Source organism: Myripristis murdjan, chromosome 14 (genome assembly GCF_902150065.1).
Source record: "Myripristis murdjan chromosome 14, fMyrMur1.1, whole genome shotgun sequence".
Taxonomy (NCBI): domain Eukaryota; kingdom Metazoa; phylum Chordata; class Actinopteri; order Holocentriformes; family Holocentridae; genus Myripristis; species Myripristis murdjan.
In genome coordinates, this window is record NC_043993.1 from 13,936,685 (window position 1) to 13,996,684 (window position 60,000).

A 60,000-nucleotide genomic window follows, 5' to 3' on the forward strand; every position below is an offset into this window, starting at 1 on the left:
CTATTTTTATTCACATTTAAATAGCCTAATTGTAAAATGACATCATCTGGAGTGTCAAATGTGCAAAAGAAAAAACAAAAAAAACACAAAATGTGCAGTTCGGTGAATGATCACAATCTATTTTAATTTGAACTGTAAGAAAATCAAATTGCAGTTCATTAACAACTATTCACTAAGACTGTCCAAAATAAATTTTCAAGTGTAAATACTCATAAGGAAGAACTTGCTCTTCTCTGCAGAACAAATCCTTATATTTATGCTGAACTCACCTCTGTGAAAATATTATTGAAGGTGTGTATGCCAAATGTAAGAAGCAGGTGATGGTGAAATAGATGCAGCTTATAAATAAATCAGATGAGAAAGCTGATCAAGAAAGAGGGTTAAACAGTATATAAAAAATGCCAATGAAGAGGGTTGCAAAATAGTGTCCTTATGCAAGTCTGTATAACAGGTTGCACATTACTGATATTGTTTTTATTGGTTTGTTCACCTGTCCTTGGGCATTTTATGTGGCCTGGAAAGCAAGTAGTAATCATAAATAAACTATGCCTGGTATGCCCCATGGTAAACAGTGTGTTAAAGGTTTACATCAGAGATAAAGAGTGCTCTGCTCTTTCTAATGGGCAAACTTCATAAAATCTGGCAGTGCTTTGGAAAACAGCTTTTTACATGTCACTCCGTTTTTGAGCGCTCAGAACACTCATCTAAAAACACAGCTAAATCAAAAATGAAGAAATTCACATACAACAGCTAAAGTTGAGTCTAAAATGTGCTATATAATCTGGGTAATGCCCTTTGTTCATCTGTGATGCTTTTATTCAGGTGTCATATTCAGCTAAATTATCTTTAGAGTCATAGAAAAAGTTCCCTCATGGTTTTATGGTGTTTTGAGTCACTTTTGAAATTCATTTAGTGCTCTTATGAGACATAAGTTAAAATTAAAATAAACTTGTTATCAGTTGCACTGTTATCAGCATTATTGTTATTATGCATTATTTGTACTGCACAAATTTTCCACTTTTTTTCATAATGAATGTGTGTGTGTGTGTGTGTGTGTGTGTGGTGTGTGTAGCTAATGACTTCATTATTCAGAGGGGGTTGTACACATTTTACTCAAACATTTATTGACCACTTGCTTCCTCGAGGACACAGAGGTAAAAACAAGTACAGGCTTGTGAGGCCAGGTTGTACAATGACAAACAAACTAAAGCTCACATTCAACAGCATCCAATATTTTTGATTTAAAGCCACGCTGACAGAATAAAAAAAAGAGGTAAGCAATTACTGAAATGGGAAAATGAACAAGGAATGAAAATGAGTCATGTCTTTTAATTAGCATTGGATAATTTACAGAGATTCAAAGATGCATCCATTGTATAGAATGCCAGCACCATAAAAAGCATACAAAAATCTTCCTATACCATCTGTTTGAAAAAAATGACAAGAAAACAATTTAATAAAAAAAAAAAAAATCTCTCCAAGGTAGAATAAAGCTCACACTGTCACCACCATCACACCACTACAGTAAAATTCATATTTCCCTTGCATACTTACATTACTTACATGTAGGGTACTTCTAATTTCACTGTATTGCCAAAATGCATCATGCTTATCACATATGGTCCAGATAGAATAGTAAACATTCATTTTTATTGGTGGTTTTGAGAAAGAAATAGCTAGATTGATGGTGTCTCTCCCTAGTGGTCCACAGTTTTTCAAACCTCCAGTACTCTACCAGGAGCACCGGTGATGCAGTTGGTCTCTACTGTGAGCCTGAAGGTGCTGGATTCACTGCCTCGGCTTGGGGTGACGTCTGACCAGCCTTGTTCTCCTCTTCACACCAACTGTAAAAGAGGAGATGGAAGTTATGACGGGAATCAGTGGTGAGGGTCCAGAAAAACAAACAAACAAAACAAACAAACAAACAAACAAACAAAAAAATGAAACAAAAAAAAAAATCAGGAAGGGAGATGCACAAAAAGGTGTAAAAATGTAAGTGGAATGAGTCAGAGGTAGATAATGGAAAAAATGAGAGTGTGAAAGCAGATCTGATGAAGACAAGTTGCGCTTGACTTTCAGTATGCATATTTTCCAGCAGAGATTGTGTGCTTTTTGGCAGGCTCTTCTCATTGCTGTCCAACATTGGCATTGATGAATGTGTCATCATCCAACTGTGCTCTTACCTGGGGGTCTCTTGGCTTGAGCGCCTCTCCCTCCCTCTGTGAGATGAGGACATCACACCATTAGTCACTCACTTTGAGCATAAACACACTCTGATAGGACCACAATCCAACCCCTATTCCCTGAAATATCATTTAATTTTTACATCTCCTTAAATCACCACTGATGATTACATTGCTATTGCAATCATCAGTTGGGGTTTATGAGCACCGCTCTGTGTGGCTTCAATGCTTCAGCTGCCTGAGGACCAAATTCCCAAATCCTTAAATGCCACTGGAATGAAACAACACCAGACAGTGCTATGGTCACCATACAGAACGGTGTTGACCCACACACACAGCAACCAGTAAACACTATTTGGCATCGGCAGGTGAATCTGAATGCCAAAGAAAACCTGCCGGTGAAATAAGGAGACTTTTACAACATAATATTGTGGGGAAAAGGAGGCGAATCGTCACCCTATAGGCATTCCATACACACTGTCACAAAGTTATTTATATGGACACCTGGAAGTTTGTTAGATTAACTACTGGTTTAATGCTGAAATGCAGCATGTCCTCAGCTGATCAGCAATAATGCCATAATTTTAACATAAATAGAATATTCACCTTTAATGAGTTTGGTGATTCTCTCTGATTCAGCATCAATCAGATTTGGGTTACCATGGATGGTGGTGATCTGAGAGAAGTCCGGACCTGAACATGTAAAACAAAACCATTAGATACAAAATGCATAACAGGTTGGCGCTCTCATACAGTACCATGTATGGAGTTTCATATATCAGTCTGAAAATGCACCATTCTCTCTTTCCCACCTTGAAGAAACCACTTGTCTGGCGTACTTTCAAATGACATATCATTGATGACAACTTGACAGTGTCTTTAATGTCACTTTACCACATTGTAGATGTGATCAATTCAAGGAGGAAAGGAAACAAATATTTCAAAGAAACCTTCTGGGTATGAAGAGTTCATTTAAGGAGGCCCTACCCTCAATGATATGAGGCTCGTTCACGCCGGTGTAGCCGGTTCCACCTTTAGAGCGGCAGCGGAGAAGGGTGTTGAAAGTCGTTTAATGACTTAACAACATGTACTGACTGACAGACGCACAGACTGACAGGTACATACACCCCGCCTTCACCTCCTTTAACACCGCCAACACATAGTCAAGCCTATGTACAGTATACAGAACACACACATCCACACAGACGCACACAAAGATGCGAGGTACAGTGTGGAAGGCGGCGCTCAGCACAAGCTCAGCGTTAATTATTTTTCTTAGCCCACAAGCTCCAAGACACCAGTGAAGCAGGAGGTTAACATGGTGATGTTGTTTGAAGCTCACTTGCCCCTAAACCCACAACAGCCATTCACCCACTGGCCTCAGCTGGGCTCACCCAAATGCCATGTTATATGTTACAAACACACACACACACACACACACACACACACACACACACACATACACACATATCATCATCATTATCATCATCATCATCAGAACTAAACTTGAGGGACAAGCAAATGGATTGCCTGAGAGACAAGCAAACTGACAGAGAGATTGATAAATGGAGAGAGGTGGATAAATGGTGAGATGAACAGACATCCACATCATCATGGTGCACCATGGGAGGCACTAAATCACCAACTTGGCTCTATCTTACAAGGAACAGAAGTTATGTGTCTCTAACCATTCAGTGGGGCTGTAAAAATCAATTGCCCTCCTGCATAGTATACTTACTGAGCTTACACAAACATCATAAACCAGAACAAGCTTGTGATATTTTTTAATGGAGGTTGGCCAAGACATGTTTTAACACCCTGCAAGAACCCAGGAACAGGGTGTAAAACATGCCCTGCTCACCACTTATTATAGCAAGTTATTACTGATTTGTGATTCTCCCCCGACATTACGGTGGTCAGGAAGCGACAAAACTACCACAGCTATTAAACATTCATTTGCACTGTAGTAGTTTTCCTTCCATTAGTCAGCTTTTTAAACCTGGCTGCCAGGTGTGCATGCTGTGTGAGGAAACATGGTGACACATAGAAAAGGACTGTTTTTGGGGAAAAAAAAAAAAAAAAAGGAACAGTGATAGTTGTAAACATACTGAATTCTTTAGAGTAATTTGTAACACTGGCAGATACACCCTTGCAGGATGGTTTATGGTATTCTAAATTTGTTTCCATTCAGGTGTTTCAAATTCACTTCACATATTTGAATAGAGCAGTCCAAACAATCACCAGCACATGCAAATGAAGCTCTGCATGGGTGAATCTGCCTTTAATTATTCAATCCGAGATCTTCCACCACATGCAAGTCATCAGCAGCCAGTGGTGAGGTGAATATCATCCATAATTTATAGTTTTATTTTATCTTTATTGTTTTTAAACCTTGAGCTTATATGGAAACACATGTGGAGCCAATTAACAGAATATATTCTAGAATACAGGGTATTCTAAACTTATGAATGATATTGGCTGCACCTTCAAGTGATTTGATGTCTGAAAAAATGCATTTCACTTTAAAGACTGCAATTCTGCTACTATCAATAATCTTTTTTCAGAAACAAGCAAGGCCACATATCTAGTCTTCATAAAGATCACAACAAGCAGGAACAATCAGGATGCAAATTTCAGATGCTTGGCACAACCAAGTGAAACACAGCCATCTGGGCTGCTCCAGGCAACTTATGGTGTACACATGCTCATGCCATTCAGTTTTCAACCTTGTTGACTTATTTTCTCCGACTAACCTCCCTCTACGATTCGCTTGATCTCCTCCTCCTGGAACTTGTGAATCTCGCTTTCCAGAAGCTTCTTAACCTTGGTTACCTCTAGTATGACCCACGCATGTTTGGAATCAGACAAAAATCATGTATGATAAGTTGCAGGGAAATGTAAAAAGATTATGGTGTTATAGAATGGGTTCAACTCACATACTGTAATAGGCCTAAAATGACAACAGTCCTGATGGATAAACACTTTATGTGAACTGTATCAGTGTATCAGTGATAAATGAAACCTCTTCTGCTGTGCATTGCTCAAACAATCGAAACAAATGAAAAACCTAAAAATGTATTTCAAATCCTCTATTTATTACAGGAAATCCAATGAGGCCTAAGTGAAGTCATTTTGTGGTCCACCAATTTAATAAAATGCTTTGAACACAAATTAATGCTACACATCTCTGTAGGTTTTAAGCTCAAATGGTTCACACCATGCAGCTGATAATGTCTGATGGCTGATTAATGATCACCGAGGGAATGAGGTGAAATGGAATTAACATTAGATGAGGATGCTGAATTAGCCATGATCAACACGGCCACTGATGCGTATGTTAAGAGAGCTGTTAGAGGATGCATTAAAATGCTTGGCTGTAGACTAATGTACCCTTTATGTGAGTTAATGTGTTGATAGAAACTGACCTTCCTCCACAATCTTGCTCAAATTTCCATCTGCATCCAGCTCACCACCATGTGCTGCGTTGGATAAAAAGACAAATAAAGGAACTATGTTACTACAATTTTGCTTTCTTTTCAACAGTATGGATCATATCTGTTTGTCACAAATAGTCATAATACGAGGTAGCAGGTTACAAGGCCAATTTGCTAAAAAATGTGAAAAACTTGCTACATCTAGATTTTATTATAAAATCATTGTAATGTAATATAATATATAATATAATAAATTATTATAATCACTTCAAATTTGCACATTTTCTTAGGGAAACATAAATGTGTTCAGTGTTCAAAGTGCAAAGAGGTTTTTGGGTTCACTTTACTGTTGACTTCCAGATGTTTTTTGAACATGAATGGTATAGAATTGGGGTGAATTAGCTTTGACTTCTAAGCTACCAAAACATATTCTGTTAGCAGTTATGCAATCAACAACAACTGTTCACGAGGACCAAGATAATGAGAATTACTCCAAATTTCTCCAAATGTTGAGGAACTTACTTCCAATGACTCTGGTTACTTTGGTGATTGAGGGCTCTCCCTGGATGACCCTGGTAACCTTGGTGAAGGAGGGCTCCCCATCGATGACCCTGGTAACCTTGGTGAAGGTGGGCTCCCCTTCGATGACTCTGGTCACCTTGGTTATTTCAGGGACTGTGGAGCAGGAGAGGAAAGTGCTTAAACATCCTTTAAAAATGACATGCAGACAGGTAATCTGTAATGGACTCCTACAATCTGTAATAGACTCTTCTCTATAATGAGCCGAAAGGGAGGTGGCTGGTATCCAGATTAAACAATTTAAAGCGTACTGAGCGAGAAAAGTCGACGTGTGTAGTATATTCAACAGTTGTTGTAAATGCTAAAAGGTTTTAATAACTGCTGATCATACACTACACAGCCCCATAAAACATTTTAAATGATTTAATTTTCTCCTCCATTTGTTGCCATTTAAGCATCTCGTTACAGTCTGTTGGACAGGAGTTCTTCGATGTTGCTCTAGTAATGCTGCTTCTCAGGTTTGCTTGAATTAGCAGAGGAATATTTACGACTAATCTACGACTATCTAATGAGAAAATGCTACATATTACCTCTACACTTTCTTCACTCTGCAAGATTTGCACCAGTCAATAAATTCCAGAGCACTGCTGAAAACTCAGATAATCCTTGCAAACCCAACAAATCGTTTTTTGAATTAAACATGACATGCCAGAAACTTCAGCCAAAGACATTTTTTTTTTTTACTTTCTATTCTCTCCCTCTACTTTCTCTGTGTCTGAATCATGATTTACTTGCGTGGCAGTATTTATGTGATCCCTCAAGACATGAAAGCTGACACATGTGTCTTCGTATCTGATAGTTTCTAATCTTTGGCCCGAGGGCTCCAGACGCGTGGCTGAGTCCTTTAATCACTGCCAGACTCATGTCCCTCTCTGAGAGTTTTTCATCCAGTAATTTAAGCATAATACTAGATGGTTTGCTTGGCAAGTTGAATATATTTATGAGGATCATGTCTACCCTGGGTGTCCTGGTGGTCCACGGTGCAAAATAGCATAACATATATACTTGTGATACAATTTGTTTGAATTGGACCCCCTTTCTGCCTCATGTTCCCTTCTCTCTCCAGTGTATGGTATCAAAGTAGTATCAAAATTTCAACAAGCACTTTCATGATCTGGATACTAGTATTATTATTGTTAATGATTATGTAATGTTATTAGTAATAAAATGAAAATGAAATAAACTTTACATGTCTTTGTGTGTGTGTGTGTGTGTGTGTGTGTGTGTGTGTGTGTGTGTGTGTGCGTGCGAGTGTGAAAATGTGTATGTGTGTGTGTGTGTGTGCGTGTGAAAATGTGTATATGTACGCTCTCAATATGTGCACACATATGGGATATGTGTGTGTGCAAACAGTCAGGGTTGTGTGTGCTACAATGTTTGTATGGCCAAATGTGTTCTCATTTATGATTAATTTTCAGGTTTTATTGTTCAGTTTCAAGTCTGCGTGTAAAAGAACAAATTTTCATTGAAGTTTCTTCCATGGGGATTAATTTGAGTTCATACTGTGAGCCTATGTTGTACCTATGCAAAAAGTTTAACTTGTTTGTCCCTTCCCTGGAATCTTATATTCTGAATTTGATTCTGACAAAAGATAGTTGCTTATCTTAGGTGGCACCAGAACACAGAATTTAGTAAAATCTAATTGAATAGTTAATAAAAAGGTGTATTAACACTTTAATCTGTAGCTGGGCCTGAGAACTTCAATATTTCAAAACAAAAAGACAAGCTAAACTAGATTAAAGAAATGCCGTGATAATAAATTTGTATAGAGGGAGTCCTGACCATCAAGTTGAGAACTACTGCCCTGTAGTCTGAGTAATGTACCTTATCACCATAGAGCAAAAGGACCTCATCTGCCCATGTGTTACCCAATACACCGAGACACACTCCCAACTGTCTGGAAGTGCGCTGGACTGGATCCAAACTGAACAAACAGCGTCCAAGAGTCCTCTGTGGTCTCTAACCAAGCTTTGACAGCCTAATTACCTCATCAGTAAAGGACCTGATTAAAAACGTCAAGTGATCCAAGTGTATTTAAACAATAGTGAGAGTGGACAGGCGGAGAGACACCTTAGGAGAAGGGCCCTGGAAGATGCCATAGAGCGATAACATGTATGAAATATGCATGTTGATACAGGCTGGATTACTCTGAAGAGGCACTGAGTCATTACTGAACAAAGAGCATGACTCAGTGTGTGCAGATATGGGATGACATGAACTATTTTCAAAACCATGTCTTTGAACTCATGATCCTTAATGATAAGTAACCTGATGACCAAGACAGTAGATTTGACTATTAATATACGGTAAATAGCTGTGGTCTCACCCGTTTCAACAATATGGGTTGTAGTGGTGATGGTCCTCTCTGTAAAATATAATTAAAAAAAAAAAAATAGCTTCAGTCCATCCTACAAATGAAACTCATATGAGCATATGAATGGCACTGAGGAAACTTACTGATGAAGGTGAGTGGGATCTCAGCATAAGAAAAGCCAGACACAAACTAGAGAGCAAAAAGCAGGCAGAACAGAAATAGAAGGTGTGGACAACAAAAAAAATATACATAAAAATGCACAATGAATAACAGAAAAATGATGGATGCTTTTTGATCTGCACACTGCATGATTTGCCTTTTGTTTTTCCTTTACCTTTATCTGGATGTACTTGATAAGCTTCTTCAGAAGAACCAGGAGGTCCTCGCGGCCCACAGGGAGGTCTGCAAGCAATATGCATAATGCACAACGTAATGTAATATATTCAAAAACACCATTTTCATGACATCACTGCATGTCAGTGTATACGGTTCTTACCCCCAGGATAGAGTATGTTCTTCACCACATGGACCACACCATTCGTTGCCATCAGATCATTGTCTGGCACATCCACAGAGTTCACATGGATAGTGTTGTTTACCTGGGAATGGCCACAAACAGCCACAAAAGTAAATTTACTTTTTAAGAGGATTATCATTCAACACTTTCAGTCGAGGACATTATAAGTGTAGCAGTAATACATAATATATGTCTTATGGCTATGACTAAGATTATCTGTGAGCACCTTTAGTCATTTATAAATGGTTTGTAATGGGTCATTTATAATATTTTTAATTCACTCACAATTTTTCCAACTATATTTAGCATTTTATAACATCCAGTGTTAACCTGTCCTATAATACCTGGACTTTAAGGGCAATTTTGACTCCATCTGTGTGGTGTGTTATGGAGCTTTATGATCAGCTATTCATTTGTTTGCTCATGTTTTTGAGAAAGGCTTGCCCCTAGTGAATTATAAAGCTTTACCAACCTCTTTTAATTGCTAAAAAAAAAAATGTATCATTTTTTTAATTGTCAAAAAGTGGACACTGAGAAAGGCTCTGTACCTGTACATTTTGTGTTTTTTTAAAACCCTCATGGTTGGACGAGTTAAGTGTTTAATTATTATTGAGTAATTAATGGATCAGTTAATATTAAGATCAAGTATTTAATTCATGTCATTTTTTAAATAACATGGTCGAATTGTATAATTTCCATTGCTCAGTTGAAATAGACAACAAGAGCTAGTTAAACCCAAGTTAAGTTTAGGTTACTACCAGCGATTAGTGATTACTACCTGCAGACTGAGCAAAGCCAGGTTTTTCCAAAGAGCAATCTGAAAGATCATTGTACCTCTGATATAATTGGGAAGAGGCTTTTCAGAAACTGGATGTCACTCATTATGCAAATTTATGTGGACATGTGAATTAAGACTTCTGAGAATGGTTTGACATGAGGAGGTTTGAGGTGAGCGGGTAAATTGAGATTCCAGCTGTGTGCTCTATTGTCGGAGGTGAGGTCTGCGAATTCCATCCGTGGTATTTAATTTCCTGCAATTTAAAAGTCTGTATGGAGGTCACTGGAGGTGGATGTACTCAGAAAGACGGGGATACGATTCCATCCATCTCTGCTTCTCCCTCTTCATCCTTATGCGCCTTTCTCTCCCACCAAATAGAGCCACATTACTTTCTGCCTGAGTCCGATTTTAAATCTCTAACCACATCTTTCCATGAAGCACGAGGCACTGTCCCTTCATTCATCTCCCTCCTCCAATAGAAACCAAGATGACCTGTTTCCTGTTCATATCAATGTGTACAATCTCCAGCCAGCCTTCCTGTGTCCATTAAGGAAATCCTGTAGGCCTGATATGAGACATTTTCTGATAACCTGATGGCAGGGGAGGAAACGGAGAGGGAGGGTATGATTAAGGTAAAGGGTGAGATGGGAATAAAGGAGACCTGAGGAATGACAAGTGAGCAGGCAGGGAAGACAGAGAAAATGGACAGGGGAGCTACTGAAAGAGGGGGATCAGAGTGGGACATAGTTGTGGCGGTGGGTGAATACTTTGTGTTGATATAATGACATGGAAACCAGCATGCCATTTTGATCTTACTCCAGAGATAATCCAGCTTTGAAGTAATAGTCAGCAGCAGCTCTTTGAAGCTATTGCTCAAATGAGAAGGTGGAGAATGATTGGGTTAAAGACTCGTCTATGGAGGCTCGAGGAGAAGGGTGTTTTGCACTCATCTGAAATATATGTACATGCATACTATGTGTGGTGATATAAAAATATATACATATCACGCAGTATATACTTGTTCATTGTTAGATATCATTCATATTTGCTTCCCTGCAAGCATTTTGTGATCACATGTTGTAATTTACCCATTTTCCCCTGTCTCTACTGCTGATTCTTCTGTTAGTCATTTCCCTCATTTTGCTAGAATACCTTTTGACATACCAAAAGAAGGGGCATTAAGTTGTCTTTAATCATGTCCTTACTCAAAATGCAACATCTTGTGTTATTATAGTTATTGACAGTGGATAAATTGGTATTTCTGCATCATATAGAATGGTTTTCTCTCTGTATTATTGTTGCAAATCTGTTTACGTGTTTTATGGTGGACTTTCCCGTTAAACTGGGCTTGTTTATGGTATGTTTACTGCTATTACTACCTCTTGAGTGCTCTTTTAAAACACAGAAACTCAATATAAAGTAATCTAAACGCAAATGTGAAGTAACTGATCTGGAGAGCGAGTGCTCATGTCGTGATAGTGGTGCAAATGGATGCAGATGATTGGACTTACCGACAAAACTTGCAGGTTGTTGCCCTGGATCGTTTTGAGCAAATTGGTGACTCCTCCCTCTAACCCGCCGTTGATGAAGATGCCATTGCTGAAGTGGTAAAGCAAAATGGTCCTCAAAGCATTCGCATCACCTGTTGATGACAACACAAGGCAAACATGATTTACTCACAGAGCAGCCAGGTCTCTTGTTTTATTCACCTCTCATCCCTGCATTATATCACTTGGTATTAGAGGAAAAACATGTGATAACACTGACTGATGTTTGAAAGGAAAGAGCTCAGTTTGAGTGGAGTACTGACTGGTGAGCAGATTGAAATCTTCCTCGCTTAAGCCATCAAAGGCATCATCTGTAGGTGCAAAGACAGTGTAGGAGCCTTCCTGCTTCAACATGTCAGTCAGACCAGCACTGTCCATCAGGGACAGGAAAATCCTGTGGTTTCAAAAAATAAAAAATAAATAAGTTAAATAAATAAATAAAATAAAATAAAATGATAATAGATCATCATAAAAGTAACAACATAATGCCAGCAATAAGAACTTATAAACTATTGTTTATAATGATACGATATAATATTGTTTTATCATGTAATACACAAAATCAAATTCTAAGCTTTACAAAAATATAACTATTTTAGAATATTTAATTAAAGCACTGAATTAAAATGATTGTTTAGCACATAAAAAAAGTGTTAACGAATTGCTTCACAGTCAAAAAAGTAAAAATATTACATGCATCACAAGCAAGAAAAAAGAAAATAAAATTGCAATAAAAGAAATAATATTATAATATTAAAAACAAACATAATAAAACACAGTGCGAGTAGTTTTTACTTGAAGCGTCCATCAGCGATTAAGATCTCATAGATGGTTTTCTGGGCTGGTTTGATGAGAGTTTTCACCAGATGGAGCGCTCCATTGTTTCCCTCCTTGCTGCCACGCACCATACATGCATTTTCTATGCACACAGCCTGGGGAAGGGAGAGCATTCACACAGTATTCAAAGATTTAATGGTCACAAATCTGGGAACAATTTAGCTGACGGGTGGGGGACAGTCACACACACTTTGACTGCGATCTATCAAATAGAACAATGAGACACTTCTAAGGGGAAATGAAACCCAGCTGATAGCATCTAAACTGCCAGAGCGGGAATATGCTGTGGCAAGAACTGGACTAATTAGCTTTTATTGCAATTGTTTGCAGTGTAAAGACAACACAATCATGTTAGCACTTGATACAGGCCTTGATAATGGCTTTCAGATTTGAAACATGGAAACCAATCTGGGCCATCGTCCTGCTCATGTTTTTTTTTTTTTTAATCTGTCACTTCTTGACTCTAACTGAGTTTGTCTCTCTGATGCATGCACATTCACATATGTGTACACTCAAATCTCACAGTGCGATAAATGAAGACCCGGAGCAGGTTGCCAGCCAGTGTTTCCAGCAGCTGTCCATTGTAGAGCTCACTCAGCGTGACTTTAAACTTCAAGATGTGGTTCTCCAGGATGAGCTTCAGCAGGCTCTGGTCTATTGACATCACCTCGTCTGACACAAACAAACAAGTTATAGATTTACAATGACACGGGTGAAATCAAATGTCAGGTCCAATGAGTGTTACTTTTTGTCTCATGGATATGGGAAAATGCAATGACTTTAGGGAAGTACCTCAAGGACCAACATCCTGATTTAGTCAAAGAATTTTAACAGGTAAGTTTCAGTTGATGTTGGAGTTGGATAAGCTGGCCTCATTACATGTTGCAAAAGTGTTTCTCTAACAAGAAAGATGTATTGGTACTAGTTTTGTTTGGCATGCTTGACCTTGCTCTGTGGGCCATTTTGCATGTTTAAACTAGCTCATGATAGCATCTTTATGCCATTCAGTCAATTGTTAATGAAGCAAATGGAAATTCAAACATCAACCATCAAACACCAAACATCAAATGCAACGTTTCAACACCCTGGGTTTTCATCAGGCAAACTTCATAAGGTTTGCCCAGGGTGTTGAAACGTGCACCCAGAAGACCATCACTCAGTTTGTGGGGATATTTTGTCCTTTTTCACAGGTATCAACTACAACATTCTGGCATCGTGGTTTCCCTATCAGCCAGTCTTGCTCGCTGTCACTTGAATCAGTATGCCACTCTGAGCTTGTTTGTAAATCAACTCACTGGTAAAAGCGCTGTTGAGAGGAGCCAGTAGTGTGTACTCTGTCTTCGGGCCCATGGCAGCTGCCAGGCCCAGCTCTGACACCATGTCACTGAAAGTGCTCTGGGACTCGCTCACCAGATCCATCACATCCTTGGCTTATGAGGAGGAGAAACACATGGACATGGTGACAGACAAAAAGTCTCACAAATAATCTATGGACTTTAAATCGAAAGTTTTGCCTAAAATGTGTCCATCCAAGGTGTCTTACCCGAGTTGGGGACGAGCACCTGGTCGATGAGGTGGATGACGCCATTAGTGGTGACGATGTCCTTCTTCAGCACCATCTTGATGCCATTAACTGTCAGACTGTCGCCATCACAGCCGATCTCTATGGTGCTGCCCTCTTCTGTCTCATACACTGTGCCTGCCATGATGGCCTCTGCACACTGCACACTGTTCAACAAGTGGTAGTTCACCAGGGCTGATGAGAGGAAAAATAGGAGATGGGAGGATGAGTGAGAGAGAGGAGAAAGAAAGAGAGAGGGAGAGAGAGAAAAAAAGAGAAAAAGAAAGAAAAAAAGAGGCGAGATTAGGCAACAAGTAGCATATTAGTTCCCACACACTTGAAAACTATTGTGGGTTTTCCTAAAGTCATTTTTGTAATCTGATAATGTGGTCCAAGGTTTACAATCACAATCATTATTCAGTGCACACACACACACACACACACACACACACAAATGCACACACACATTTAATACACGCATAGTATACCAGTTCTCTAATCTGCTCCAAGAAATATTTAGGCACTTCTGTCAACATTTTGGTATGGGATTACACCTCCAACTGAGTTCATCTGTCAAACTGAATGAGGAGAACTGGCCTGCAGAGGTCATGCCATACAGATTTAATTACAACATGCACAACTTTTCCAAACCCACAAAAATTCAAAGGCAATGAGAGTCACACTGCTAGCCGAATTACCTAACGCCAAACCTTTCCTTTTAGAGACAGGCCAAAGGCTCCAGACCTTCTTGACTTTGGATGGTGTTCTGACATGGCTGGTCAGCAAGGATGTTTGCCAGCTGTCTGAGAATCTACTGGAACTTGTATTGAATTTTTGGATGAGGTCGCCCCCTCAAGACACCGCAAACCAGATTTCATGTTAACAGACAAGTCCTGGCTAGCCAGTGACTCAGCGGATAAGCAGATAGGCTGACACTGTGGAGACATGCGTTTTCCGTTTTCTTTGACCATGTGTGTGTGTGTGTGTGTGTGTGTGTGTGTTCTCTTTTAATGTGTATTTCTGGGAGTTTCTTTGTTTGAAATCCACATGCCATTGAGATGATGAAGTTTCTGAGTTTATGCCCCTGGAGACACGCTATCATAAATTTGAATGGGATGTTACAGGTTAGACTATACATGAGATATATATAAAAGGTGTTTTCTTTTTAGTTTGTTTCTCAGTAGTCTAGGTTTACTTTGATATGGAAAAAAACTCTCAACAGCCTGTTAACTTTAACCAAAGTCAACTAAACATTAGATATAGGGTTAGGGTTAGTTTGAGGTTGATTTGAGGGTAGTGTACCATATTTTTTTACACAATATAGGTCAGTTAAAGCTGTACCTGTAGCAATCACTGTGACGTTACCTGAAATAACAGCCTTGTCTTCCATGATGCGCTCCAGATAGCCAGGGTCCAGTTTGTCAAAGGCGCTATTGGTCGGAGCAAACAGAGTAAAATGGCCAGGCATGCCCAGCTTCTCCATCATACCGGAGGCCAAAGCTGCAGCCTACGAGACAAGACAGGACAGTAGATTACCTCAAATGTAAATTGCTATGTAACTATCACAGATGCTTATTAAGATGGATTAAAACTGATGCTTGAAGCATTAACATTGCTAAGGCTACTCCATGACCCTTAACTTTATACACTTGCAGTTCTTCTATTATAAAACAATTAATACAAAAATGGTTAAACACATTTTGCAATTACAGTGCTGACCCTACAGTTAGAATCAGGGTTTCTCTATCTTTCCCACATCAAGGCCCACTTCCCTCTCTCTGAAACTAGCCACAGCCTCAAAAAATGAATTTTCTATGCTATATTCTTTCTTGTTTGTGAGGTTGTTGTTGTAAATAAGAATCTGTTAGGATAATAAAAATTCTTCCCACAGGGATGACACGGCAGCAGATACAGTGACAGATTTTTTTTTTTTTTTTTTTAAAGGCCTTCTTGCCACAGACCACAAGCATTTTTATGATGCTGGGTTCATCGACCACTAGGGGGACGCTCCAGGCCCATATTTGCATGTTTAAGAAACCCTAACTTGAATTCATTCCAGGTTCAAGTTGGTTTTGGCTCGGTAGCTAGTCTCAAAAGTCTGCTTCGTTCACAGTGGTGCTGTGTGCGTTACATACATTGAAGGAGGAGAGGTCTTCATCGACTTCCAGGACATCTTTGATGGTGTTTCCAACGGCGCTGATAACTCGATCAATGACATGAACCACCCCATTGGTGGCCACCTGGTTACCATGGATGATCCTGGCACAGTTCACGGTAACAATCTTCACAGGGAGGAAAATGTAACATAAGGCACGATAATGTACTTTATAATGTACTACTGTGGACTTGAGACAATCAGTTTTGAATATTTCAATGATCTATCCATGTAATTCTGGCCATCTTTACACGTCACATAGACTGACCCCATTTGAGTAGTGGTTGATGTAGAGACCCAGGTCGTTGTACATGGAGGTGACAGTCATGCCATTCTTCATGTCCTTGGTCAGAAGACGACGGTTCACCATGTGGAAGTGAAGAGCGTTGTACAGCTCGATGTTTACGTTGCTCACCAACGCGGACCGTACCACCTGGAGGAATTACATCGGTTAAAGGACATCATCTGGGAAGCGAAAGTAACTCTGTGCTACTGAAAGTGATTTTTGCGTTTAACTCCCATCCCGTCAGGAATCCTCTAGAACTGTTGTCAACTTGCAGACTACTTACAGTGTCCAGTTGATCCCAGGCATCGTTGCTAGGTGCAAACATGGTAAAGGAGCCTTTGCCTTCAATTTCCTCTCTCAGCTTAGATATGTCTGAGTATTGCTGGGTTGTTGTAGCCTTCACAAGTCCCAAGGTGCCATATACGTGGTCAATGGGAGCCACTGGAGGGGAAAAGCAGAAGAAATGCTAATACGAAAAAACAAAAATTGCAGTGTCGTTCCAGTGTTGGAAAGAGATGACTGGATCTGGTCGATGTGTTAGCGAACAGGTGCACATGAGTAAAAAAGGGCTTCTCATCCAGCTGCTAGAAATTAGAGGATATTGTTGTTTGACCACACAGGGACTGTGATTTGAGCTACCTACCTGCTGGGCATCCTCTCATGCCTTCCAGCTTCATGTATCCAGGACAGCACTCATACAGGACCATCCTGCCAAAAACCAAGCCAACACATATAAAAGGTCAAAGTTCAAATGATATAAAACATTAAACCAGTGGCTTGTCAGAAAAAGGAAATTCATCAACACTAAACGGTACAATGTTAGCAAGTATGAAATACAAAACAAAGCACAAAATGCACTGATATTGTGTAACACTCATGGCAGATGAGTGAAAAAAAAAGATAAAAAAAAAAAAAAAGAAAGATTCTGGAGCATGGAGAAACCCATAACATGGTCAATGTTGTGGGTTTGTCTATGTGATGATCTCATGGTTAATTACAAAAAGGTTATTTACTGAGAAATTTAAAATCATCATTCATGGTTACAGCCTCATAAGTGTGACAAATTGAAAAACTGAGGCAGACATGGAAATACTTAAAAAAAAAAAAAAAAAACCTGTCAGGTAGAAATCATTACACCCGTGGGTGATAGCAGTGTGAAAACACAGTGTGAAACATGGCCTCAGGGAACATCTTTGAATAACTTTGACATAAAACCACTGGGGTCTCACTTGAAAAATCAGAAAAAAAAACCCTGCATCAACAAAAAATCCAAGCAAACTGCAGTAGATATGGCAGATGCAGATGCAGTATGTTGTTAATTACACATTAGTCTACCATCTGCTGATTGACCCGCAATTGCTGACACTCCAGAAAGTCAGAGACTTTGAGCGTAATACATCATCAGAAAACCAATACATCAGATTCCAAGCAATTGACAGCTGTGAGGAAGAAAAACAACCTCTGGAACAGTGACGGGAGAGAATGACGAGAGCCCGGATTGGGACTTACGAAGATATTTATTGCAAGAGAGCAAGGCTTGACAGAGTGTGGATCTCAAGAGAAATGCTCGCCAAATTACAAATCCGAAAGTGTGCAAAACAAATTAAAAGCAAGAGTCGCAAAAGTGAGACCATAACAAAAAACAAATCAGTCGGGACAAATAAAAAAGACAAGAATAATTTAATTAAAAGACTGAACTCAAGCTGAGGGAGCAGCTACACAATATAACATGACAGACCTGTGAAAGAGGCTAACATAAGAAAACTGGCTGAGAACACTGAACTATCACGCAGGCCTATCACAGAGAAAAGTGGGACCAAGCTCCAAAAGAAAGACTGGAGACTATTAATTAAGATACTAATGAGCCGAGCCAGCCGACATAATTCCCCAAGAGTGTCTTATGCAATGTCAGTATACCCAACAGAGAAGAAAAAAGAGCAGCAGGACAGAGTACCGCAAAGCCCATCACAGCAGACACTGAGAGAGTAAATGAACAGCTGGAGCAAACACTGCAAGGTGGGGAAGTTCATGTATGGACTGGAAGCATTCCAGAAATAAACACTCAATCCCAACAAATGAAACCCCTGACTACGTCATCTAAAGGGGAGTTATGTAACCTCGCTGCTTGTCAGGAAATGTCTTCAGTAAAAAAAAAATAATAATAATTCTGAAAGTCCACTGCCATAAACAGTTACAACGAGATCTGCAAGCAAAGATCCATTTGAAATCATGAACAAATCATTTCACCACTTTTCAAAATTACTGTTAAACAGGCCAAGAAAGCTTGTAGAAATTCATAGCACACTACCTCATGTGTAAGGCAATCACAGTTTGAGCTCTAGAAATTACAGAAGTTCAATAATAGAGCACTTCAGCCACAGCTGTATACATAAGAACCAGACAGGGGTGTCTGCTGCCCCCCTACACTTCTGTATGGTTGTCAACTGGACTATGAAGGAAATCTCTAAGAAAAACATAATTTTTACTTACTGTACAGTGGAGTTTTTTGTTTAATTTTGGCCAGCCTAGATTTTGGGCGGAAGGAACTGCTTATGAACATTTGTGAAAACAGAACTCAAGCAGAAGCAAAAACATCCTGGAAGGAAGAGGAGAGGGACTGCCTAATGCAAGGCACACCAGAGGAGCTTTGCAGTTGACTTATGCTCCTAAATCAGCCAAACACAAAGTCAAGTCACATTTCATTGCTATGCTATAAATGACAAGTATTACATAATCACTGTGCAAAAGCTGTTATACAGTAACAAATGAACCACTATTCCTGAATGAATTGCGGTGAGACTTTTGAGTAGAGTGTTACTGAAAAAGGACCATCATATAATCAATGAAGACATCGCACTGGGACTTGTCCCACATTAACACAAGTCTTCCAAGACACAGAAAGCTCGTGGTGAGTCAACTCTGGAAAGTCAACTCTGATCCACTGGAGAAACACCCATGCAGTTCCTGAATGTTGAAATAAGTTTAATTGGGGTTTCAACCAAAACACTTTAGAGGTTTCAGTTGGAGCTTTAGTCTGTTTGCTAAATCTCTGAGCTTATATTTACACATTGCACTTCACTGCAGCCGAGTTTTAAGGCTTCCTGCTCTCTCTTTGCCCGTGGAAACATTGTGGGTACGTATGTGCTCTGTGCTTTCTCTCAGGGTCCAGATTTACATCCAAAACCAATAACTGTTTGTTTGACTTTCAGCAATGAACATCATTACATATGATAGAAGGGTTTCCAAACTCATCAATCAAATGCTATGTTTAAATTGAAGGACAAATCATCCAAAACTGCATACATATAAGCATAAGAAAAAAAATGATCTCACTCCTTTGCTTCCTTAAAATTATGTACTTTTTCTTGAATTCAATATTATTATTGTTTGTGTGTTCAAATATGTGAATGGGTCTGTTGTAAATCTGCATATTATGTGCCCATAGCTAAGTTATGGGCTTTCGATGCTAATGTGAATCATATGCATAAACAGCCATGCATGGTTGGCTGTCAGGCAGGGATGAGGTCATTGCTCCCAGGCTCTGCTGTGACAGGATAATGGATGGAATATAGACTCGAGGTAGGACCAGCCAGCACACTACAACCAGGCCGCTAGCAGTGTCGCTGCACTGCATGAGCCAATCCAATGTGGCTTCCAGATGAGTGGATGTCTAAACACATGGGTACTGGTACACACACACTCACACACACACTAGGTGGGGTTGTCTGGCATTGTTTAACAACATTAGACAGTTTTTCCTGTTATGTAATCACAAATCCAGTATCTTTCAAGTGGTCACAGCATGTTTTTTCAGTGCCAGTGGCTTCCTGAATACTGTGCAGATAGACTGGGATAAAATCAAGCCTGTGTAGTTTTATCACTTTTCTGACATTTTTCAAGTTCAACCCTGAATGAATCACTACAGTGTTAACCTTAAATGTGGCTGGTATGATGCTTGATCTTAACCTCCGCTCTCACGGTGCCCGTCTCTTACAGTGCCTCATTATGAGGCTAATTGCTTCCACCTGAACTCTCGCAATTCAGTTCAAGAGCGCTTTGCAAAAATTAAGGCATTAAGATCTCCCCACGGCCCCATTTAACCATGGAGTGGATAATTACTGCAATGCAGCACAGTTTAACTCATGAACAGGGAATGCCAACATGAGCATAATTTATTCTCTGCAATCTTTATGGCCCTGAGAACTGCACTAAATATTGCCAATGCTGTGACCGCTCTGTCGCCAAAGTTACATTTGCGAATGCTTTACTCTTAATGTGCTGATGACCAGTTGAGTGGTTGTGTACCAGCTTGGAGCGTCCAGTAGAACGTCCAAACAACCATAGGCTGTACACCCTTTTCTAATCTCTCATCAGCACCAAATCCAACAAAGACATCACCACAGCTGGGTGGATATCCTCCACTGCTGCTGAACAATGTGCTCACTGTCAGAGAGAGACAAGAGAGCGAGTGAGAGAGAGCGAGAGACATAGAGAGTGAGGGAGTGGGGGTGAAAGAGGGTTAAAGAAGTTGACTTTGGGGTTTTTGTGATTTGCTTTTTTATTTTATTTACAAATCTCCATTTGACTCTAGTTAATGGCAGTTAACTTGCAGATGACCTTTGCACATTTTTGCTTAGAGCTGTTTTTTGTATTTTTTCCCTAAAACACTGAGTTTCAGTGGCTGTCCTCATGCAGTAAAAAGTATATTGGTAGTCCCTGTTTGCCGGCAGAAAAAAAATGTCTACAGATTAAAATACATTGGCAGATATTGTTGTATTGTAGTACTGGATCTGGGTCCATTCATCATTACATATTCATTACTGAGAAACCCTTTCTCTACTTTTCTCTCAAAAATGTGCTTTTACTTCTTTATTTTACTTAAATTACTTTTAGGCACAGAACAAACAATTTACCTTTACCTTATTGTTCATTTTCATTTAGCATTCATTCCCCTATTATTCCTTTGTCTTCTATTACTTAATTCAGTTCACTAAAATGTTTTTAGATACAATTTTAGTAAGATTTTAAGTGACTAAAGAACCTATAAACTATATTACCCATGCTATAATTGCCTTTGCACAAAAGAAAGAAGTGATTAGACAAAGTAAATTTTGATTTTACTTTGGAACTGATATTCTCAATGGTTGCAAAATGTCTAGTAAACCTGTGAGACTGGATCAAGTGGAGATTTTAATTGGATTTGGTAAAAATTAGTCACAGTATTAATAACACTAAGCATCTAACACTGACAATACCCTAAGAGCCCAAGGAAAGAAATGTGTTATCTCAGCAAACATGTTATCTTTCTTAACTTTCCGGTGAAGGGATGCGCTGAGATGTGGTATGCAGTGGTATCAGTATTTAATATGGAGGGAGAGAATGAGTCACCCTGTTCTCTCTCACCCACTTATTCTCTCTCACTCTCTCCCTCCCTCTCTCTCTCTCTCTGTGTCTGTCTCTGTCTTTCTCATCCTCCCACTTTTATTTCACATATTTATTTTAACTTTCCCACAGTTGAACCAGTCCTTTCCTAACACGACTCCACAACAACAGGTGTTGCAGCTTATAGCAACAGAAAATGTGTTTTGTGTGTGTGTGTGTGTGTGTGTGTGTGTGTGTGTGTGTGTGTGTGTATGCGTGCATTCGTGTGTGTGTGTGCTTGTGTGAGCAAGACAGAGAGAGAGAGGGAGAAAGAGACAGACAGAGAGAGAGAGAGAGAGAGGGTGTGTGCCAAGCTCACATTAGATTTCATGTGCATATAAGTCATGTGGCAGAATGGCTCCAGTCGAGCCTTACACTCCATCAACAGTAAGCTATAATCCGGATAATTTACTGCAGCCTCTATACACTCTACACATCATGCCACCTCAGTCTGCCACCTGGACAGTATTAAACTGACCTAAATCCATCAACAATATCCCTTTTGATACTGTAAATCCGGTAGAAGCCAATGAATCTAAATCCATAAACAAAAGCTCACGCCTCACTGACCGGAGTTTGACTGATGCAGATTTTTTTTTTTTTTTTTTTTTTTTGGAGCCTGATAGTAATGCCAAAATGGTTGTGTTCTGCCCCATAGCTGAAATGTCATGCTGATATTCAAAATCTGACAATTTTTATGACCCTGAAAATTACACATGTAAAGTGTTTCCTTCAGAATTATTCTCTTGGCTGCCTGGAAGGGCTTCTGAAAAACCACATTTAAACCACGTGACACAAAAACCCTTTACTGTAACCAAAACTAATGAAATTCTTTTAAGGTAAGCGCTGCAGTTCAATGTAGCCCATGACACCTATGCACTGGTGAAAGAAATCTCAACAATACAGTAAGGATTAATTCACTAGAGGAACATGCAAAAAAAAATAGAGGGGTGACAGGGGAAATTGGCAGAAATCTGATATTTTACAAAAGCATGATGTCAATCCAGCCCTGTCCTACTATCAACAACAAGAACCCAACTCTGGTGGGAGGACCACTGATATTGGACCCATATTATAACCTCATGTTCATCAAATTGCATCACCCACACAGACTGATAGAAAAAGACACACCAGCTCACACATAAAGAGCTTAGGCTGGGCAATCTAAACATGCCAGGGGCCAGCCAGACATCAGTCACTGTTGAGTTGAGTTCACAGCATCAATGGGGCTGCAATAATACCTGCAACAGCAGAGCAAACTAAAGCTAAATACAGCATGCCTGGACTGGACAGGAGAGGGGAGGAGAGAAACACTTATACAAAGAAAGTATGGGACAATTAGAGTGTGAGATATGATGTACAAAAGGGGAACAAGTTTGAACAATATAGTCCAAGTAATTAAAAAAAAAGGGGAAAAAAGAACTAGTTTGGGTATCCGCCATGAACCCTGTGTCTTATTTACTTTATTTTGTTTGTAGGTGTAAAAAAGGTGTGGCAGGTAAATGCTCAGGTGGTATACTGAGTCAGAAACAGCCTGAGGACCCAGACATTAGCCGACAGACTATGACCTCTGCTCTGCTCTTAAAATCTTAATAAAGAGGTGACAAGGTCACAGCTGAGGACCATATTGCATGCTGTAAAATCCATCTACAGAGGTTTTATGCTGAAAGACAAATGCTTTAAGCAAACCAAATGTTTGCATTAAGCATTTAATGTTTACCTTATGTAATGGAGAGGTCTGATGCAAGAATCAAAATAACAACACTCACAAGGAAAATGCCTCCTGCTGGGCAGGTGCAAAAAAAAAAAAAAAACCATCAAAGACAAGAGAATAAAGTAAAAGAGTAAAGACAACAAAGCATACTGAAACAGCAAAGCATTAGCTGCAGTGTGCAGCCTCACTTGATTGTCATTTCTAGATTAAGGAAAAATAATTTTGCTGAAATAGCCAAATAAGATAATACTTGGACCACCTGCAGTTAGTTACTATCAGACGTGCCTCAGTGTCTACCTGCGTGTAATTATGGACTTTTGTTATTGTTTGTGTGTATAGTGACTGTAAGCTGGGTGTGGTTTGTACATCAGGGAAGACCTGCTCTGTGTAACACAAAGTCAATCAACCCCCCCTTAAATATAAAATCATTGAGATGCAATGCAATGCAATGCGGTAAAATCAAGTCAAATCAAATCAAATCAAATCAAACACATGTATTTCAGTAGGTAATTGAAACCAGCTGTGGTTTGTTACATCATCAGTGGGGCGAAGACTTACGCCTTCTTGCCACAGATGGAGCCTTTGTACCAGTTCCTGCACGTGCTGAAGTACTTCTTCGTGGTGCCCATGACCTGCTGCAGAGCGCACACATTGGGTCTGCAGGACGAGGGGGGAGACAATGGAGCGAGTGAGATGTAGCAGCAGGAGCATGGGTGAGAGTAAGAGAGTGACAGAAGGGATGGGATTATGGGAGAAAGGAGATGAAGACAGGAGGAGGATGAGGGGGGGTGGGGTTCAATATGAGATGAACAAGGGAGGGGTTGTGTAGGCAAAGAGAAACAAAATACATATATATATATATATATATAAACAAAACTGTTTAGTTGTTGAACCATTTTTGTATATTATTACTTAAATAGTTAAAGAAACATTTAACAATACTGAAGCTTACTTAATAAAGTCTTAATTATGCCAAAGTGATTATTTTCAGTCAGGTTATTTTCAATCAAATAGCAACAATTTAGAGGTAATCAAAAATTTCAGCAGGTTCAATTAAGCACTGCATGCATTTCAAAATGTTTATCTGCTGAATTAAATGTATTATTACTTTTCGTAAATTAATAGAAAAATATCTAAGATCAACGAAAGCTGCAAATTACACTCCCCATTTTCATCACAACAAATGTGAGTGAAACTTAGAGAGAATATTGAATTTTCCATTACAGCTTGAGTCAAAGCTTTCATCAGTACATATGACCCATTTTTCAAAAAATTAGCCACTATGTAAATTGAGGCAATATTAGAATGCAAAACAAAGATAAAATTTGGCTTAACGCTGCACATAGGAATCTGTCAATTTATCATTAATCATGCATGTTATGTTCCTCTCTCCGTATATAAACAGAAGCATTTGCAAGTCTACAGTTAATCAGGATTTCTAAAATTAACTGAAAAAGCAACATTATCTGATGAGCCCAACTGTAAATGTGTTTGACCTGCAAGTCCTCTCACAAATCTCTATTGTCTCCTCTGTACCAATTTGGCATGCATCACCTCTGTCTTCACTCTTGCCACACACCCTCTATGTCTTTCTATCATTCCTCTTTTTGCCCCCCCCCCAACCCCCCATGTGGTCCTTACCCTTCATTCCTGGCACGTATGCGGCTGTGGGTGACTATCTTGTCATAAGCTGAAGAATCCACACTATCTAGAGAGAATAGTGCCAGCAGCACTGATGTAAACACAAACAGTAGATTCATCCTGGGGAATTTCAGTCCTCTGTAGTTCATAAACACAGTCTGGTCTTTTTTTCACACACACAGACACACACACACACACATGCAATGGCCCCCCCCTGAAAAAAATACACAGGAGAAATGGGAGCGCGCATGAGAGAGGGAGCTTTTATACCAACAAGTCTATCTCCCCCTCACACACCCATACCCACCCACTCTGTTTTACTCCCTGTCTTTACCATACGGCTGCATCCTGCTCTCACACACACACCCTTCTGTGTGACTAAAATCCTCCCCCCTGCTCCAGCATGAGCTTACTGTCTCCCCCCTCCCTCTTCCTATTTCACATGAATTCACTTTCTTTACTACCATCCCATCCCAGAGCACCAAGGACACCCCATAACCCTAACTTTCCATTGGTTTCTATGATGACGACAATCCTTCCAGCTGTACATCCTCTTATTGCGCAATATAACATACATATAATTCAGGAATTTTGAATTTGTACATTTTATAGCATCAATTAAACACACAGCTGAAGGTGTACTTACTGGCACAAGGCATAGTTTTGACACCTGCACTTCCCATCATAGTTGCTTAATAGAAAAAGATATAGAGAAAGGAATAGAGAAATGTATTCAAGTAAAAGAACACAGAGGTAACCTGCTGTAGGGAGCAAACACCAAGCATCTGCTGTCCTATTTCACACACACACACACACACACACACACACACACACACACACACACACACACAGACAGACACACACAGACACAGATGTTTGCTGTGTTCACACCTGTATTACATGTCCTTGGGACAAATGATACTAAATATGTGTGAGTGAATTGATTTAGGGGCTTATAACAGTCTACAAATCCAGCAATGAATCAAACTCAAAGACCCCTGGGAGTGAATCTGTGTGGATGAAAGGTTTACACGTAACTTGACAGGAGCTTGACTGGATTTTTATCATCTGTCCCCTGGGCTACTGCTCTCCTGCTCATTACTTTTACGATGTGGATTTATCATATCCACTTACTGTTCCTCCCCTGCATGATTCTGAACTCCCATTTCCACCGTATAACCTGCTCCAACTCCTCTTTCCCCTAAATCCCCCCCACCCCCCACCCACACCCACACACACACACCTCATCTTCATCATCCATCAACTGAGCCCTTCCCCAGTCCCAGATCTCCTTTCCAGCGCTCTGTCTCATGGCTCAGGGCCAGATCTGATACAGCTTCAAAGGGAAAATCCACCATAAAACTGAATTCATCTACCTTGTCGCTGTGATTCTGGATGGCTCAGTGTGAACATGAACAAGGCTGCTTTGAAACTGGAGACAGGAGGGTCAAGACTGTCTTGGCAATGTTAATCAATTAAATTAGGGGACTAATTTTTGAGTGGCTCTGATGACTTCCCAGTGGGAGGCTGACTTTGTGAGCCATGTGATTGTCCACGGGATGGGGATATATTTGACATACATCTGTTTCTAATGCAGTGAATACATATATACTGCATATGCACATAAAATACAGTAAAACAGAGCCCTCTCTAATATATGTCTTCAAACATACATTTTATCTATTCATACATAAACCGATTTATATTCATATAAGTTACCAAATTTTGTTTTTTGATGACATTTAATATTTTAATCTTGCTTCTTTGCAAACATCGCTTGATTTTTTCATCCTCACTAATATTAAGTGAGTTGTCAGTCATCATCGGGATAAACTAAGTGGATTTTCATGGGGACAATACATGTTTTCAAACCACATCATAGACGTGCTCACTCCTCACAAACCCTCCACTCCTCGTCCCTGTGTTTGAAAGAAATCGACACAAGGCAGATCCCTTTCTCCTACAGGACTTTGTCTCTTGAGAGGCAATTTCACATTTATGATGCTATCTTGGTATTTAAGCCCAAACTCTAGACTTGCTCATTCATCCAAGTCCACAGTTTATCTAAATTTTGACCTTTCTGGCAATTCCTTTCCTTTTTCCTTTCCATCCCTCCTCTGCCTTAGGGCCCTCTGAGATCCTTATACACACAAGCAATCAATGAAAAATTTGTTGTGTAAATTCTGTTTGACTGGATTGAATTTGTTTACAGGATGGATTTTCACTTCAAGTAGCGTTGAAGGCCATGCCTCTCCTCCTTCTTCTCCTGAATCTGTCTTGTCAGCTTGCCGTCCAGGACAGAACATAATGATAAGGAAGCAATCTAAATAGGCACCACACACACACACACACACACACACACACACACACACACATACACCCGAGGTCGTCCTGCAAGATGCACTCCATCATATTTGCCTCCCTAAGTTACAGGTGGTCCTCCAACATATAAAGAGATCTCCCTCTAGTGGAAATTATGTGTCAGTACAGTGCCTGTTCAAGCGTTTTCTTAGTATGGTGAACAGATGGAAGTGTTGCAACTGCCATAAATCCATGTACCAATAAGACAGAAATGAAGTATGCAATTAACATCTTCTTCTAGGCCATTTTTGGTATATTAGGGTATTGTTGCCCTAAATTTATTCGAAAAGTCTGCTTAGTTTGTGTATTTTGTTATTTGCTTTTTGCAGACATGGAAAAATATGACATTTTTGATTACAAATGTTGCAATGACAGTGATTTTTAGTGAATGATTTATTTTCAGTGAGTTTTATTATGAAAATACCAACCTATCTTTTAAAAGATAAAATAACATTTACAAACCTGAGGCACAATTTAAAGCTTGTCTTTTTGAACAGCACATTGTCATGACATCTGTGATATGTTTATCGCTTTAGAGATTGATAAAGTATCTCTATAGAATCATGTAAAAGTGTTTCCAGGTAATCAGTACAGTACAGTCACCAAATCCATTTGTTATCCAATAAATTCTTATTTTATCAACAAACAAATAGCACATTCTCAAAAGGCACCAATATTATGTGCTCATAACATACCATACATCTATTAAGGAATTAGCAATCATTCTCAAAATAATACCATATGCAATGGGATTTGTCAAGCATTTGGCTTAGCCAGTGCTGCCTTCAGAGGTGGAATTATTCACAGTGATTAAAAATGAATACCATTAAATCCTGATCCAGGACGGACTGAACACTTCAATTACCTGTGCACTTGTGATACTTCAGGAGATGTAAGCCAATTTTGTGCAGCCATCAAACACTTTTTAATTGACGCATGGTGACTTAACCACATGCTGGGTAAAATAAAAGCATGTAGGTGACTCACAAGGCTGCAATTACGGAGTCAAGGAATGACACACGAGTGAGTGCAGTAAGCTATATTTGCACTGTATATGTGTCATCACTGTGCCTACTCGTTTTTCTTTAATGTACTTACAGGAGTTTAGTGGAGGATGACTCAAAGAGCTGTTGGAGGCTTTTCTATTCCCCTTGATGACAGATCAAATGCCAACTCTGGTGTCCGGCCCTGGCAGTAAAGAGCAGCACAGACCAGAGCTCTGACAAGCACTGTTCAAAAAGCGAGAAGATCATTATTTCTGACCAAGACCCAGGGCTCTGCAACTTTTCACTTAATATCTTTGAACATAATGAATCTTCACATAAACTCAGAAACCAGAGAACCAGAACACAATCTTTGATGTTATCGTGATGTACCGTCACAAGTTACCCAAAAAAGCAAAGAACAAGATCACCTTTCAGTCTTTTCACTGTCAATTCTGTCAGCTCACTGACAGCAGAGCTGTTCAGAGATCACATTTCTTCTCGTTTCTGGCAGTAAGAGACAGGGAAAACACAGTGAAACAAACCGAACTGTCCTGAAAAACTGATATGATGCCTATGAAAAATGACGAACAATTACAGCATTTAATAGTAAACATGTAGCCCATGTGTTTCCATGTCCTGGACTACAGATTTACAGTATACACTATATTACCAAAAGTATTCGCTCACCTGCCTTTCCTCATACTATGAACTGAAGTGCCATCCCATTCCTAACCCATAGAGTTCAATATGATGTCGGTCCACCTTTTGCAGCTATTACAGCTTCAACTCTTCTGGGAAGACTGTCCACAAGGTTGAGGAGAGTGTTTATAGGAATTTTTGACCATTCTTCCAAAAGCGCATTGGTGAGGTCACACACTGATGTTGGTCGAGAAGGCCTGGCTCTCAGTCTCCGCTCTAATTCATCCCAAAGGTGTTCTATCGGGTTCAGGTCAGGACTCTGTGCAGGCCAGTCAAGTTCATCCACACCAGACTCTGTCATCCATGTCTTTATGGACCTTGCTTTGTGCACTGGTGCACAGTCATGTTGGAAGAGGAAGGGGCCCGCTCCAAACTGTTCCCACAAGGTTGGGAGCATGGAATTGTCCAAAATGTTTTGGTATCCTGAAGCATTCAAAGTTCCTTTCACTGGAACTAAGGGGCCAAGCCCAGCTCCTGAAAAACAACCCCACACCATAATTCCTCCTCCACCAAATTTCACAGTCGGCACAATGCAGTCTGAAATGTACCGTTCTCCTGGCAACCTCCAAACCCAGACTCGTCCATCAGATTGCCAGATGGAAAAGCGTGATTCATCACTCCAGAGAGCGCGTCTCCACTGCTCTAGAGGCCAGTGGCGGCGTGCTTTACACCATTGCATCCGACGCTTTGCATTGCACTTGGTGATGTGTGGCTTGGCTGCAGCTGCTCGGCCATGGAAACCCATTCCATGAAGCTCTCTGCGTACTGTACTTGGGCTAATCTGAAGGTCACATGAAGTTTGTAGCTCTGTAGCAATTGACTGTGCAGAAAGTCGGCGACCTCTTTGCACTATGCGCTTCAGCATCCGCTGACCCCTCTCCGTCACTTTACGTGGCCTACCACTTCGTGGCTGAGTTGCTGTTGTTCCCAAACGCTTCCATTTTGTTATAATAGAGCTGACAGTTGACTGTGGAATATTTAGGAGCGAGGAAATTTCACGACTGGATTTGTTGCACAGGTGGCATCCTATGACAGTTCCACGCTGGAATTCACTGAGCTCCTGAGAGCGGCCCATTCTTTCACAAATGTCTTGTTTCACAGTCTGCATGCCTGAGTGCTTGATTTTATACACCTGTGGCCAGGCCAAGTGATTAGGACACCTGATTCTGATCATTTGAATGGGTGAGCGAATACTTTTGGTAATATAGTGTATGTGTGTGTGTGTGTGTGTGCTTTTTGAATCCTTGGAAGTAAACTATGCTGCCATACTGGATTGGACTGGACTGAAGTTCCAGGATTTAACTAAAGCATTTGTGTGAATATTTGCATGGATGTTTTTGTGTGTGTGTTTCTGCATCTGCGATCGCCTAGCTCAGCGCAGTTGGAGGATCCCTCGTGTCCCCAGCAGCGATTCAGCTCAGTGTTTTGATCACACATGAAGCACAATTCAGTCCTTTGTTGAATATTTCATTCCTTTTTCCTCCTGCTTGGTCACTTGTTTGCTGGGAGACATTACAGGCTACAAAGAGGCACAAGGAGGGGGAAAAAAGAAAGCAAAAGACAGCAGCCAAAAATCAGTCTTGAGAAAACAAAAATGTCCCTTCTACAGGCTGCAGAATACAAAAACAAGTTGGCCCAGTTTTTTTTTTTCTTTCATGGATGAAAACGTGAATGGCAGTGCTTCAAAGTTCATGAATTTAATTTTACATCAGTTTTGTTGAGAGAACTGAAATGTTTGACTCCCCCTCAGTGTCTGACTCAGTGGGATGCTGAGCCTTTACCTAAGCCTGGCCTTTACCTCCTCCTCTGTACACTGCAAAACCCTTCTCCAATTCTCTAATTCAAATACTGAAAGCAAGTGAGAAAAAAAAAAAAATCAAAAACAACTTTAGTCTACTGGCTTGGCTACATGGAATAAACAACAGCACACACACACACACACACACAAGCACAAAGCAGAAGGCAGAGTAAAAAAGAGATTTAAAGAAAAAGCCAGGTCCCTTTGGATAAACACAATTAATCTCTTGATACACTGCCAGTACCAGCACCAAAATTAACTTTAATCACACTGTTGTGGCCTTTAGTAGCAGTTATATGTCCTTGCTGCTGATGTTGCAATAATTTCATATTCAAACTACCTCTATCTCTATATCAAGCAGTGCAAAAGAAAAAGAAAAGCAGATCCTGGCTGCATTTAGAACTAAAGATACTAGAACTGGGACCTTGCACAGTTTCATTACTGTTATGGGACGTTGCAGTTTATTTCCAAGGAAAGCAGCAGTAACCTAAACAAGAACAAAAATACTGGCAGCAGCTGTCTTTTAGAAATGTTTGCAGCTGGTACAGACATGACCAAAAAGCTCTCTTTATCTACGAATCAGAGCAGTTCAATAATAATAAAAAAAATCCATATAGTCAAAAAGTCGTTGTCAAAGTTGTCATGAATATGGTAATAGACGTATTACAAAGCCTCCATCAACTATTGTATAACCAGGCAAAAGGGACTGATAAAAGGAAAGACCAGCCACTAAAAGGCGGGAAGAAAATTGGCAGATGAATTACTTATCTCACAATGTCCTCCAAATCATGTGCTTTTACTGTAGTCCCATCATGATTGACTGCAGAGCTAATGGACGAGGGTTTTGACTGCTTCTGCTTAATGTAGGAGCTAGAAGGAAAATGCATCCTGAAAGGCCTCTCAGCGATACTGGACTTGGTCTCACTCCATTAACGCCCCCATTATGTGACAAGCCTCTGGCCCTCTCACTCTTTAACAGCATCTTCACTCAAACAGTTTAAACTGAAAGTGCTGAAACTCTTGCGTAAATAAATATTTAAAGCTCAACAACAGACTTGAGTTTTGAGTAAAACCTGCACATCTGCCTTTTAAAGTTTTACATTAAAGGTTAATGATCCTGCTGCTCTGTCTCGTATGATGTACTTTAGCCTGTTCGTGACAGGTGCTTTCCTCACGTCTAGCCCTGCACCAAAGCCACCACGCACTTTCCAGCAAGACAGACTGTGCTGTGCCCGATATCCGTCATTACCTACCAACCATTGCCATATTGTTTATTTTAAATAACTAGAGCGAAATGGAGTGAAGCCTGCTGATTTTGTAAATGACTTGAGCAGAGACCAACACAATACCAGCTTTTTCCCAAGGATTGATGTTTTTTTGTTTGTTTGTTTTTCAGGCAGTGTATGTTGCCAGCTTGTTAAACTGATTGACTGCTGACAGCTACACATCTATTCACCGCATCTATATGCATGTTTCATGATAAATGGCAAGTTTCTGTACGACAACATGATCTCTGTATTGATGAAGTCCAGTGTCTCTCATTATCAGCCAAGACCTTTATGTTAGATGAGATTTATTTCTGTGAAAGTTTATTCTGGAGATTACTTTCTCTGGTTTATTGAGATAATTTAATTAGTTGTAACTTCATATATATATTGTATTGTCTTCTTTATACCTAGATAGGGAACGATATAATTTGGTTCACTGGTTACGATTGGTGGAGTGATATAATCTAACACATTTAAGTGATGTAGCACATTTTGTTGTCAGTGTTGAGTTGTCCTACTGTTGAAAATGGACATTAAAGGTTACACCGAAGACGTCCTCCCTGAGCTCTTGCGTTACCCATGACCCGAAAGTATCTTGAATTCTGTAAGTCTTAAGTTTATAGTTAATACCAGCAGCAGCCTGTGTAACATTCATTTTCCTTCCATTTAAAGTCATTTTGTGAGAATGACTGATTCCATTCCAGTCTGGGTCCAGATGGTCCTATAGGACTGAAATTAATCTTAAAGCCTAAAACGCCTAATCTTAATGTGAAACAGATGTGTATTGCTCAACAGGTTGAATCAAGATGTATATGCATGTATTAAAAAGGCAATCAGTTCCTAAGGGAGGTGTGTGCTTCAAAATAAAGTCCTCTGTCCTCTCTCAACTCTCTCCCTACTCTGAGCTGTCAAGACAATAAAAAAACAACAACTTTAAAGCAAAGTTTTGTTGAGTTTTTGAAAGCATTTTTAACCATATATGATAAAGCAATAGTGTAGCTTTTGTGCTAATTTTGTATTAAATCCCTCAAAAATTTTCTAGAGAATGACTAATACAAAAGTCAAGACTTAAAAATATAATGTGCAACATTTTACAGTATGCAATGTGCCTCTCAGAAACTTGCAGCTTATTTAGATTAAAAGAAAGGGCATGACGTCCCCAGGAGTATTGTACTACAAAATATAAACAATTTTCGCCCATCACAATGGCACAATGGTCCATTAATGTTCATTTGTATGTGTGTATGTGTGTGTCTCTCTGTAATCTTCATTGGAGGGGAAAAAAAAGCCAGTCAGTAAAGTCTCTGGATTTTTGTTCCATTTATTTTTGATCTATGTTTTAATCTCTATAACAGAAGTCATTCAAACTAACATGACATCTAGAGGTAACAATTCAAAACAACAGATTTGTTCAAAGTAACAGTTTAATAATGAATAATGAATAATATACTGCTAAAAATGGTTGATAGGTGAGCTCATATAATTTATCTTCCATAGTAGGCTAATCAACATGTTTCACTGATTGCCGGTTGGCCACCCTGTACTTTACATTAGATTTTTTTAGTTTTTAATTTTTTTTTATATTTATGAACTGTCACTGTTAAATGTATGATCATTCTAATACTGTCAGAACTATGAGAATCATGTTCCCATTTTTTTTTGCATAGAAAAACGCTGACAGATTAGCAGTAGCATGATCAAAGCTTCACACGTACATCTTTGACATACTGTATGCCAGTGTAAAGTGTGTAAAGTGCAGAAACAGACAGAGTAAGGCAGAGAGTTGGGTCTAGAACAAAACACATCTATTGCTCTTCATTACTGAGCCTAGCGGGGGAAGGGGGCGGGGGTGGGGGGTGGAGTGTTTGGTGGATGAGGGTGAAAGAGAAGGAAGGATGAGAGAGAGGTAGAGAAATAAATGATGGAGAGACAGCAGGGAGAATGATGGGATAGCTGGGAGAGGACGGCAAGCAGCAGATACGGGAAATGAGAGAGGAGGGTACAGAAAAATGAGGAAATCGTCTAGTTTCAGGAAATATTTCTTTTCCATTCATCAGTAGGAACGAGATATGATCCAACGACACCCCGAAACCTAAATCCATGCAATTGTCACACACAGAGCTCCATGTACCTTTATCCAGAGAGGTCCACAAAGAGAGTTACGTCTCCGTTGCTAATTTAACGGCTTTTCAGACACATTAGTCTGTCTGACTGTGTCAAACCGAAAGCCTCCCTGAGTCTCCAAAGATCAAAGCTGATCATGAGTTTAGTAATAACTGGAAAAGTTAGACTTCTGAAGCAGCTCTCCTCACACGAGCCTCATGCTGATTGTCAGTCTCTTCATCATGAGTCCACCATTGTATTCCCACAGTTTTATTCCCTTAACACCCCAGCCTATGTCTCTTCTCTGGGCGACTCTGATGAACAGTCATCGGCTACTGACTCAGTGCAGAGAAAATTCTCTGTTTCTGTTTCCTCTGTTTCCTTTTCTCTACCGTTATCTACATTCTCCACTTTGGCCTCTGTCACTATCTCTCTTCCAGCTGTCTCTTGCTCTTTTTCTCCATCCAAGGGTCTTTCCTCCTCCTTACCTATTGCTTTTTGCTCCTTGTCCTGCTCCTCTGCGTCTGAGGCCCCAGACTCCCCAGTTTCCTCAGACAAAGCGTACATGTTTCTAGAAATCCCCCCTGTTGCACCAGACATGTCTCCAGTGCCGCCTGAGTGGCGTTTCTGGAAGAGGCCAAAGTCAGTGATGTCTTTGGGGAAGTTTTTCCTCTGGCTTGACTTTTCGCCAGAGCTATCGTCAGAGGCCAGGGGCATGAGTCCGTTCGGCAGCCCGTTGGAGGCCTCCGGCGGCCTGGGTGAAGCTGTGGCACCGCCCTGCTTTAGGATGGACGTGGTGATCTTTAATAGGCTGAGTTTGCTTTTCACGTGGCCACTAGGAGGAGGGGGTGAAACCTTGAGGGAGGAGTTGGGGAAGGTAAAACTGGACTCCACTGAGCTCCCACTGGCCTGTAGAGGGGGCTTCCCTGTCTTCATCATTCCCATCACTTCATACCGGAAACTGGAGATGTCTTGTTTCAGCTCCTGAGAGAGAGCAGAGGGAATAACAGAGCTTTTAGTTGTATTGATTCATGTATATGTTAATGCATGTATACATTCATTCATGTATGTATGTATTCATGTATGTATTCATTCTCAATAAGTTCTTTGCAAAGTCAATACAAAAGCAATTTGCAATTAGCAAATGGCAATTAATTTTGTTTTGTTTTCTATTTTTTTTTTAAACTATGAAGAAAGACAATTTCCTGAATGAACTGATTCATAGCTGAATCTACCAAAACCAATCAACTAAATGGTATTGAATTGGCTAAATGATGAGACTGCAGTCTGACATGTACCGTAACCCATCAAAGCAAATTCATGAAGCATGAAGCATGAAGAAAACAACTGCTTCACAGCAAACATTATCAGACTTGCAGCCATTTATTAGAAAAGGGATTATTTATTTCCATGAACAATTCAACTGAACATTTAAGAGGGTTTCTATTTTTTTTATTGATTTATTGATTTATTTATTCATTTTATTTTATTTTATTTTTAAATTGCATAAAAAATTTTATCAATACATTTTCTAGCAAATTTTCAGTGTTTGGTAATGACTAAAAAAAAATTAATCCCAAATTATTTACAGCATATGTCTCAAAACAGAAGCTACCTTAAAGTTTTCTTCAGTCAGGCCTTCCTCTGTCTTGGCATCTCTGATCATGGCAGCCACATAGCGTTTGACCAAATTCCTCAATACCTCCTGCAACCAGAAGGAGAAATGCACAAGGAGATGAGAACACAATTACCTTCTCCAACAATGGATGAAAGTTTCTCATCAATACAACATTTGCAGACAACCAGGTAATGACATAATGACACATTGATTGAAAACATGCACACAAAATAGTTTAAACATTACAATAACCCCCTGCATGTGGACGATTATAAAAATCCTCTTCAACAGAGAATGGCTATGAACATCCCACCGAGTACAATTGTCAGGTCGATTTTATGAGAAATAGAAAATGCATTCTTTTGAAAGACTTGAATTTCAGAGTGCAGAAAGGCAATCAGATGAGCAGAATGTGCTCATCACATTTGCAGAGAGGAGCAATAACTTTCACCTTGGTCTGGAAGAGACTGCCTTTACCTGATATTGGTTATTAATCCTTAGGTTCTCTGCTGCTCGCCTCTACAAAGACATGCGACGCCAGACAAGGTGAGTCAGAGACGGAGGGAGGTGGGAGGGCAGAGCAGAGAGAAGAATGAGAGACAGAGAGAGAGAGAGAGAGAGAGAGAGAGAGAGAGAGAGAGAGAGAGAGAGAGAGAGAGAGAGAAAGAGGGAGAGCTTTTTATATTTTTGTATTACTTCACAGTATGGCATAATTGTGTTGAAGTTTGCAAGCTGTGGGTGTAGCTGCATGGAGCGTCTCACAGTGTTACATGAGTTCTGTTCCAACAAGAGATTTCCATTATCTGAAAAAGTGGATTCTACAAAATTACAGCAAATCACAGTGCTTAAAAAAAAAAAAAAAAAAAAAAAAAAAGACAATAACTTCTGTCCTTGGCTGACAAAACAACACTTTGAAGACTAGGATGATTCATATAATGGAAATACTGAATGATGAACATTATAATTTATTTCCGACAAAGGATAAAAAAGAAATTTGGCCTCAAAGTCTTAAAGTAGTCCTCTTTATATTGTTGGAAAAAAACCCAAACATTTTGGCTCTAAGGCTCCATCAGTGCCATTCATCTTTTTCAAGAAGGCACTTGAGCAGTTATGGGTGTGCTAAAATCCTGTAGATAAGCTTGATGTGAAGAAATAACCTCTACTTTCTATGCTATTATCATTTCAAGAGGACTTTGTGGATGTGTGTTTGTAATTAGATTGGTAAGCTCCTTCTTGAGAAAGTTGAATCAGATGTTTACATGCACACTAATTTATTCCATTATTATTCCTACAATAGCAAAATTCCAAATTTGATACAGATCATGAACACAGCATATTCCATTTGGGTATACTATGTGTTAATGCAGTTTGCTGCACACAGCTGGCTATTTACAGTCAAACAAACCAATTAGACAACAGTACGCAAGGCTGAGTTAGAGATGCATTTGCAAAAGAAAAGGCCACATTTCTGGTTGGAAGGAGAGACACACCTACTTTTAAACATTATGAAAGACTTGGATATCAACAGGTTTGTGGAAATGTGCAAATATTGCAATGCTGACTTTTTGAATAAGGTGGCTGAAGGAAGGGCAAAGGGAGAGAGTATGCATGCTGCATGTAAACACAGATATTAGTGGAATATTCATTTTCATTAGCCATGTAAACAGCTTAGTAGGAATATTGTCTTTTTTGGAATAAGGGCAAAAACTGGAGTCTCTTGACTGTTTTGGTCAATGCATCCGTTTTGACAACTTTGATGACTTGGAATTGAAGTCTTCCTATATTTTTTGATGTTACTCGAGTACATGATATTTTTGATAGTCGAATAAACGTAAGAATAGAGCTTGACTTACTCCAAGTGTTCCAAATGTTTCAGGGCGCTTGGACTGTGTCCTCTTGCACACCTGCTTCTTGATCCAGCACATGAGGTACCAGGCTGATTTGGGGCTCGGGATGATGTTGAACGGGGACGGCAGAGTGCCCCCCTCTTCAAAGTAGCTCATCCACAGCTTAGTCCTGGCGAACTTCCACTCGATGTCTGCATGGTCCTGCAATCACGATTTTGAGTGCATTTGAGTGCCGCCACCACCCAAGGATTCACATAAATATTTAAGCATATCACCCTTATGCCACCCACATGCACACTCTATCTACATAATCAAGCCATCACATCATGTACTCCACATAAGCAGTCCACATCATGTGTGTTAGGTGTGTGCTTACAGCAATGTGCTGGTAGGAGTTGTTCATCATGGCTATGAGCATGTTGAGGAGCACCACGAGGGAGATGATGTTGTAGGTGCCGAACATGGTGGCACCGACAAACTCAGTAAACTGGTGGTCTGCATCCACGTTGGTCACATACAGGCTGATCAGACCGAAAATAGACCAGAAGAGAGACTGCAGGGTCTCGAATAACCTGCAACCAGAAAAATATGTTTTATCACAATGAAATCATATAGCTAGAACTAGGCAGTATATTGATATTACATTGATATCGTGATATGAAACTAGATATTGTCTGGGATTTTTCATACTGTAATATGATATGGCATAAGTGTTGTCTTTTCCTGGTTTTAAAACCTGCTTTATACTACAGGGCTGGAATTTGCTTAACTTATTAGACTGCCTCAGCTCTTCTATTATGCACCTACAGCAGTAACTAAGGTATTCAATGATACTGTGTCATATTTAATGCTGTCCATATCCCCAAGCCTGAGACTTAGCTTCACAGAATGAACAGACATAAATATGGCATGTGCACACAGAGACAACAAGCACACACACACACACACACACACACTGCTCTCTCTGCCTCTCACACATGCATAATTTCTTCCAGTCAGTTACACAGACGTGCACAAAAAGAGCAGCATCACATTTGCATAAACTCACGTGGAGAAAGCGTTATTCTGCTCCACACAGCGGATGCCCTTGCATTTGCCCTTCTCATCTGAGGCCTTGGTCTCATAGTAAAAGTACAGCTGGTTCAGCCCATTGGCAAAGGCCAGCAGGACCTTTAGACAGAGACACGAGTGTGTGACGAGTTCATCAGGTTTAACAAACAATTAATTCTAAGGACATTTTTATTAATACTCAAAAAAATGTTTATTTCCTGAATAGGTAAGGGGAATAAGAGTTAGTGAATCGAAGTACTGATGCCAACGTCTGTGTGCTTGCATGCATGTGTGTGTGAGGCCGCATCTGTGTGTTTATGTTCATGCATGCGTGCAAACAGCTGTGTGTTTACCAGACAATAGATGAAGAGGAACTTGAGAATGTCCAGCAGCATTCTCCCCAGAGAGATCTGCAGTGGCCCCAGATGAGAATTGGCTGTGAACAACGAGATGAGGCGCAGAGAGCTGAAAATGTTAGCGATGGCAAACACCGCCTCTGCCACCAGTGTAGGGTGCCACATCTCCCACTGGTTCCTGGGTTTACAGCCACTGTACTGGATGTGACAGAGAGAAAAGCACGGATAAAAAGTCAGGACATAAAACTCAGCAGTCAAGACATAATGCCACACTGAATTTCAAGCCCGGCAATCTGAGCTCATTTATAAAGTTAACATGTGGTAAATAGTATTGCAGCAGCTCTACTGTTATTTTCCACTGTGATATTGCATAATCAGCGTGGAAAATAACAGCTTGTCCCAGCTGAAAGCCAATGAAAAACAACAAGTTAATGAGATGTTCATATTTACAGCCATGCTAACTAGCTGAGGCAAGTTTATTCATATAGCACATTTCCATACACTAAACGACAGGTGTAAAATATTAGAACACAAAAAAAATCATCACAAAGCACACAGGAGCATTTACTGTGGTGATCATTAAATAACTGTTCCTCTTCATTCGGTCCCACAGCTACTGTACTCTCTCACTGGTTGCCATGATTCTTCATTCAAACAGATAGGAATGTATGTTTTACAGCAGTTGAGTCATTAAAGGTGCACTACGTAGTTTTGACAAATAATTTGACAATTTGTTTACATTGACAGAACCTGCTACATGCATTTTTTTTTAATTATGTAAAAAATCAAAAGAAAAAAAAATTGGGGCACTCTAAACCAATACACACAAATACGTATGTAAACAAAATTGCAGGCCCTGCTATTATGAAAAGCAACTGTGAACTGGTAACTTTTCAATGTCCCAGCGTTTTTTTTTTTTTTGTTGTTTTTTTTAGTTAGTTTAAAGAGTGTAAAATCCATGGGCCCTATCTTGCGCCAGACTCCCTAAACCTGGTATTTGCGGATTTAGGATTTAGGATTAGGATTAGTTCCCCCGTAAAAGTTGCTATCTTGTGCACCTCCCGCTATCCGCAAAACACCTGCGCTACCCGCTATATTATGCATAGGCGTGTTTTGGGCGTTACGCCAGTTAAACCAATCAGTGTGCCAGGTGCCATTGCCTTTAAGGGCAGGATGCGCTATCCTAAATCCTAAATCCTAAACCCGCGATGGAGAGAGGGAGGTAGATTTTCTCAGGGCTTCTACTGAGGCTAAAGCAAGTTGGCTTTATATACATATTATATATTATATTATAGGCGAGTTAATTCGGGAGGTGGAGCCACATGTGTCCAAGTGGACGTGTCACAAGGTTGTACTGATTGAGTAAAATCCCCGGGCCACACCACAGACACACAAGAGGCAGAGGTGGAACTATGTGTAAACTAATTTATTGACAAGGTAGATTGGGCAAATAAAATATTAAAAATAAAAATACAGCACAGCTGCTGGCTTATGATAAAACAATAAAACGTGCTGGCTTAAGTGTCCAATTAAAACAGTCTTTCCTCTAAACAGTCTATATGAGTAATATACTCAGTCCATTCCGGCGGCGTCCCGGTATCAGTCCGACCGTGTGCGTGGCCAGGCTCCGTCGGGGTGTGCGGGTGGTCAGTGGTCCTGACCACCCGCTATCCGCTCTCCCTAAAGTGCAAAGTGCAAAAGTGTGTGCGCAAGATAGCAACTTTAGGGATAGCGCATGAAACACGCACACGAACACACCTCCAGGCGCAAATGACGGAGTCGGCATAACGGATAGCGGGTAGCGGGTGGCGCAAGATACCGTTTAGGGATAGCGGAAGTTCCTAAATCCGCAATTTGCGGGTAGCGGGTAGTGGCAGCGGATAGCGGGTGGCACAAGATAGGGCCCCATATCTCAAAGCTATAGCACCTTTAATTGAATGGACATTTAGGCCTATTAATAATATAAACATATAATTTATTGATGACTTGGATGTGTGGCCAAAAGTATTTGCAGAAATTGTAGACAACTGAGTTCTTTTTCTTACTGTCATGGCAAATATGGCGGTGTAGTTTATGAATAAGGCCAAAAGTGTGGTTAATCAGTTACTGAAACATTGGGTTGTTTGTATGTGCCATTTACTCTTTAGCAAAAAATGACGTCTGGCCAGTCAATGTGGTGTAATATCTTGAGAAATGCTGGACATTCAGTTACTCCGTACCTTAGTGTAGGCTACAATCTTGAGGGAAATGGTGGCCAGATAAAGAGAGTTCATGACAAAGTCCATCAAATTCCACCAGTCATGGATGTAGTCTTGGAAACCGCCATCCCACATCTGCTTGATCTCTGTCCAGATGAATCCTAGATAGAAAGAGACTGTGTGAGTCATAAAGATCCTCGGCCATTTGATCTAGTCTTTGTACTGCCGGTTACCTCTGTTTTATTTGTCTGTGGTACAGATGACAAATTAAATCCCCATGCTTTGGCTCTACAGCATCATTCCTGGATTGTGAATTGGGCCCAAATTTTCAAGCCCAACCCAATCTGTGCCTGAAAAACATCTTTAAGGACCAAAAATTTGAAAGATAATGGCCTTTTCTTTTCCTTGGCCCAACTACAACCCAAATAGCAATGAAGTAATTTGTTGGCAATTTGTTTGTTTGTCCTCATAAAATATTGAATATTGCCTAATACCATAGTTCACCATAGTTCTAAAAACCAACCAACAACAAACAAATTTAAGAAAAACCTACCCGAACCAAGCAATTATGCCCAATATTGAGGCCACACTGAACCAATCCCATCTGTTGTCGTTGGTATCAGGCTTAAATGTTAAGCTCTCATTCGTTCATGCCTGAATATGTCATGTTCAAAGACCATTTACACATTTATATTACATTTATACTTATAGTACATTTATATTCCCATTACCCCCACCACAAACACCCTCGGTCCCAACACCCATTTTACTCACCCAGCACCCAGGGCAGAATCATCCACTCCACCGTGGTCGGTGCTGGGCCTTGCCTGTCAGGTTCTGTGGTCACAATGTGCTGGGAAGCGAGGAGCAGCAGGAAGAGAAAGGTCAGGTAGGAAGCTGTGTGGCAGATGAACTTGATGAAGGGCTTGCGGATGAAGAGGCCATAGCGGCTCTTGGGGGCGATGAGGTAGCACAGGGCGAAGATGGGGAAGAGGAGGCCGATGAAGACACAGGTGAGGAACTTCCCAGCCCAGTGGCGCCGCCTCCAACCAGGGAACTCATCGTACCACCGGGACGCCAGAAGCTGCTGGCAGTTTGGCTGAGCTACGAACTGAGAGAGGAACAAGAAGGGGGAAGGGTGGGTCAAATAGCTGCAGTTTGATTCTGTTTGATCTCCAGAGATGAAAAACTAAAGACATACTGTGCCCATCCATGACTCAAGAGAACATCTTGCCTTCCCATAAATTACTAAAGGTACTAGCGTGCCAGTCTCCTGGCAGCAGACTGGCAACAGCATCCTCATCCTCAAGCTTTTACTGCTTCACTGACATAAAAGTCAACAGCCAACAGACCTTCAGTCCAAACATGCAGAGAACACGATAAGTCTGCTCACCATAACAAGATTGACTGAAATGTTTTGGATTATAAATCACCATGTGAAAGTGTTATACATTCTTTGCCTTGTTTGATTTTTTTGTTTGCTATGAGATCAACAGGTTTTGTGATTGCAGGGGAAAGAAAACACACACATGCACACAAAAAAATTTCCCTTAGGTAATGGCATGATCATCATGGTGAGTGAATACGGGATCAACACAGCTTGAGAGGACAAATATCTATGTACCAAAACTCGGTAATCTGCATCTGTGCTCCAGGACTGCATCGGCCAACATCTGGTGGTAATCTGGAGCAATCTGGGAAACATTCCTATTGTTGTAGAGCCTGGATTACCAGCAAAAAAAAAAAAAAAAAAAACACCCTCTGTGTGTATGTGTCTGATCCACAGCAGGATATGTGGCTGCACATACACACAGACACAGCGGCACAGACACACAAAATGTTGCAAAATGTCATGGTGAGCTCCTACATCAGAGTCAAAGTGTCAAATGACACTGCTTGGTGCCAACTCAACTCTGCAGCCCTGTTACCATGGGAACGAGGACCAGAGATCCCTATCTGCGTCAGGGGCCAGAGTAGAGTGGCTCATGTTCCCATACGTCAACTACTAACACAGAAATAGAGAGAGGAAACAGAGAGAGGAGGGATCAGGAACAAGTGGTGAAGAGGAAGTCTAATTGAGAGAGAGACAGAGACAGAGAGATACAGAGAGAGTGGGAGTGAGAGAGTGTATTAGCATTGTGATGACGATGATGATGATGAGGAGGAGGAGGATGCTGATAATGATGAGGCCTGAACTCTGTGCAGGTCCATCAGATTCTGCGGATAAAAGATGAAAGAAAAAGATGCAAAAGAAAAAAGAAAAGAAAAAGGCCTTCTCATTTCTTCCCTCCGAGCACTCCTTTGAGCATCAAACTTATTACAGAGAAAATGGCCAAATGGTCATTAAGTTGCACCCAAACACTAAGACAGACCCAAAAGTGTAGACTGAATCTTTTAAAGAGGTACTTTTATTTTTAAAATAATGAGGTGAAACTACTGTGAATGTTTGCTTTAAATTCGGAAACTCGCAATTTACTGAAAAAGTGAGCACAAAAAACAGATTTATCAGTCTATCAATCTGTGCAAACATACAATTTAAACTATCCTGCTCATGTACAGCCTCGCTCCCTCACATGTGTTATCTTTTTTGAAACCTTGGCATCCGTCTCCCAGGAGCCTGAGAGCTCTTGGTGTGCACTCTCCGGTTCGTCCTTTGGAAAATCACAGGTAACAGATTATGTGGCGCACTGCCGCAGCTATTTTGTGACAGAAACACACTGCAGTTTTTCAGTATGACAGTGCAAAAGAAAAAGGATGTGGATGTGCTGCCACCACAAGTTTAATCAGTGAGCACCTATTTTGTCTGTGGCATGCATATCAGGTCATCTTCCAGGACACAAGTGAGGCTCTGGTTCATTGACTCTGTATATACATGGTACAGTGAATGTCAGAAAATTGTTCCATTTTAATTGCATAGTGTAAATAAGGGGAACTTGAAAAGTACACTACCTCAACATAATCACAATGATATATATATAAAAAATAACATGTTATGCAAATGAGGTCATTTATTGAGCTAATTCTTGCAATAATTGGCTAATATTTCTGACAACATCAGAAGTGGTGGGAAAAGGATTCAAATCCTTTATTCATATGTTTCCCATACTGAAAAAAAAAAAAAAAAAAATCTATTCATACTTTGATTGCTACTTTGATTATGAAACTTCACTTTTGTAGAACCTCTGTTACTATTCCTTTGTCGTTCCAAAGGGAAAAAAGGCAAGTACTTATAGTCTGGCAAAGCCTTAAATTGCCTCAGGTGTCTTGTTCATACAAGCACAATTCAGGTAGAATCTTTTACTTTTTCACAACTTGAGGGACTTGTATCAAAGTCAAATTGGTCAACATATCACCCACAAAGGGGGGGGGGGATGCTTTTGACATGCGATCTGCTCATGTACGCATCACTTGGTAAAACAATGGCACAGAAAATGACCCTGCTCTGCTCCATGTGCTCTTGTCCTGGTTGGAGCGGCTAGGCAGTGCAAGTGTAAATCCCTGTAATCCTTGACACCAAAATTGCACTGCGCTGCCAACCTCTACCGGGGTCTCTAACACAAGCAGGATGCGGTTACACAGTCTGCAGCTTATGAGATGTCGAAGTGGCAGTGATTGACAGTGAGTCAAGCCAGTCAAGATGTTGTCGGAGGAATCCAGTGGTGCAGAAAGGAGCAAAAGACAGAGGTGGAACATTTCCACACCACAACTTCAACTGATGTCTGACCGTGTACAACTGCAGTGCTTGATTGTTGCTGACATGGCCCGTAGTTCGTCTAGCTGGATTCGCCAAGTGTCCTGACAACTTTGTTCATTCACTGTACATTAAAACTAGAGTTCAACAGTAATGAGCAATGTACATAAAATGACACATCCCTCATCAAACTTAGTTGCTCAGTGAGCGCCAATTTCTGCCAACTGCAATCATAAAGCCATTTAGTGGAGACAATATTTTGAAATACAGCATTGCAATTTTGACCTTAAATCACAAGGGGGCATCATCAACCTGCAACATGTAAAACTAATGGGTTTCCCTTGGCACTTCTGTTGAAGCTCCCAATGTGAATCCTCAGTATATAAATACAAATGGGAGTAATCCGCTGTCAAAACCCTCAGGATGCATGAGAGATAATAGGCACTTCAATGCGTATGTGTTACTGATCGTATTTATCAGATTTGGCCTCCTGCTGGATCAAAGCATGGATTGCTCTGCGAGCTTGGCTCCTTAAATGGGGGCCTGCGGAGATCACTCTTTAGACCATCATAAACTGACATCTTCCAACCCTGGGAGCTGAGTAGCAGCCAAGCTGTAAAATACACAGAGATGCAAATACAAAAACGAAGATAAATACACAAAAACACACATAAGAGGGCTGACAGAGCCGTTGAGCCTTTCATTGACTAGATACTGGATTATGCTTTGAATCAAAAGTTTGCTCAGCTGAAGGGTCAAGAAGATGCACCTTGTTGACTCACTGCAACATTCATCACCAGCCAGTGCTATTCATAGAAAAACGATTCATTTTTAAGCTGAGTATTATGCCAATTGCAAGAGCTTGAGCGTTCCTCTGCCATCACAACATTCCCAAGCCTCTCAACAATGATTGGAATAAATGACTGTTCAATACATCACACACAAAATGCCCAGAAAAAGCTCTTTGCAGAGAGCAGTTGGAGAGAGCAGCTTTTCAGTTTATTTTGACAACAATAAACAAAAAAGCCCAGAACAAAATAACTGCTGTCTGCAAAATATAGTAAAAGGAGCTTTTCAAATGAACTAAGTGTCCACTCAGCTCTTGATGCCTCATACAGGGAGCAAAACCCAATTACATGTCTGGCTTAAACACAGTCTGTCACAATAACAAATAAATCACGGTAATTATAGCTTTATCACACAAATGTTGCATTGTCACAGCATTTTATGCCCTTCTCAAACAACTGCAGCAGTCTTTATGGTTTTGGTCTGACTGCTTTATGGAGCAAAACATTCTCCAATGCAAGCTCATTTGAATAACAATTTAATCCTGGGGGAAACCTTGAATGCCAAAAAAACATATTTTTCCATAAATGCCTGACGCAGTTTTGCATATTTTTGTATATCACTGCCTGAATGACCAGCATCTCTGCAAAATGCCACAAAATGTCACACACACCTTATTATTCAGTACTTACTGTTAATGCATTGTTACTGTTAGCATGATGTTTGCTTGTGAGATTAGTGGAATGTAATTATAACAGAAAAATCTCCATAAAATTAGCCTTCAACTGCAGCACTGAATAACTGCATCATGATGTTCGAGTTCACCTCTGTCACACTGCAGCACTGTATAATACCCCACCACACACACACACATACACACACACCTCCACCACTGTCACCGCTTGGAATGAGGAGAGGAGCAGATTGAGCAGAGCAGCTTTACTTTGAAATGACTGCTAATGAGTGTAAGTACCTGGAAGAGTTATCGTTTGAAAAAGGCAGATGGGTAGATTTTTTTACCCACATCATGAGGCATTTCCTTCCATCAAAGTCCCAGTTTGATCGAACTGCCTTAGAGATGAGATGAGGAGGAAGGAGTATACGAGGACACCTACTGGATAATTACATGCAGAAAAGAAAAAAACTCCCTGGGAGGGAAGATGAGTGGCAAAACAACCTAGGAGACAAGGAACGATGGGAGGGAGAGCGTTTGTTTATGAAGAATGAAAAATGCACTTCCATCAACAGGGAGGTGGGTGAGACGGCAAGTGTCAGGGTTTATCCACCTGAGTGCAGACACCACTCCTGGGTGTCTTTCCATGATTGGACCCACCCATCTGCCAAACTGCGTCTCAGGGTCAGCGGCGCTGTGCAACAACCAGATGAAGGCGGAAACAGCCATGTCATAAACTGAGACTCCACCAGAAGTACATCTGCTCCGGCAGCCAGGCAGCGCTTCCAGCGCAAGACAGACTGAATGAATTATAGGTGGCTCCTGGGAGTACTGCGTACACTTCCTCATCTCCTCTATTGTAGGTGATATCTGTTTCACCTTCATATTCAGGGAAATAACTCTGCGGCATAATATCAGTTCAACCCCCTGATGCCTGCCTGATGAAACTTAAAAGAATTTCACAACTCTATCAAAAAAGCCTCCATTCAGCACTGGGAAAACATTAATTATTCACCAATTTTCTGGTTTTACATTCAACTTAAAGATGCGGTTTACTGGGTAAATCTAATAAATATGTAAACTTAGTAAGTTTACCTGATAATCCTATTTGCGTGATAAATAACTGGTATGAGTAGAAAAGTGCAAGCTTATTAAACTAACTTAGTAATTACAACCAAACAGATACACTTAGAAGTCACAGCTAAATTACTTATAAACACCTTGGTGTTGTTCATCAGTTCTAGTAAATGCACTGCAGCAACTGGATAGAAACCTGGGGACAAGTTTAATGGCAAACTACTGTAGGTGGTAATGTTTTATATTAGCAATAGCACAGGTTCAACTGTATAATTTATAGCATTTAAGTCACTTCCCTACTTCCTATGGCTAATTGTTTATGGCTCTATCCACTTAGAGCGTGTTTATTAAACTTAGTGTATTAACTGTGAAATTAAACAGGGCTTTAATAGGAAATGCATATCACTCCCATGGAATTACCAGGCTCTGTCTTGCAGAATTGGTCATTTCCTTTTACATGCCATCAGGCCTCTACAGGTACGTAAAACAGTCCAATTTGCTCAGTGAGAAAGAGGAAAGTGAGTTTGGTCTGATCAGGTTCTCACCACGTCCTTTTCCAATGCATAAATAAAGCCTGTGTTCTTACCCTGTCATCAACCAGTTAGCGTCCTTTACGTCCGAAAAAAATAAACATTTTTCATTTTTCATTTATTTTCTGCCTACAGATTAACGTAGGTAACTGCTAACATGCAGTAAATCTTCTGCTTGTTCTGTGTAATAGAGAGGTATTACTAATACTGTGTATGTTATTTCCATAGATGCATATATACCATTTAACACAGGCTGTTAACATCCTGAACTTCTGGCAACTATAATCTATTTGCTTTAACTGATGAGTATTACAAGAGAGTTTGTTTTAAGTAAGTCAGCTATGAATTGTAAGTATTTACCTACTAGGTTACAGCAATAATAATTTAATGATGTCTTATTCCCTGTACTCAGGGTTTTCCCTGCTTGTCTAAAATGTAGGCCACTTGCCAAAGTGATTTTTAGCTGCCACCCAAGTGAAAACCGCTAGAATCCTTCTCCAAAGCAGCATCTGGTATCTTTAAATAAAGCATGGCATAATAATTGCCTTTATTGTGGTGCCATTTCTATATTCTTTCAATAGAGAGAGACTTTGCTGTTAACGTCATCGCACCAGTTCACACTGGCACACAGTGACACCCAGCAACAAGATCTGCTAATTGAGGGTTCAAGGTTGTGAACAAGATCTGACAGTGGAGACTGGGCTAAAGAGTTTGGTGGGAGGGACTCAGAGAGATAAGACAGGGAGAAATTTTTAGGATATGATTACTTATATCCTCCAATATCTTTATGGCATTAAATGTGGCATTAATTATATCATAGATATGCAGATGCAGATGTGATTGTGTGATTAGCTGCAGCTCTATCTCTATATCTGACAAAGTAATTTTCTTACAGCACCATAGTTCACAGGAGCAGACAGACACACAGACAGAGGAGAGGAAGAGATGGGGTCACATGAAAAGGACGAGCGTAGACTTGATGAAGATGATACTGATGATGGTGGTGATGATGATAAGCCCTTGATTGAGAGGATGGAAAGATAGTGATTAGGATGAAATGCTGCAAACAAGGCTGTGACATCTGCAACTCATTCCTCACGCACATAACTGTTTGTGGCTATGTGTTTGTGTGTGTGTGTGTGTGTGTGTCACCAGCTTGCTGATAGCCCAGCTGCTTCCATCCTGTCACTGCAGCCTCCAAAATGAAGATTTAATATACACATACTTGAATTATAATGATCCACAACTTTTTCACACTTGTATTTATCCACTTTGCCTCTCTCTATTGCTGATTGGTTTGATACAACAGTGATTAAGCTCATAGCCAGTTTATGAAGCCAGTTTTTACAGTGGCTGCTGTATGATTGGGGGGGGGGGGGGGGGGGGGGGGGGGGGGGGGGGGGGGGGGGAATCAAGAAGTAATCAAGTAATCAAGTAATCAAGAAGTAATCAAGAAAAAAAAGAATCTTCATCAAGATTTATCACTTGAAACTGTGACTGTGAGGTTTTCAAACAGTAAGTGCTTTGGATTGTTATGTAATATAACATGGAAGCCAGAGAGTCAAATTTACCACAGATGAGTACAATTTCAAGCTGTGGCACACTGCAGCATTAAAGTTCATTCTTGGCATGACACTGGCTGACCGCTGACCGCTGACAGCCTTTGTCACCTGAGTCCCTCCGAAAGCCATGAAAAACTCAGTAATACTTGGTGAGCACCACTTCATACCTCATACAGCATGACAGTAAAAAGAAGGGCGAGCAATACTCTGTATCATGTTCAAGCACATCTTGGTTACCTCTTTCTGGTGGTACTTGATGGCGAGTTTGAGCCTGGCCAGGTCATTGTTGCCCTCTTCCTCTAATAGGTTGATGTCGTCTCTGAAATTGAGGATCATCTCCAGTTCTCTGGAGCTGCGAGTCTGATCCAGCAGGTCCTTAGCAAACTGCTTGCACTGCTGGGACAGCTCCTCATACTCTGACTTGAACTCATTTTCAACCTGACAGAAACACAATGAGTATGAATACCTTGGAGCATCAAAACACCTAAAAAAGAAAGAACTCGAACAGCATGCCTGTTTATCAGGGAAAATGCTAATTCCAAATAAAAACATCTCTCTGGGCATTCTGTGCCAGGTAGCAGTTTTCCAGACTTTGCATGTATTTATTAAATGCACCACTTCTCTCTATCAGCCATGCAAGTGCCTTTAATTCTGATACTTTGGAGCTGCACTAGACAAAAGGTTGTTTTATCTAATCAACTGAAGTGAGATGAGAGCACTCAGTATCGAAATGTTAAAATGGAATATTTAAATAGTCTGTGCCTAAGGTAAAATGTATAACAGAGAGACTGACTGCTCTCTAACGCCAATTAATTTGCCACAAAAAGTTAAGTGATGGTCAATAGATCATTTTTGACAATCTAACTGCACTAACCCTGCACTGCAGTGCATGAGGTACTTTGGGGGCTTGTGATATTTCAGTGTGGCAAATCAAGAGACACTGCAAATCTGTGCGTGTGCGTATGTGTGTGTGTGTGTGTGTGTGTGTCTTTTTTCATATGCAACTATGATGCATTTCTCATTGTGAAATAACATTTACCAGGGGAGCTGTATGGTAATTTTTGACAAATAAACAGACACCACATTCTGCATCATAAATGGCATAGGTATTACACAAACACTGTATGAAATGTCACATAAAACAAGAGAAAAAAATTCATTAATACAACATATAGCTGCTGGTGCAATATCTAATTTAGTCACTGCAAATGCTCTCTTCTTCAAAATCAAATGCTAGCAAATGAATTCTCCAGCTGTTCCGTCAGTGGGGCCTGTTCCCACCTTGCTGAGCTCCTGCAGCTCCCAGCTGAGCCTGAACGCAGTGAGGAAGGGGTCCTCGCTCGAGAGGGCAATTAGCGAGGGACTTGACAGCGCTCTGTAGATGTTGAGGCGTGAGCGAGAGTGCCGCAGGCTGTCCACATCTGAGCTAGACACACACTCCACACAGTTACAGCGCACCTGCAACATCAAACAAAGCTAAATAAGCGTCCATAGGCATAAATAACAGCACAATTTCAATGAGGATTTCCAATGTTTATTAATGAATCATCCCAGTCCAGCAATAGGTGCACTGTAACCACTGTGTGTAGAATATGTGAAGAAATATTGATATTGTGAAGTGATTGTTTTTATTTTTATATCATAGCCGGCCTTTCCCTGGTTTTAAAGGCTGCATTACAGTAAAGGGTTGCAATTTTCTGAACTTATTAGTTTGTTGTAGCTGCTCTGTCATTTGCATCTACCTGCTTGGTCATCATATCCACATTACTAATGACTATTTATCAAAAATGTGTGATATTTAGTTTTGCCTAAATTACCCAGCTCTACTTCTATGGTTGACCCACCTCATGTGGCTGGGGCACAGACACACCCTTCTGCACCAGCAGTTTGATAATTTCATAGTTGTTGGTGTGTGCAGCGAGGATGATGGGAGTTATGTCAGGGGTGAAGTCAGAGAACTGCTTGTCCAATAGGATAGGAGGAACCTGTAGGGCAAGACAAGAGGATAAAAGCTTAAAGAGGTACAATTAACCTGGAGGGGCTACATTGCCAGCAATTAGGCTGCTGTATACAGCCTTGGTGTCACTGTGAAGTGCGTGGTTTATGTGACACAGCCTATTTATGAAACTCAAATCTTTTTTTCTCCCGTCAGGTTGAACTGAAATGCTTGGAGCACAGGAGAAGTAATTGGTTTGGTTAAGGACAAAGACGTGGAAAACCTCCTTTTCACCTCAGAGTGAAAAAAAAAAAAAAAAAAGCAGGATCAAGCAAATAATCATTAGTGTCTTTGACAGCTGCGGTGAAAATGGTTCAGACACTGTGGAGGCATTACACTCTCTGCCAACGTTGCGTGCAAAATGTAGCCAGTATCAATCAATCGAGAAACCATTTAGAAAAGGCCAGAGGCTGCAGTGTTGCTTCTTTAGGGCAAAATAGTATCAGCATTTCATACATTTCAGAGGGAATCATTACGCTTGGAAAGAAACTCATTCCACATATCCCTCTTATCATCCACTCCAGCTAAGCCCTTTTGCTATTCCCTTGCCAGTCAATGGGAATACAGGGCTGCAGGCTGCAGGGGAATAAGCTCACCCCTTTGTCCTCCTTTAATTGAAGCCCTTTTATCTGATTCCACAGAGAGGGAGAAGGGGTGGAGAGGGAGAGAGAGAATAGTCAGAAAATGGTTTGAGGATACACATGTGATAGGTAAGAGACTATTAGCATCCTGATAGAGACGGAGGGTGGATGTGGCGTGGATAGAGCAGCTCTTTGTTTGCTGAGTGACGGGAGGAGATTTTTCTGCAAGTTTCACCAACAACCTCCTTCTACGCTTGCACATCAGCTGATCCATTTGTACATAGATATTACTTGTTATTCAGCAGTTACAGTACAAAGTGAACATGTGCTTATGGTTATTTGTAACCTGTCAAATGCTTGGTGGCAAAGGAGGCAGATCGTAAGGTTGATTAATGAATTGTAATTAATGAAAATATTATCAAAATCACAGCATGATCAAGTGCAATATGCAAATCACAGGAGATTTTTTTTTTTTATGAAAGTAAAAATGTGCAGCAAAATAGCATTATAAATTAAGTATTGTAGTGCTACAGAGATGTCCTGGCCTACAAAACTGCAGTCTCCAGATGCAAGAAAACATGCTTCTTTAATAAATTCTTTAATAAACCCCAGCAAAAAAACAAAACAAACAAACAAACAAACAAACAAACAAAAAAAAACACATCACCATCATTTTCCAGCAAAGATGAAAATTATCCAAAAATTGTGAATCACATCACAATTGCAACATCAGTCAAAATAATTGCAATATGATTTGTTGTTCAGTCCAAACAAACTGATACCTAAAAATATTCTGAATATTTTATTTCTTGATCTCATGGAGATACTGGTATCTGACAATTACTAGCTAATGTAAGCACTGAGATATTGGCAAAATTTGCAAATATGACTCAGCAGTGGGCTATGATGAGTAGCAATTGAAATAACACTGGTGGAACCCTCCATCACCTACACTCTTCAAGGAACAAAATTTTTACCCACTGTTTTCTTGTGGGCTGTTTAATTTTGCCCCAAATATTTCATCATCCATGCTGCATGCTTGGGTGCTAATTACCTGTCAGGTTTACTGTCAGAGCAATCATATTGCAACAGGAACTTCTGAGAGTGGCACAAAGCCACGGCGGAGAGCCTTCATATTTTGCAGAGGAGGGTGATCTAAGAAGTTACAGTACATACTCTGTTCTCCACGTGGGAGGAGGAGGGAAATCAAATAATCTACATCAAACAGCCTTGGCCTGTGCCCAGGCACGTAGCAGGAGGAGCACTTGCGGGAGATGTGGAGTTATGATAATAATGGAAAAATGAAACGAAATTATATCCCACTCATCCGTGTAATGTGTATTTGTTGTGTTACTCATATTAGAGCGAAGAATCCACCATCAGCATATTGATTAAAAATGCAACATTAGCATCTGCTGGGTGCAAGACAGAGCAGTGCACTGTTTTTTTTGCTTGTCTTTTTTGTTTTGCACGGCGTTTCTTCAAGCCTCCCCTCTGGGTCTCACCTGTCATCCTACACAATTACCAGTATTGCCAAAAGAAAGCTTGTACAAAAACGGGATAGTGAGCAGGTCTGTTTTTGAAAATAAAACTGTGGAAAATAAAACTAAATCAGTAAGCACTCATGCAGCTGTGATTCTGTTACTCTGTTGTTTCATACTTTGTTTAATGTGTAAATCTGAGCTGGCATCCCTCCTCAAAGCAGAGGGCTTCCCTTACATAACTACCTCCATGTGGAGATGGTAAGCAGGTGAAAAGAGATTTATAATTGGAAAACACCACAAAAATACACAGAAGTTAAAGTGCTCTACAATACAAAGACAAAAAATGAGGTCAAAACATTGAGAAACCCTCTAAGCTACAATCTCTATATGTCTTGCAAAGTCCTTTCACTCCCATTTGGCTCACAATAGCTATTCTGATTTGATTAATTTGGGCAAAATGAAGTATATATTATGTTAAAATACCTAAACAGAGGCATACTGGTTCTCAGAGGTTGATGTATGAAGTCGTCCCTTTGCCTCGATTCCTCTTGGTGGAAAATTGCTCTACAATGCTATCATAACACAGCATTTAGACAGGCTGCAAAATAGAAAAACAAATACAAACAGTTCTCGCAATGCCCAAAATGAATCTCCAGATTAATAAATCCTGGAGAGAGCACTGGCAACAGATGAGATGCACTTTCTCCCAGACAGCCTTTTAATATAACCAATGAGCTTCTGTTGGGGAGATTTGGCAGTGCTAGAGCGATCTATTTTCACATCCTATTCATGCGTTGGGGAGAAGCGCTCGCTTACCAGGACATTAAGGTAAAGAGGAGGTGTGGCAGGTGATAGATGTCACAGCCTAGGGGTTTAGGCTGGAAATTTCTGGCGTCTATATCTCATTTCCATCCTCATGCATTCAGTAAAGAAACAAACCCATTCAATGTCTTTGTTGTATTTTCCTCTCTATTTTGCACTTGCTCTCTTGATTGCTCTCTGATTCATGCTTCTTACTCAGTTTTCTTTTCCTTTTTGTTTTTCCCCTCTCTTTCCTTGTCTCATTTAACTTGCATTCATCGGAGTCAAAAGCTTCTCCCATGATGACACAATGAAGTCGCACAACAGCAACAAATGAGGAGGCAATGGCCCCTTCACTTAGTCATAGAAACTACCAACATCTGTTCCTTTGTGTTCAACAATGCATCACTGGATCATTTTCTATTAAGACAATCATTCTCAGAAACATTTCTAGTGGCCTGTGATCAGTTAAGGTGACATGACGAAATACTCAAGTCATATTTGGTCTGGTTCCAATACAGTTTTGAATCAACCTACATCACACACTACTTTGCTTTTAAGAATGGTAAAACTGCACCCCGGGAATAAGCTGTCATGTTAGAAATGGTTGCATCGCAATTAGGCATTTCATGAGTTGTGTACGACTTGATAGACAGATTTCGTCATCATTGCGGGTATTTTAGCTGGTTAGTGAGATGGAGGAGCCGGGGCCTTCGTGCAGCAAGCATGTTAGTGAGCAGAAAAGGAAGTTTCAGGAGAAATGGAGCAAAGCTTACTTTGTTATACAACACAGGTCAGATAAAATGATGTGGCTCATCAGCAAGGAGATGAATGCAACACACAAAGTGTTTAACATAAAACGACATTATGATACCAATCATAAAATGTACGACAAGCTTGCCAGCCAAGGAGCGCACCACTAAGCGTGAACAATTTCAAAGAGGCTTAACTGCCCAGCTCTCATGCCCAGCCTCATTAACTACAAATTGTGTTGATTTTACATCATTGGCTGCAAACCATTTCCAGAGCATACACTCCAGATACACCTTTGTCAATAAAACATCTACAACTGGATAAATGTGATTTTTTTCTCCTCCAGAAAAAAATATATACATTTCTCACGATTCAAAATTGGCATGGCAGTTGGCAGTAAATAAAGCTCTAAAAATGCATTTCTCCTAAACTAGAGGAAGGCATTGGGCAGCAACTTTGTGCTCTTAAGCCAATCAGCTTACTTACAAGATTAAACAAACAAATCTTGGTTAGACACTGACTTGGGACAAATGTGAATGTACTATTTAGGCCTGTTCCCATCCAGACAAAGGATGTGTGATCACCAGTTGTTTCTCAGATTGTGTACAAAATCCAAAATGACTCACTAACAGAATCACCTAACCTCTTCTTGATCTTAGCTCTGTGACGTTTTGATGATCTTGATTCTCTATCAATCAGAACTGGTGTCTATGGGCAAGTTAATCTCACTTCAGCATGAAACAATTAAGTACAGGAGGACAGGACAAGTTGACCTCGACGTTGGTAAGTCGACCCATCAGTTCTTGCTGGGAAACCATACACAAAATGAATCATGTGACTTTAGATGTAGGACTGACATTATCCTATATTTAAGGTTTTATATCAGTGTAAAACTCAGTGTGGTAGGACTGTGAGGACATATGCTAATTACAACTGATCCTGATGAGGCTGTTTGAAACAGTTTGTCAAAAAGGGCTAAAATGTACAATCAAATTACATTTCCGCTGTATTAAATGTGTAAAATGTATACATACATTCTCAGCTCAAGTGGTACCACAGAGCAGACCACAAACCAAATGGGGATTGGATGGTCATGTCACTAAATTGTATTTTACAGGCCATCTATGCAGGGGTTATGGGTAAGGCTGTTAAATTAGCCTCCGTGCAGCAGAGTTATTACAGTGATTCATATCTCTGTTTAACACACTATTGCTTGCCTGCAAGGGTATGCAGTAGTATGCTGTAGTTAAATTTTCTTCATTGTTTTGACTAAATGAAGTTTTGTGGATGTCGTTGGCCTACCAGCATGCATGAGATTCAGCTAAGTGAGTGTAATTACTGAATAGATGCTCACCAGTTGGATAGATTAGATACTGGAGACCCAGTAAATCTATTACAGGAGGTAATTAATGCACAATTTATGCAGACCCAGGCTACTTTTTCAAGCATTAGCGTTTGTTGTTGCCAACAGTATTAGGTAATTATTTCAGATGGTCCAAAAAGGTCCAGGGAACTGCATGGGGCTCACAAGGTTTACAGAAAAAAAATATTTTATGGGCTGAGGCTGCAGTCTGTCTGGAGAAGAAAGTAACAGATTTTTCTCTTTTTACAGGAATTATATTACGGGGTGGTTTGGATTTGAATGTGAGCAGAACTTGGATTGGCCACCATTTGCCCACGGTTGAGATAAATCTTTTTGTTTGGATTTATGGTAGGTTGGTAATTATTGTCATTGGTTTGTTTTTGATTTCTGAAAATGAGTTGGAAAACTTGGACAACAGCCTAAATCATTTATTCAAATATTCAAAATCAAATATCCACTCGCATTCAAATATTCATTTCAAAGACACAGCCGTCTAATTTATTGATGAAATGCATGTGATATATATAATATGTATCCAGGTTAGTTTACTGCAATTTTTGTTATTGTTCATTCATAAATGAGGCTCATTATATCTTTCTCACAAACAAAACTGGCATGCGTCCCTTCAGAACAAATCTTGTATCAGCAATATAACATAAATTACATAGACTAACTATATTAATTACCAAGCTGATGCCTTTTCAAATACTAAGTACAAGTACAAGTAAAAGGTTCAAAAAACAAACTCGATGTGTCAGTGGTGTGTGTGCATTGTACTTTTTAATGATAAAAAAAGACTTATAACTGAAGAAAAAACTCTCTGAAGCCACGGTTGTACACAACAACCTGCCACCTGCAACCTGCGGGAGCCAATGTGTGCACCTGGCTGGGTGTGCACTGGCTCCCTCCTGCTTCATGAATAAAATAGCTTTTGCACTCATAATAGTAATGAATTTTATTTATAAGGCGCATTTCTTCAAAACCCAATGTGCCAATGTAACATGAGAGGCGGTGCAAACGTGAATTACCACATAAGAGACAAGTCAGGAGTCAACAGGGAGGATAGTGAGGATATGATGAAAAAGTACCATAATAGCAGCAAAGAAGAACTAGAAAAGTGCCGTTTCTGGGGAAACTGCGTGGGCAAGCTGGAAGAGTGACAGTGGTGCTTGGGAGAGAATCTCCTGAAAGTAGTGGTCAAACAAATGCTTTTTACTCAATGACAGTAAGTCCGAGCAGAAAAGAAAATGTATCATGAGAAAGGTAAGGCTTTGGGCTTTCAAACTGTGTCTATTTATTTTTCAACTCCCAAAAATGCCTGCCATAGAGCGAGTTAAAAAAGTGTGTGTTTCTCCTTCTCTCCCCAGATTTTGGGTTCCAGATATAATGGGAGTCCATGGGGGAGAGAGCTGGCACTCCTGCCTTGTTAAGTGTCACCGTTTAAAAAGTTTAAGCTGCTTTGCTTTTGTATGTACATTTTTCAAACCAAAACTAGTTTTCCTACTACTTTACCTGAATTTTTGCATGTGGAGTGAAAATTGTGGCCAGGGGAGCAAGTCAAAGACAACATTTTCAGACGATTTTTCAGGGCTGCTGCACTCTAGCCGTGATGTCACTCACTCTGGCACTCTGAACATTCCGTCGTTAGTGTGTATTGTGTCCGAAATTCCGAATTCAAACTGGAATTGCGGAAAAACGGAAAGTCAGAGCACCTTAAAAATCGACACACTGCTTCTTCTCCACAAGATGTACGTTTTTCGTATTTGGTGTGTGGACATAGGTAAAAAGCTCTGCACCTTAGGGCAAATTGGAATTTCGAGAATTCCGTGAGTCGGAATACTTATAAAAGTAATAGTGTGGGCCTAAAACGAAAGCTGTAGGAGGAGTTATGTGCCAAAAAATGTACGGAATAAGAAAGAAAGAAAGAAAGAAATAGTAGGAAGTGCAAGCTACCAGCTTGCCCACTAATTAAATAAAGATCTTAATACATCACCTGCCAGCCCCTGTATCCTCCCTCCACCCCCTCCATACCTGCATGCCACCGCTGGGCTTCTTGTGGTTGAGCAGCAGCTCAACGGCTCCCACCACTTCCTTCCGGATTGCGTGCAGCAGGGCATCGCCGACGTACACGTTGAAGCTCAGCAAGAGCTCAATGATCTCCAGGTTCTCGTTCTCGATGGCGATCAGCAGAGCCGTTCGGCCTAGAGGGTCGATGCAGTTGATGTTGATCTTGAAGTAGATCTCTGCTTCCTGATAAAGTGAGGTTGTGATAGAAGGTCACGGTTAATTAAAAAAGTGTGGAATTAAAAAAAGAAATACTTATTAACAATTAACAGTTATAGTTCAATAAGAACAATCCAATTAGATGGCTTGATCAACCCTCATCTAGAGGCTCAGAGGCTTGATCAATTCCCAATCATGCTATCCAACTATTCTAATCCACGAGTAAATGAGAGTCCATGAGTGAGTACATATATAAATACATACATCAAGGGCCTGTTTGACACTAGCATAGTCTCCTTTCTCCACAGCTCCAAGGTAGGCCTTCTCCAGGGGCGACAGCTCAGACTCAGCCCGCACAATCCTGAGCGGGATACGGTCCCGATATGAGGAACTGTCAGTCCGCCGGTAGTACAGCTGAGACATCTCCCTGGGGTTCAGCTCACCAACACCCCAACGTCACTGCTACAGCTGCTGCCAGGCTGGGGAGCTTCACGCTGGAGAAGGAAGGGACAGGATTGTTAAGGCGAGAGGGCAGCAAAAGAGAGGGATGCGAGAGAACGATGGGGGAAGGAGACAGAGACGGAGCAGGAGGTTAATCCCTAGGAGTTCACAATTCAGCCCTCTTATCCAAGCATCGTCTATCCAGAAGACATGACCTACACTATCCAGTAATGCCTGTCATAATGAGGGAAAGTGACTGAAAATACACAAATCTGTAGTGAAACAAATTCTTAAACAAATGTAATATCTGTGTGGATCATGGGCGCAGATGGCACTGGGGACGGGGGGGACGTGTCCCCTCCAGATTTATAGTGACCCGATCCGTCCCCCTCCCCAAATTGATCAGTATACAATACACCGATTCAAGAAGGTGGAAGGCTGGAGCCTGGAGCAGATCCTTGCCGAGTTGGCAAAGCAAGATGTTCAATTTTCCACATAATCCTCGGTTAATAACACTGCACAGCTGATCCATTAACATCCCGGTGTGTGCCGCTTTACCGTGCCTTACATGCCTACGACTCCGCTGTGCGTCGTGCCTTAGAACGCCCCTCAGCTGTAAAATCACTGTAACCCACGGCTTCTCGGGGCTTATTGCTTAATTATTTTTATCAATATGAATCGGTTGTTTAAGTGTGTACTTCTGTTATCATACACATTGTTATCAGGCGCGGGGGTGGGGGGGCATCTTTCCTCAAAAGCCCCGGATCTTTTTTGATCTTTATTTTTTC

At 40.4% G+C, this 60,000-nt stretch overlaps 2 protein-coding genes across 9 annotated transcripts; both read right to left on the bottom strand.

The window, feature by feature from the left end:
- Positions 1-1,326: 1,326 nt before the first annotated feature.
- Positions 1,327-25,208, bottom strand: LOC115371395 (periostin). 6 transcript variants are annotated; one of them, XM_030068752.1, is made up of 24 exons: positions 24,968-25,208; positions 23,885-23,983; positions 16,835-16,899; positions 16,475-16,632; positions 16,174-16,338; positions 15,886-16,032; positions 15,116-15,257; positions 13,733-13,945; positions 13,485-13,619; positions 12,713-12,861; positions 12,148-12,284; positions 11,616-11,746; positions 11,317-11,447; positions 9,007-9,109; positions 8,845-8,912; positions 8,654-8,699; positions 8,523-8,561; positions 6,140-6,292; positions 5,609-5,662; positions 4,937-5,017; positions 3,171-3,215; positions 2,790-2,876; positions 2,184-2,219; positions 1,327-1,844 (listed from the first exon to the last, which is right to left on the bottom strand). In XM_030068752.1, the coding sequence occupies exons 1-24, from the start codon at positions 25,114-25,116 to the stop codon at positions 1,789-1,791; spliced, it is 2,589 nt and encodes an 862-aa protein (XP_029924612.1). In that variant the 5' UTR covers positions 25,117-25,208; the 3' UTR covers positions 1,327-1,788. The 6 variants fall into 6 exon arrangements, 5 of the variants coding, with proteins under 5 accessions (XP_029924612.1, XP_029924608.1, XP_029924607.1 ...); XM_030068748.1 differs by lacking the exon at positions 4,937-5,017; XM_030068747.1 differs by lacking the exon at positions 3,171-3,215.
- An 8,830-nt stretch (positions 25,209-34,038) lies between these two features.
- Positions 34,039-59,203, bottom strand: LOC115371390 (short transient receptor potential channel 4-like). Of its 3 annotated transcripts, none has more exons than XM_030068739.1 (14): positions 59,036-59,203; positions 58,580-58,798; positions 51,415-51,555; positions 50,852-51,028; positions 49,808-50,008; positions 42,026-42,362; positions 41,273-41,412; positions 39,051-39,251; positions 38,696-38,817; positions 38,024-38,219; positions 37,654-37,848; positions 36,278-36,319; positions 35,798-35,887; positions 34,039-35,166 (listed from the first exon to the last, which is right to left on the bottom strand). In XM_030068739.1, the coding sequence occupies exons 1-14, from the start codon at positions 59,192-59,194 to the stop codon at positions 34,474-34,476; spliced, it is 2,913 nt and encodes a 970-aa protein (XP_029924599.1). In that variant the 5' UTR covers positions 59,195-59,203; the 3' UTR covers positions 34,039-34,473. The 3 variants fall into 3 exon arrangements, with proteins under 3 accessions (XP_029924599.1, XP_029924598.1, XP_029924597.1); XM_030068738.1 differs by having other exon boundaries at positions 37,606-37,848; XM_030068737.1 differs by lacking the exon at positions 37,654-37,848 and having other exon boundaries at positions 59,036-59,194.
- Positions 59,204-60,000: the final 797 nt, after the last annotated feature.

Bases quoted from the DNA above. Each gene is read 5' to 3' on its own strand.
- LOC115371390 (XM_030068738.1), bottom strand. From the start codon at position 59,194: ATGTCTCAGCTGTACTACCGGCGGACTGACAGTTCCTCATATCGGGAC. The intron at 51,029-51,414 runs GTGGGTCAACCA...TTGATGTTGCAG, and splicing joins CTGTGCCCCAGCCACATGAG to GTGCGCTGTAACTGTGTGGA. The intron at 36,320-37,605 runs GTACTCGAGTAA...ATGTCTTTGTAG, and splicing joins TCGACTATCAAAAATATCAT to AGGCGAGCAGCAGAGAACCT.
- LOC115371395 (XM_030068752.1), bottom strand. From the start codon at position 25,116: ATGAACTACAGAGGACTGAAATTCCCCAGGATGAATCTACTGTTTGTG. The intron at 8,700-8,844 runs GTAAAGGAAAAA...TTTGCTCTCTAG, and splicing joins TCAAGTACATCCAGATAAAG to TTTGTGTCTGGCTTTTCTTA. The intron at 3,216-4,936 runs GTTAGTCGGAGA...GCCGCTCTAAAG, and splicing joins CAAGCGAATCGTAGAGGGAG to GTGGAACCGGCTACACCGGC.